The sequence below is a fragment of the Panthera leo genome, chromosome E3 (genome assembly GCF_018350215.1).
Source record: "Panthera leo isolate Ple1 chromosome E3, P.leo_Ple1_pat1.1, whole genome shotgun sequence".
NCBI lineage: Eukaryota > Metazoa > Chordata > Mammalia > Carnivora > Felidae > Panthera > Panthera leo.
Window position 1 is genome coordinate 17,853,530 of NC_056694.1, and position 65,984 is coordinate 17,919,513.

Here is a 65,984-nt window from a genome sequence, read left to right on the forward strand (position 1 = left end):
GTTCATGCCTGCTCACCAACGAATGCAGTGGCTGTTTGATCAGAATGTGCAGGATTTGTGCACCCTTCCAGACCTGAAGTTATGAGGACAATCAAGGGCCAATTCCCGCCCCCTCTCCCCCGTAAAGCCGGTGCAAGAAATCCTTTTGGGTTTATAGCCTCACTTGGCTCCATGGTAACTCGTTCATATCACTCAAGCTTGGGGAAAACCCCAACTTTCCTCCTCCCCTCCCTCACCTCACTCACAGGCACGGGTGGGGTGAGGATTTAATACTTTATTCACTAACACGGGCCAAGGGGTTGTAGTGAGAGGGAGTGGGCACTGCTTCCTGGGATCGCAGTAGGGCGTTCTCCCGGCCTCCCAGTTCCAAGGCAGTCAGGCCTGCTGTCCCACCCCTTTCCTAGTGGGGCGGGGAGATCCAGGGTAATGCAGCCCCAGGTAGGGGTCCCAGCGTGTCCCTGCCCCCAGCCGGACGCTAGCAGCCCCACAGGGACGAGAACGGCGGCTCAGCTGCCCTCGCACTCTGGGCAGCGCTCGGTGGCAGTGGCGGCCGTGGCGCCAGGGGGTAGCTTGAAGTCCCGGCCGCAACCAGCGCAGATATAGAGACGACGCCGCATGTGCGCGCGACGGTGACGGATGAAGTGCGAGCTGAGGCGGAAGCGCCGGCCGCATTCGGCGCACGGGTAGGGCCGCTCCCCTGTGTGCGTGCGCGCATGCTCCGCCAGGTTGGAGCGGTGGCCGAAGCGGCGGCCGCAGACGGCGCACCTGTGCGGCTTCTCGCCGGTGTGCACGCGTCGGTGCTTGGCCAGAGCCGAACTCTGAGCGAAGCGCGTGCCGCAGTCGGCGCAGGCGTACGGCCTCTCGCCCGTGTGCGTGCGTCGGTGGCGCGCCAGGCACGAGCTGCCGCCGAAGGCGCGTCCGCAGTCCGGGCACGCGTACGGCTTCTCGCCCGTGTGCACGCGCAGGTGCTGTGCGTAGTTGGAGCTCTGCGCGAAGCGGCGGCCGCAGTGCGCGCATGCGTACGGCTTCTCGCCGGTGTGGCGCCGCCGATGCTGCCGCAGGTTCGAGGCGGCCGAGAAGCGCTTGTCGCACTCGGGGCACTCGTAGGGCCGCTCGCCCGTGTGCGTGCGGCCGTGTTTGGTCAGTGCCGACTTCTGTGAGAAGCGCCGGCCGCACTCGGTGCACGCGAAGGGCCGCTCGCCCGTGTGCGTGCGTGCGTGCTTCGCCAGCGTGGAGCGGCGCGCGAAGGCGCGGCCGCAGTCCGGGCACGCGTGTGGGCGCGCCGGGTCGGCCGACGGCGCTGGCGCCTCGCTCGGGACCTGCGGGGAGAAGGGGTGGGGAGACGTCAGCCCTGACTGCGGGCGGCGGGAGCCGGAGACCCGGGTCTCCGCAAGCCGCAGCCTTTCAGTTCCCCGTTGTAAAACTGAAAAAGCAACGGTGCCCGCCTCGGGACGGTTGTGCGCTTTTAATGAGACAGTATTTAACGCACGCACGTATCACAAGGCCTAGTGATACTCAAGCTCTTTGTTATTAATTCGACAAATATTTATTGAGTGCGCAAGATATGCCGGACTATGTTTAGGCACTGGGGATTCAACATTAAAATTTAAAAAGTCCCGCTACAGGGAGAATAGATAAGAAGTTGCTGGCATTGGGGCAGGGAGGGGGAGGCTTCATTTAAATAGGATTGTTAAGAAACCTTACTGATAAAACGTGAGCAGAGGGACCTAAAGAAGGTGAAAGAACAGGCTACACAAGGAAGCAAGGCCCTGCAGGGGGTCTGCCTGTTAAGTTCCAAGAAGGGCAAGAAAAAGTGCCTAGGGCAGAATGCTTGAGGGGGAGAGTGATGAATGGGATGGTCTTGCTGGGACTCTCTCAGCTTAGGGTCAAGTAATATGAATGAGATGGGGAACCAAAAGAGGAGATGTCAGATGATTGGGAGCAGGGACCTGAACAGATCAGACTCAGGTTGCTGGGGTTGAGAACAGAAGCAAGGAGGGGAGAGGGCAGAAGCAGGAGCCCAGAGAGGAGGCCACTATACTGCAGCCGTCTCTGAAGACGGTGGCTCACACCCAGGTGACAGGTGGAAAGTGGAAGTGGCCTGCTTCTGGGTATATCGTGTAGTTGAAGACCACAGATTTGACAGTAGATTGGCTCTGAGGTATAATGAAAGAGAGGGGTCAAAATGACTCCACCCAGATTTTGAGTTTGGCCACTGCAAAAGTGGGGTGGCCATCTACAGAGATGAGGGCGGTAGGAGCAAGGCGGTAGGTGAAATCTGTTCTGGAGCATATCTGCGGTTCTCCTTGACACATCTGGAGCTCAAGAAAGAAGCCTATGCTTGGAGATGTTAATTGGGAAGCCGGCAGCCTATAGATGGTTTTTAAAGCTGAGTCTGGATGAGATCACCCCAGGAATGGGGAGAGAGAACCTGGGGCAGCAAGGTGATCAGCTAGCAAAGAAGGCTGAACGGGAGCAGTCAGTGAGGCAGGAGAGCCAGGAAGGCATGGTATGGTGTCTTAGAAGCCAGGCCAGGACCAAGTCCAGGCTCTTTAATAAACTTTTCAGAGCAAGCACCTATCATTTTTTAAGTTGTGAAGGCAAGGCCTGAAATGGAAAGTTTTGAAAATGAGCCAGTTTCATGAGGTCTGAGCCTCCAGAGATACAATCAGAAGAAATGCTTTGTAAGAGACAGGTGAAGAGAAAACTTTTTACTAACAGCGGAGTGAAGGGGAATACTGGGGGCACATTATTCCCTCCTTAGAAAAGAGAATGTGGGGCACCTGGGTGGCTCAGTCGGTTAAGCGTCCGACTTCGGGTCAGGTCATGATCTCGCGGTTTGTGAGTTTGAGCCCCGCGTCGGGCCCTGTGGTGACAGCTCGGAGCCTGGAGCCTGCTTCAGATTCTGTGTCTCCCTCTCTCTGTGCCCCTCCCCTGCTCATGCTCTGTCTCTGTCTCAAAAATAAGTAAAACATTAAAAAAAAAAATTAAAAAAGAAAAAGAAAAGAGAATGCTCACCCCAGCAGAAGTGGTATTGAGCCCCTACCATGAACCAAACAGGCACATTAATTCATGACCAAATGAAATACCTGGCACATATTAAGGACAAGAAAGTGTTAGCTGCTCCCCATATTCAATCTCCACAAAGTAGTTACTACTATTCTCACTTTATAGATAAAGAAACTCTCTTAAAAGGGTGAGTGATAAGAACAGTGAGGCTTTTTTCTTTCTGAAGTGCAAGGATAGCAACTTCAGGTCCTTCAAGATCCTTTGTAAATAGTCAGTGGCTTTTCTGTAACCAACTCAGAAACTGGAAAACAAGGCAGTTTGGGAAATTAATGATCAACCATGGGAATTCTGGTTTAAATGTACATATAATAACAGTGATAACGATACAGTTAAGGCTTTGACAGTGCTACTTTATGTACATTATTGCATTAAATCTTCCTGTCATCCCCTTGAATTGGGTGTTATCTTTTGATAGTTGAGAAAACAGAGGCTCATTGAGATCAGATTCACAAAGCCAGAGGGAGTCAGCACTCGCCCTTAACCAGTAGGCTACACTGCTTCCCTGTACTAGAACAGCCAAGACGTGACAGAGGCTGGACTCCAAGCCTCTGGTGCTCTCCAAGAGGGATTCGAGGTTAAAATACAACTTGATACTTTAAATCAAGAAACTCCCCACAGCAGATTTGGCACAGTCTGAATTCAAGGTCATACTTTCCAGTCTTGCCCTGGTTTTGACATCTGTTGTGTTTGTTTAAACGTGTCGGCCATTGTGGAGAGAATTTTTCTCATTATATTTACATTTTTTGGACCCATTTTTTCTTTGGCACCCTTCTATAAGATAACTGACCAGCCTGAGGGCTTTCTTATGCTGGGCTCACTGACTCAGGTGAAAGGAAATCTTCACATGAGTAACCTTAGTATCGCCAGCTTAAGGACTCAGGGCCCCAGAAAGAGTTTTTTTTCTTTTCTTTTTTTTAAGTAATCTCTACATCCAACGGGAGCCTCAAACTCATGACCCTGAGATCAAGAGTCACATGCTCTACTGACAGAGCCAGCCAGGAGCCCTCCAGGAAGAATCTTGGTAAGACAGGTAGGGTCTAGCTCATTAAGACCCCAAGCAAGTCACTTCCTTCCCCTGCTTCAGTGTCCCAAGGAAGGCGGTAGATAGGCTAGGTGAGATAAAAATTTCCCAACTTGAGGCATGCACACCCCGTACATGCAAGAGTACTCTAGGTGTTATGTAGGGAAACTATCTTATAACCGTTGTGTATTTATTTTCATGGACATTAGAAAAACAGTAGATCACATGAAATCCACAATTCCATCAGTATTATTGTTTAGATGAAGGCAGATTTATTTAACAAAATGATGTGAATATATCGGAAGAAAAGAGTACATAAATGAGCACAAGAGGTGAGCGACACACAGGTCACTGAGGCTTGGCCAGTACCAGACTAAGGGATCACTAAAGGTCCTTCCATGCCTTTAATTCTGCAACTAGTAGACTTAGACATTAGAATGGCATTTGCACTATAACAAGAGGGTACTATGAGGAGACAAATATAATAATATGAAAATCCAGGTAGCTGAAGTTTGTGATTTTTGTCTTCCTGCTTGCGTATTTTTTTTTAAACTTTTAAAATGTTTATTTATTTTTTGAGAGAGAGACAGACAGACAGTGAGCAGGGGAGGGGCAGAGAAAGAGAGGGAGACGCAGAATCCGAAGCAGGCTCCAGGCTCCGAGAACCCGATGCGGGGCTCGAACCCACAAGCTGCAAGATCATGACCTGAGCCGAGGTCAGACGCTTAACTGACTGAGCCACCAGGCGCCCCCTTGCTTAAGTATTTTTTTTAATCACTTTTTAAAATTCATATTCTCCTCAGCCTTTACTTTCCTAATTAACAACAACAACAACAACAACAACAACAACTACTACTACCATCCACTGAGCATTCACTATGTGCCAGGAACTGTGCTAAGTGCTTTTCATCCATGTTCTCATTTTAAACTCTCACAACCTTTTGGGTTCGGTATCATCTGCTCCGTTTCTGAGTAAGGAAATAAGGCTCGGCAGTGAAGTGATCACCCGACGCCATACGGCTAATCAATGGCAGAGCCAGGATTTGAACTGAAAGTCTGTCATCATCCAAAATACCTCTTCTCTGCCATGATGCCATTCTATCTCACTGACAAGTTTGAGATCACCTGCACAGCTTGTCTCCCTCCCCTGGACTCTTTTAGCAATCAGAATCTCCCCTCTTTTTGGTACAAAGTATAAAATAAGACCCCATCCTCTTGCTCCTAGCTACAGGAACTGTGGTCCACAGATCAACATCAGCATCACTAGGAATTTGTTAGAAATGCAGAATCTTGGGGCCCCTGGGTGGCTCGGTGGTTAAGCGCCCGACTTTGGCTCAGGTCATGATCTTACATATCCTGAGTTTGAGCCCTGCGTCGGGCTCTGCTGACAGCTCAGAACCTGGAGCCTGCTTCCGATTCTGTGTCTCCCTTTCTGCCCCTCCCCCACTCATGCTCTGTCTGTCTCTCTCTCGAAAATAAATAAAGAGTAAAAAAAAAAAAAAAGATGGGGTGCCTGGGTGGCTCAGTCAGTTGGGTGTCTGACTTCAGCTCAGGTCATGATTTCACAGTTCCTGGGTTCGAGCCCCACATCAGGCTTTGGGCTGACAGCTCAGAGTCTGGAGCCTGCTTTGGATTCTCTGACCCCCTCTCTCTGCCCTTGGCCCGCTCTCACTCTGTCTCTCTCTCTCTCAAAAGTGAATAAACGTTAAAAAACAATATATTAAAAAAAAAAAAAAAGAACAAGAAAGAAGGAAATGCAGACTCTCAAGTCCCACCCCAGACCTGCAGAATCAAAATCTCCATTTTAACAAGATCACCAGGTGATTTGTATGCATGTTAAAAGTTAAGAAACCTGATCTAGAAGAGACAAGAGCAGCTCCCGAAGAAAACAGGTAGAAAAGGTGAAGAGGGGTTTACAGGCTGAAAGACCATATGGGCAAAGTCTTAGAGATGAGAAAGGGTCAGGTGTGTTTGAAGTCAGGGCTTGGGATAGGAGCTGAGTGATTAGAGATAAGCCAGGACATGAGGTCAGATGGTGAGGAGCTCTGAATGCCAGGCTTAGGGAGCTGAGACTTTATCCTGAAGGAAACAGAAAACCACTCAAGGGTTTAAGCAAAGAGAGAGAGGATTGGATGTGCATAGAGCCCTCTGAGAAAATCTTTTCTATTCACTAAAGATAGATTGGGTTTTGATGGGCAGTGACAGGATACTCCAGGCCCTGAGTGCAGCATAATTAAGGCCTATTTTGGACAATGACTGGCCATGAGCCTGGGTGATAGCTAAGAGTCACAGAATGTTAGCACTGGGAAGAGCTTTTGAGGTCACTATTTCATAGAAACTGAGACTCAGGGAGACCACACAGCAAGTTAATGAGCTATGCTGCGGGCACAGTTCGTGGGATGTCTGTGTGTCATCCTCAATCCCAACCCCCGCCACCCCCCCAAATCCAGTAACCCAGATGATACCTTTCAGGTGGGCAGTCAAGGATTTTAACTCTCATGACTCCTCTATACAGACGAGAAAGCCAAGGCAAAGCTGGTGACTGGCAGTTAGGATTGGAACCGATGCTTTTCACTGCTACACGATACCATTTAGAGTCTAGCCCTACATACCTTTGATGACTAGACATGCCCACTCCCCATATCCTCATCCTTACCTCCAGCCAGTCCAATCAGGATTCACAAATGTCCCCTTCTCTCCCTCTTTTCCCCATTGCTGTCAAAACCTTAGACTAGGCTACCAGCCTTATCTGGCTTGGTACCCCACGGGAGCCAGTGTTTCTTCTAAGGAGAAAATCACTCATGTCCCTCCTCCAATTTGAGACTATGTCTAAATTTCTATGTTGGCTTCCAATGCCTTTTACACTTTGGCTTCGCCTACTTCTCTGGCCTCGTCTCCTCTGAGCCTTTGCGTTTGCTATTTCCTTCTGGGAGGCCTTTCTCCTCCTCCATTTACCAATCACCAAGTCTTGAAGGACCAAGTCATCTCCCTGAAGCCTTCCCCACTGCCTTGAGTTGTCTGCTCTCCGTCCTCTGTCTAGGCCTCCGTTGGCTTCTCTGTCCACTCCCAGCCCCAGGTTTCAGCCCACAAAGTTCTTTGATAGAAAGGACTTGAAACATCTCCAAAAGGATTACCTAGTGTCCGGTCCTGAACCCCAGGGAGAAGAATGAATGTCAGCAGCATATACTTACGTAGTGTTTATTATGCACCAGACACAGTTCTGACTCTTTACATGTATTAATTCACTCAGTCCCCACAACCTCAGGAAGTGAGTGCTGTTATGATCTCCCTTTTACAAATGAGGAAACTGAGCCACAAAGAGGTTAAGAAGCTTGCCCAAGGTCACACAGCTGGAAAGTGATAGAGTTGGAAGTCTACACCAAGCCCTGGAGTCTGAGGTCTTAAATTATAGGCCAAAGGTGGAGATGAGGGGATCCACAGAGCCAGAAGACACAGGCTGAACTAGGATGACAGGCCAAGGAGGCCTGAGGAAAACGGAACTAAACAGTTATTTTGACTGGAAGCAGTTGCCAAAGCAGCCAGCCCCCGCCCCCTAAGGCCCACCACACCCACTAGGGGGCAGCAGAACTGTCTTTCCCAGAGAACTGGCCCCTAGCAGAACGAAATGAGAGGGAGCCTGGGCCCAGAAACCCCGCCCAACAGGAGCCCTCCAGTTGGACTCAGGGCTCCTCTGTCTTGGGGTGAGAGTTCTAGGGTTCTGGAAGTGGAAATATATACCTGGTGGCAGTTAGGATCTCCAGTGGGGAAATCTAACTCATATTGAGATCTCCTTAAAATTCCTTTCTTTAAACCTTCAAAACCCTCAGGGTAAAACCAGAGGTTCCCCCGCCCCAGGCTGCCAGCCACCCTACTCTCATCCATGCTACAGCCTGATTGAACTACTTCTCCCAGTGCCTTCCCTTCTCCCAGTGCCCCACCCACTCCCCTGGGCCACGTAAGGGGCCATTCCTTTTAAATCTCAGACCCCCACTGGCCTCAGCTAAGCCATCCCCTTCCTAACTTTGAGACCTTGGGCCAGTCACCAAACCGTCCAGTTTCCTGGGCCTCAGTTTCCTCACCTGTGAAATGGAACAAATCCTAACCACGGTACAGATTTGCGGTACTTAGAACAGTGTCTGGTGCATAGCAAATGCTACTAAGAGTCAGGTGTTCCTAATGCTGTTGCCTACCTAACCACCCCCTCCTCACCCCTAAGTGTGCATTAAGTTCCCAGCTCTGGACTTCCACACCTCCTGTGCCTGCACCCATCACACGGGATTGTAGCTGTGTGGTTACTTGTCACTTTAATCCCGCTCGTCCTCAAGCTCCACGGGGAACCGGGGGAACCAAGGAGAGCATTCCCTGTCCAGCACCCAGCACAGAGCCTGGCAGAGCAAGTGTGACATCTGTATGATGGCAGCATGGGCAATAGAGCAGAAGGATGGGCCACCAACTTGAGATTCTAGGTCTAAGATGCAGAGAAAAGTTTAGGCTGGATTGATGGTTTGTCTGAGGGTGGCTGGACCCGACCAGACATAAGAGAAACCAGGCCCCCTGGTGTGGGACACGTACCTCCTTGTTGTCCATGGGGATCTTGAGTTTCACCACCTCATATTTCTCCTCACCCTCATCTTCCTCACCCTTCACCAGCAGCACCATCTCCTCTTGCATCTCTTCCTCTTCCTCCTCCTCTGTCTGCTGTTCACCAGGCATCTTGGTGTTCTGGGGTGAGGGGCTGGGTCAAAAGCTCAGGACTTGCACCCACTCCCACCCCGCCCCGTGGCCCTGACCCCAGCAAGTCTGTGAAGCCTTGGCTTCTCCCGCTCTGCCCTGGTCTCTGGGTCTGCCCTCTTCCCTCCACCCAGCCCAGCCCCACGCCCCAGGACCAGCTCCGAAGACACTCGTTCTCCCCACTCATCCCGGCATTCAAGGCCCTGTGCAGTACGAATCTCCAGCCCCAGCAAGTCGGCACCCTCCCCACGCTGAGTCACTCCCCCGCGTCTGGGCCAGAGGCCCTGAGCTCTAGGGCATGGTCTGGGGGCGGGATCGGGGCGGAGACCCCGGTGGGGTGCGCACTCACCAGCCGCAGATTCGGCGCTCGCACAGCCCCTGGCCAGGGCGCCGGGCGGTTGGGCACTCTGCGAGGCCGCGGCTCCGGGGGCGGGGTGGGGCGGGGCCTCGCAGACGGCCAGTCATTGGTCAGGTCACCTAACCCCGCCCACGAGGAGGAGGGGCCCAGAGGACCCAGGCGTCCGGCCAGAACTGCCCCGGGAGGGTGGCGAGCCCAGATCTGGCGCCCTCCGCTGTACCCCAACTCCCAGGAATCCCTGGCCGCCCCATCCCGGCGTCCAAGGTCTTCGCGGTCCAGTTGTTACCTACCTTCAAGGATCGTCTCCTGTGGCCGCCTCGGAGATCTCCGCTGCGGCCAAGCGCGTCTGCTCCGCCCAAAATAGGCCACGTGCGCTCCCGCCCCGGCCTGGGCCTCTCGCTGGCGCCCCGCCTGGAGGGCGGACCCGGTTGCCTGTTCACCTCTTCCCTTCCCTCTTTTTTCCTCCTCTCCTATTTTTTCTCCTTTCCCGGCGTCGCCCTCCCAGTCTCCTGGTGTCTGGGATGTCTTGCCCCTTGAATATGTACTTCGCAAATCAACAGCCACCCAAGCTACCGCAGCCACTTAGGGTGTGGCGTGCCTACTATGCGCCAGCATTATGCTAAGTGTTTTACACACATGATCTTTGATCTGCACAAAGGTGGGTCCATTTTACAGATCAGCTATCAGAACTTGATGGAGATAAAACCGATTTGCGCAAGTTATACAGTAAGAATTCGCATAGCGTCCCTGACAAGTAATAGCCTAAGTGGGAAATTAGTAGTCCCACGGGTCAAACCCAGTCCACAGAAGTATCTTGTTTGACCCTCAGGGTGTTTTTACTTTTTTAAAAAAAAAATTAGTTTTAAAAAATACAGGTCTTTTACACATTTTAATTTGCCACATTTAAGAATTGAGATATTTTATGGGGGCACCTGGGTGGCTCAGTTGGTTAGGCCTCCAACTCTTGATCTCAGCTTCTCAAGGTCTCGATTCAAGCTCTCTGCTGGGTGTGAAGCCTACATACAAAAATAAATAAAAATTTTAAAAACTAAGATATTTTGTATGAAGAGCTGTATTTCCCACTTCTCCTGAAAAAGATACTTAATTCTCCCATTTTACGAACGGGGGAACTAAGATTCAGAAAGGAAAGAAAAGAGAAATAACATTCAGTAATTGCTTATAATCCTTATGTCTCTTTATATATCAGTCCAGTGGGAATCAATAATAATGTCTCCCTCTGACAAACGAAGGAACAAAAGCTTAGAGAACTTAAATGATTTGCTCAAAGTCACATAGCTGGTAAGTGCCAGATTCCAAAGCTCATGTCCTTTCGATTTCACCAAATTATCTTTCAGAAATGAAGTTACGTGGGGAAGCTGGTGACAGAGCTAGGACTCAAACCTGAGTCTCAGTCTTCAGAGGCCAGGGCATAGTTTGGAAGTTGGGATTACATCTGGTAAACTTTTGTTCTTCCTCAGAGAAAGTGTGCCTGGATACTCACACTCAAGGTCACCAAGACCCACTTTGGTTGTGTTCATTCTCTTATCAAGTATTTCTTGGGCTCTATTACATGCCTGGCACCATTCTGGGTATTGGAGATGCAGTAGTGAACAAAACGGACAAAAATCTTGGCTGCTATGGAGATTTTAAGAGTGTAAAAATGGTAAGCAAGTAAGTCAACAAGATAATTTCAGATAATGAAATAAATAGGGCAAGATGATGCAGTAGAGAGTGTGGCTGTGGTTGGGGGTTTCTTTCATGTGGATAGGGGGAGCATCTCTGAGGAAATAATACTTGAGATGAATCTTGAATGGGGAGAAAGGATTAGCCCTTCAAAAATCTGGAGGAAAAGTGTTCGAGACAGAACTGCAGAGGCCTAAGGTGAGAATAAGCTTGGCATATCTGAGGAACAGAAAGAGGTTTATGTGACCGGAGCCAAGTGAGTTAGCAAAAGGGTAAATCTAATATGAGTGATGGAGAAGAGGTAGGGAGGGGCCAGGTTATGGCTGGAACCCCACTTCTAGCAAAAGGCAAGGCCTGCTTGCCCTGATTCAGTCAGTGAGGAGACTCCACTGGGAACAGTGAAAGTCACCACTGGCAGGGTCTCCTGCTGTGGGAAGGCTTTGGAATAGATGCTTGCGAAAAAGGAAAAAGAGGGCTTCTGTCCATTTGCTCTACAAATGTGTACAAGCATATACCAGGACTCAGATCTAGTTTCTGTGCTTGAGAATCTTAGAGTCTAGTAAAAAAAGATTGTGATATATATATATATATATATATATATATATATATATATGAATAAATATACATATACATATACATATATGAAAGGGAAAACAATAGGTATATAAGTGTTCCGGCAGCATAGTAAGATGAGTGAATAACTGAATAACCCCCTTGGAAGGGAGTGGTTATTGGGTGCAGCCCTCGCTGAAGAGAAAAATGTGAAGGACCTTCAAAGATGAGTGGGAGTTTGCCATATTGACAAGGAAGTAGCAGTTTATGGGATTGTAAACTCCTATGAAGAGCCCATCATGTTTCAAGGACACCGTTCACCGAAGTATTCAGTGAGGCCTATTGTGTGCCAGGCTGCTGTTAGGACGGGGCGGGGGTGGGGGGTGAGGGTGGGGTAGAAAGTTGAATTTGGAAAAGGCTTCATCTTACACCTCACCCCTCTGCATTTCACTATTTGCCTTCAGACTCACTAGAACTTTACTTAAATTCTTGGGTGCCCAAAGACTTGGTGCATACTCTTTTTCCTGCCTAGAAGACTCCAGCTCCTATCCTATCCCCCACTCCTTTTCTTAGGTTCTAGTTGCCACTTCTTTGGCGAGGCCTTTGAATCGGGCAGGATTCTCTTCTGTGTGTATGCTTCCTGCAGAGTCCTTACTACACTTGGAATTATTTGGCCAACGTCCATCTTCTGCATAGAAACCGAGGGCAGAGACTTTGTCTTATTCATCCTCCTATCCCCCATACCCAGCACACAGTAGGTAATGCTGTTGAGTGACTAATAAGCCTCAAGAAGTTCTGCAGGTGTTAAGTATTGAGAATAAGTAGATTCTAACCCAGGCTGGAGGTTCAGGGAAGGCTTGTGGGGGAAAGTAATGCTTGAAGCGTTCTGACTTGGAGAGGTTAACAAGGGGGAGGGAGTGGGGATGGGGATGAGCATTCCAAGTAAACGGAGCAATATTTGAGAGGCACAGGGCGGAAATCACACAAATGGAAGACCTTGAATGCCAACTTGAATGCCAAGGAGTTACGTTTTACGGAGAAATGTGGAAATACGGCAGGGTTTTTAATAGGGGAGCGACACAGTCAGATGTAATTTTACAAAGTTCGCTGCAGGCTGGCTTGGAGGTCGACTGGTTGGGAGGGGAAACACGGAACCCAGCAGGGGCGATCTTCCAAACGCCCCCGGAGACCTCCATTCAGATCTGTGGGTGTGTGTGCACTTAAGGACCGAAGTCTCCAAGAACCCCAGGCTTGAATGCAGCATTCTAGGGTTTCGAGAGTGTATTTAACAACTTGGCAGAGGTGGGAAGACCCGGAGGAAGGGCGCTCTAGCACGCTTTCATTGGTTTCTAGGGAAGCCCGGCGGATGGTTACGATCTCGCGAGAGCGTCTATCCGGGGACCATTCCCCCCACGCAGAATAGCGGAGACGCCCAACTCGCGAAGTTGCTAAGCGGTCTTGTACTTCATTTCTCAGATGGGTTAACTGCCCTCGTCTTCTTTGTCCCTGGCCAATCAGGTCAGTTCCTCTTTTCCTCCCCATTGGCGCCCTCCTCGGAAAAAGCTAGGAATTGTAGTCCTGCTCCTAATGACGCATGGGTCGCTGAGAATATATGGTTGTTTTTTTCCAGGGACTAAAGAGGCATCCCCTTTGCCCTCCCTTTGGACTATGCAGTCAAACGACCCGTTTCCCGATAAATAAAAAAGGGCTTCAGGGAGGTGGGGTTTCCCAGTAGGCCCAGCATCAGTGTCGGGGACTTCTGTGCCTGTACTAGACGGACGGCCACCTTTCCCCGGGTACCTGTCGCCATAGCAACGGTGCTCACGGACCGACCCCCCCACCCCAGCCCGCCCTGTGGCGCCGAGTTTTTCCTTTTAGGGCCGCGCTCGACGTTGTGGTGTAGGTGGCGCCCGTGGACAGCCAGAAGTCAGTCAGGAGCATCAGCTGACAAACCTGGTGGCTGTTTTTTCGACCAGATGTCACACCTAGATAGCGGCAGCCTATTCCATCTTCTTTATTTGCTGGGCTCAAAGAAGGCAAGAGACCCCTCACAGGGTTACACATGGCTTCACCTGTGGTGGGGCTCTGACATCTTTTCCACCCCTCACCCTGCGCACACACACAAGCACAGAGTCCAAGCTTCAGACAAGAAAGTTTATTGGCAAGGAGATACATGGAAATGTGGCTGTCCTGCCTTGGAGCTTCCCTGGCCTCTCCTCACTCCAGTCCTGTCCTTCTCCCAGCCAGTTTGTCTCTGCTGACGTCCACCAGGACCTGGGCTTGGCATCGAGTGTAGGAGTGCTCCTTCTGCTGTCTCTGGTCTATTCTGCCAGTGTCCAGGTGTCAGGGCAGGTTAGGGTTCTCCAGGGCAGATGGGTCTGGGCTGTCCAAGAGTGCCCTTCCTGGCTAAGGCCATGTCCAGGGGCCTGAGCCTGCGTACTGCAGTCCACACAGCAACACTCTCCCCATCAGAAGGTTCAAGATGCTCCTGCCTCTCTACCACCCCAAACTCCTGAAGTCTCGCTGTTGTAAACACAGGTCAAACCCTGTTTGGTGCTGGCCAGGGTGCTGGTCTCCTAAGGGCAAGGTTGGGTAGGAGCAATCCTTAACGGGTTAAGAGGCAGCAGGAATTTAGAGTTCTTTAAGGGCCCTCAGGCTAAGGCCAGTTATTCATTCAACAAGTATTTATTGAGTGCCTACACTATTCAGAGTACAAGGCAGTGTTCTAGAAGCTGGGGGTATAGACCACACTGTCAAGATCCTGACTGAGCCCAGCCAGGACAGTTTCCTGAGCTTCAAGGTTATTGTCTCCAATCTCTATTTCTATCTATTCACTCCTTTCTCCCATTTCTTCCCCTTCTTCTCCCTCCCACCACCTCCCCGGCCCTTTCTTCTCTGCTTAAGCAGCCGATACCCTCCCTTTGGTCTCCTGGGCCTCCACCTTCCCTGGACCCCATCATTCCAGTCCTGTTGGCGGCTCCTCTTTGAGGGGCCTTGCCCGACCATCCCCTGTCCCAAAGGGCCTCAGGACCAAGTGCCCACGCTGGTGCTTGATTCGGGCAGAACTGTCACCAAAACCTTTGCCACACTCCGCACACTTATATGGCTTCTCCCCAGTGTGTGTTCGCCTATGTTTGACCAGATCTGAGCTCCGGGGAAACTCCTTCCCACAGAAGCCACACACATGGGGCTGGCTGGGTCCAGAGGGCTGGGCTCGGACTCGGGGTCGAGGGGCCATGGGTGCTGGGCCAGGGGGGTTATGTGGCCTCAGGAGAGTGGATGGTGGTGGTGGCCGAGCCCGTTCACCTCGGTGGGTGCGGAGGTGCTTGACTCGGGCCGAGCTGTCAGCAAAACCCTTGCCGCATTCAGGGCAGAGGTAGGGTTTCTCCCCTGTGTGCACACGATGGTGTTTCACCAGGTCCGAGCTTCGGCGGAAGCCCTTGCCACACTCAGGGCACTTGTGGGGCTTGTCACCTGCCAGTGGTGGGGGTGGCTCCCCAGCCTGTGGGCCCCCGGGCTCTGGCTCCAAGCCAGGCAGGCCAAAAGGCCCATCACCTGAGTGTGAAGGGCTTCGAGGTGTCAGTGGGGGGCTTGTGCCAAGAGGCGGTGGGGGTGGGCTTGAGCTGGGGGGTGGGCTGGGGATCAGGGGGGCCAAAGGGTAGCCCGGGAAGCTGAAGTCCTGGGGCTCCATGTGAGTGAGGCGGTGGCGGAGGAGGGTGGAGCTGAGGCTGAAGGTGCGGTCACATTCCGGACAGGCGTGAGGCCTCTCCCCACTGTGGGTGCGGAGGTGTTTGACCCGGGCAGAGCTGTCGGCAAAGCCCTTGCCACACTCAGGGCACAGGTAGGGCTTCTCTCCCGTGTGCACCCGCAGGTGCTTCACCAGGTCTGAGCCCCGGGCAAACTCCTTTCCACACACATCACAGCCAAAAGGTTTGGGCCCCAGGTGACTGCGCTGGTGGCTCAGAAGGCTGCAGCTGAGCACAAATCTTTTGCCACAATCGGTGCAGATATATGGCTTGTCCTGGGCCTTGGGTCCCTGTGGGGCTGCTGTGGCTGCTCGAGAAGGCTGCCGTCTGGGCACCACGGGCCGGGGTGGCTGCTCCCCCCGGTGTGTCCGCTGGTGCTTTATACGAGCAGAACTGTCACCAAAGCCCTTGCCGCAGATGCCACATTTGTAGGGCTTCTCACCCGTGTGTGTCCGCTGGTGTTTCACCAGGTCAGAACTCTGCCGGAAGCTCTTGCCACATTCACCGCAGATAGTGGGGCGCTCACCAGCCGGGATCCTGGACCGAGGAATCTTTGGGGGACCCTGGGCTGGTGGTCGGGCTCTGTAGGGCTTTTCACCACTATGAGTTCGCTGGTGTTTGATACGGGCAGAGCTATCCCCAAAGCCCTTGCCGCAGACCCCACACTTGTAGGGTTTCTCCCCTGTGTGGGTCCGCTGGTGTTTCACCAGATCTGACATCTGCCGAAAGCTCTTGCCGCACTCGCCACACACGGCAGCCCGATCGCTAGCCTGGCCCCAGCGTGGCTCTCCCAGGAGCCGGGGACCTCTGTCCCGAGCCTGAGGTTTTCCCGGTCCCTCTCTCTGGACCCACAAGTCATCCCAGGTCTGGATGCCTTCAGGTTTGAGAGAGGCATTTCCTACTTCATGACCTGGAGCCGGATCTTCCTCTTCCTTGAACCCCAAGTCATCCTCCTGGGGGGGATGTTCAAACTCATCCGGCTGAGAAATCTCCACATTCTCACTCCCTAAACCTGGGGAAACAAAAGGGAGTAGTAGACCCTGCCCTTTGGCTCAGCTCCTATCTTTGATGGCACCTTCCCCAGGAAGGCTTCCTTGGCGATCTGTAGTCACAAGGATGTCTCTCCCTCTCTCCTCTGAACTTCTGAAATACTTATTATTGCTGCCTCTCATCAACAATGGTAACTTCCTGTCAACGTGCCCTTAATACGTGCCGGTCACTGAACTACCCATCACCGAATCCTTGCAAACAATCCTATGATACAATGCTACTACTACTCCCATTTTACAGACATGGAGATTCCAAGAATTTAAGCCACTTGCTTAAGGTTATAAAGTATCACGCTGGTAAGAACAGATACTACACTTGGCCAAAAGGCCAAGCAGCGATGGGGTTAGGAAGTATTAAAGCCACGTTTCTCACTCGGGTCTGTCTGATTTCCAGGCCTGTGTTAACCACTACATTATACTGTCTCTATATGGAACACCTATATTTACTGTTTCTATTATATCTTCTTATATTAGCCCATTGTGTAATGTATTACTTCAATTATCTTGCATATACCTGAGAGGACCCAGACCCACACCTGTCCCTCAAAATGCTTAGGAGAGGTAAGATCAAGCACAAATAATTATAATTGTGGGCTCAGAAAAACTGCGGTCACAAGAGAAAGAGGAAATAAGGAGATAGGGCAAAGCTTTCACAGCACAGAAAAGAGTAAACCATAGAGAGGAATGGAAGATAAAGCTGGAAAGGGATGTTGGGACTAGATTAGGCATGTAAGGCCTAGATCGAACACTACATTAAGGCTTTTAATTAGCAGGCAGAAGGGAACTAGGGAAGGTTTTTGAGAAGGCAAACAGGATTACATCTGGACTTGGATCAATGTGGCTGCTGAGTGCATCACTGAAGAGAAAAGGGCTGTGGGGAGGTTTTTGCAATTGTCAAGACGAGACAGAACGAGGCCTGAAGTAGGGCAGAGGCTGTGAGGCTGCTGAGGACTATCCAGGAGTGGGGAGAGTCCTTGCGATGATGCCCCTTTACGGCCTGACGCACAGTAGGTGCTCAGAAACGTTGGCTCCCTCCCTCGGTTTTTGCTCCCCTCCCCCTCCCCCTGGAAGCACGGTTCACGTCCGATTTTTCTGGGCTTCGGCCAGACACAGCCCGGCACCGGAGTCCCCACCCAGCCTTTACCTGCCCGTGGCGAGGCACTGCCCCGGCCCTCACCTGTGCGGGCGCCTCTCAGCTGCTCCCTCTCCTCTGCGCCCTGGAGATCCGGGCCCCAGGGCTCCACCGCGCGCTCCATCGCCCGCACGCCGCCCTGAGCAAGGGGACAGACACAATCCCACGGTCACACAGCCATGTGCGGCCCGCGGCACCCTGTCGCTGCCCTCTGCCGGCCAGCGCGGGCACCGGGCAGCGGCCGGGTCCGAGGTGCGGGGTGCGGCTCCCGGTGACCCCCGCCCGCGCCGCCGGCCGTCCCTGCACCTGCTGCTCCTTCCGGCCCGCAGCGCCCCCTTCTCCTCCCAGCCGCCTCCGGCTGTGCCACACCGGCGCCCTCACGAGCTCCTTGGCGGGGTTTCGCTGCCGGAGCCGCCGGCGGCCGGGGTATGCGGGCTCCGCGCCAAATGGGGAGGGGGCTCGGACCCAGGCGTCCCGGGGGCGGCCGCCGGGGGCGGGGACGGGAAGCGGAAGCGCCAGGCCTCACCAAGCCGCTCTAGGAACTGGGAGGAGCTGCAAGCCTGTGGAGGCCGCCCGCGTCGGCCGGCGCTCGGTGGCCGGCGGAAGGCCGCGTGCCGCGGAGAGGGCTACTCTAAGCCGAGGACAGTTGCCCGAACTCGGTGGTATTAACCGTGTACCTCCTGGGCCGGAGCCGGGTGATGAGGGCCGAAGACTCTTCCTAATTGTCGCTGTGTCGGGCCACCTGCGCCGACCCCCGGGGCTGGCCGACTGCGCCAGCCACCCTGGCCCGGAGAGACAAAGAGAGATCGAAGACTGACCCAGGGAAAGGGGTGGGGGAGAGACCCAGGCAAACAAAGGGCGGCGGAGACCCCAGACGGGGCGGGGGCGGGGCGCCGAGACACAGGAAACAAAGCGCGGCGGGTCCGAGAGGCCTGGGGCCGGGGGTGGGGTGGGGATGGGGGCTGGGCTGGGGGAGACCGAAGCCTGAGCGGCAGCTAGAGGCTAGAGGCAGATGCCTGGGAAATGCTGGGGAGAGTCAGCCTTTGAAGTCAGGCCCGGGGCGGAGACCCTGGGCCAGACACAAAGTCGTAACCTAAGAACCCCCAGTCAGAACGCAAAAGCCGAGAGAGACCGAGAGAGCGGCGAACCAAAAATACAGGAGCAAAAGATTGGCCTCCAGAGACAAAGAGATGTAGAAACATAAGAGATAGATGAAATCGTTGGAGCACAGTCGGAAGAGCTATAAGAAAAAGAAGGGAATCTGGAGAGAAAACAGGCCCAGAGGCAGAGAAACAAAAGGGAAACTGGCAGAGACAAAGAGATAGAGACACAAAGAAATAGGCCACAGGGAGACTAGGGACAGGTCGACAACCCTATAAAGGCCACACCCAGGGAGAGGCTAAAGCATTAAACTATCGTTCCCAGCTTGGTGGGCCGTTCCAGTGGACCCTGGGGCGTGATCCCCAGTATCTGTACTCTGCAAGCTTGCCTTTGGGGAAGGGGGGAGTGCTTGGAAGTGTTTGTTTATTATCTGATAAGTGAGGGGTGACAGAGGTTTGTATATCAATTCACAATTTATTATCACCTCAGTGCTAAGCCAAGAGTTTGGAATAAGGAGGTGAAACACTAGTAAGATATATCCTTGGATGCTACCAGTTTTAAGGGGCAAGTACACAAACCATGAAAAAGAATTAATTGTAAGGGTGTGAGGTACATGCACCAGTTCAGGATAGTGTGCGAGAGCAGGAAGAATTCTAAATTGGGAGTGAGTCTGCATGGTTCTGGATGCCTCCTATTCATAGGTATTAGACACAGAAACTAGGACCACAAATCAATCAGTACATACTTAAGCATCACGAACCAATATCTAGACACTGTCTACTCCCTGGACTTACAAAGAAACTCTCCAGGGAGCTCTTGATCCAGTAGAACATGGAGATGTGCCGACGATGAGACAGATCTATACCAATCTGACGAACAAAATAGGAATGTAGTGCAGAGAGAGATACCTTCTGTAGAGTTTAGTGGCTGTGTACTCTGTCTTTAAGGCCATTTATGCAGTCTGATTCCTGACCTTGTCACTTAACTACTGTTTGACACTGCGGAAATTAGTTCTGTTTCCTAAACTGTAAAACGGGGATGATAATACCGAATTTGAATGGTTAAGGATTAATATGTGTAATATGTATAAAACACTGAGCCAAAAAATATCAGCTTTTACTCTTTTGGCTAGAGTAACCAAGAAAGAAGGTGGCATTTTTGAGCTAATCCTGACAGAACTAAGATTTCAACAAAGTCCAGAGCTGGCTGAGGTGGGGGCTGAATGAAGAGAGATGTGCCCCCACATTAACAGTTGCCTACACACTAATCGAAAACCTACTATGTGCTAGAAGCTTGAGATCCAAAGATGGCTAAGACCTACCCTCAAAGAGGAAAATAGAGAATAGTTCTGTTTTAATGTGTCACGATGTCATGAGTTTACATAATAGGAAAGCAGTGGAAGCTAGAGTGGTATGTTTATTCATTTGCTCCACAAACATTTCCTGGGGGCCCCCCATGTGTCAGGCACTTGTACTGGCAAACAGAGGCAAGAGGGTACCAAATGGCAAAGAGCTAGCCCCTCTCGGAGGAACCCTCCCCTGAAAGGCGGCCAGCCCACACACCATACTCACTCTTGGAGCTAGCTTTGACTTTGAGAAGAGAAAGCCTGGAGTCACTAAGTCCGAACCTGAACTCCAGTCTAAAGATACAGAAGCCCTTCTAGGGTCGCCGGGTGGGGCCTTAGGTAGCTATGCAGGTTTGATGGCAAGATGAAAAAGAACGAATCTAGATAATTAAATGAGAAAACTGTCCACCATATATTGCCCATAGGAATGTCAAGGCAGGATCTTCCTTTCTCTAAACAGGCCCCAAACCTTATAACATGAATGACTGGACACATTTGTTTGAATAATAAGCATGCAAATGAGTATTATGTCACTAGTAATTCATGTCATCTCTATACTAGACAAACCGAGAGCCTTTTCTGCAGGACAATTTGTTAATATGCACAAATGCCTTAGATACGTGACTTCCTTTGATTCAGTAATTCCCCTTCCCCTAAGGAAATGGGACAAGTACACAATGATGGCACCACAAACAGGCCCGACCCATTTCAGCATTGTTTATCACTGGGAAGAATGGGAATCAATCTAAATACCAAATATCTATGAATAGACACATGAAAAGATGTTCAACACCACTGATCATCAGGGAAATGCAAATCAAAACTACAATGAGATTTCACCTCACACCTGTCAATGTCTAAAATCAGAGGCACCTGGGTGGCTCAGTCGGTTAAGCATCTGACTCTTGATTTCGGCTCAGGTAATGATCTCGAAGTTCGTGAGTTTGAGCCCTGCATCGGGCTCCACACTGACAGTGTGGAGCCTGCTTAGGATTCTCTCCCTTTTCTTCTGCCTCTCCCCTGCTCACTCTCTCTCTCTCAAAAATGAACTTAAAAAAAAAATGTTTAAAATCAACAACACAAGAAACAACAGGTGTAGGCTAAGATATAGGGAAAAAGGAGTTCCTGTGCACTGTTGGTGGGAATCCAAACTGGTGCAGCCACTGTGGGAAACAGAAAAATGGAGTTTCCTCAAAAAGTTAAAAATAGAACTATCCTATGATGCAGCAATCGCACTACTGGGTATTTACTCAAAGAATTAAAAAACACTAATTCAAAGGGATATATGCACCCCAGTGTTTATAGCAGCATTATCAACAATAGCCAAACTATGGAAAGAGCCCAAATGTCTGTCAACTGATGAATGGATAAAGATGTGATATATATATGCAATGGAATGTTATTCAGGTATAAAAAAGAATGAAATCTTGCCATTTGCAATGACATGAATGGAGCTAGAATATGATGCTAAATGAAGTCAATCAGAAAAAGATAAATACCATATGATTTGACTCATGTGGAATTTATGAAACAAATGAACAAAGCGGGGGCGGGAGGGGGAAGAGACAAACCAAGAAACAGACTCTTAATTATAGAGAACAAATTGATGGGATTACCAGAGGAGGGTGGAGAGATTGACTAAATAGGTGATGGGGATGAAGGAGTGCACCTGTCGTGATGAGCACTGGGTGATGTGAACTGTTGAATCATTATAATGTACACCTGAAACTAATATAGCACTGTATGTTAACTAAGTGGAATTAAAATAACAACTTTAAAAAAAGAAAAAGCACTCTTATCAAATTGTTAAATGTCATTTTCCTAAAAATAAATGAACATGTCAAAAAATAATATGTAGATGTGTATTCACTATAGAACAATGTACAAAACATATGAAGTGACAAAAACAGGATTCCAAACAAAGTTATAGTATGATCCTAGTTTTGTAAATATGTTTATTCACATCTATAGAGCTAGGAGAGAATCTAGAAGGATAAACATCAAAATAGGGTTATACCATGGTAGTGATACTGGATGTATATATCTTTTTAAAAATTGTTTTTAAATGTTTACTTTTGAGAGAGAGAGCGAATGAGCGGTAGAGAGAGGGGGACACAGAATCCGAAGCAGGCTTCAGGCTCTGAGCTGTCAGCACAGAGCCCAATGTGGGGCTGGAACTCAAAAACTGTGAGATCATAACCTGAGCCAAAGTTGGATGCTTAACCAACTGAGCCACTCAGGTGCCCCTAGATGCACACATTTCTATTCCATTTGCATTTTCTATTTTTTCTGTAAGAATGTGTTGATTATACAGCAAATAAATGAATATACATGTTATTTTCTTAAAGGCTCTTCAATAAGTCAGGGAAGACCTGATCAGTTTGAACCCAGGGCAGATGCAAGGGGGTGGAAGGTGTAAAGAGAAGGAGGCCAATTATTTCTGATAGGAAGGTTCTGGAAACCAAGTGGATATTCAGTTGACCCTTGAACAATGCAGGGATTAGGGACGCCAACCTTCTGCACAGTTTGAAAATGCACGTACAACTTTTGACTTCTCCAAAACTTAACTACTAATAAAATACTGTTGACCAGAAGCCTCAACAAGATAAACAGTTAACCCATATTGTGTATATATACTGTGTTTTTACAATAAAGTAAGTTGGAGAAGAGAAAATGTTATTAAGAAAAGCTTAAGAGGGGCTCCTGGGTGGCTCAGTCGGTGGAGCTTCTGACTCGATATCGGCTCAGGTCATGATCCCAAGGTCGTGAGATCAAGCCCCCCATCACACTCCACGCTGGGCATAGAGCCTGCTTGGGATTCTCTCTCTTCCCCTCTGCCCCCTCCCTCACCCCTACACGCTCTCTTTCTCTCTTCAAAATAAAAAAAGAAAAAAGAAAATCATAAAATACCTTTATAGTACTGTACTGTATTTATTGAAAAAAAAAAAATCTTCATAGGAGCACCTAAGTGGTTCAGTCGGTTGGGCGTCTGACGTTGGCTAGGGTCATGATCTCATGCTTCGTGGGTTCAAGCCCCACATGGGGCTCTGTGCTGATAGCTCAGAGCCTGGAGCCTGCTTGGGATTCTGTCTCCTCTCTCTGCCCCTCCGCTGCTTGTGTTCTCTCTCTCTCTCTCAAGGATGAATAAACACTAAAAAAAAAAAAAAAAAAAAAAAAAAAAAGAAAGAGAAAAGAAAAAGAAAAAAAAATCTGCATATAGATGGCCCCGCACAGTTTAAACCCGTGTTGTTCAAGGGTCAACTGCACTTATGGAGAGCAGCGGGGAGGAGCTCAGAGTTTTAATTAAGACCTTAAGGCTGCTCGGCGAGATAACAAACGCTGGAGGAAGAGCTGTGGTGGCTTGAGGAGGGGTATAATTAGCCCTTCCCTTGGCTTCTCAAAGTACTCTGTTTATCTTCTTGTTACACTACATTTTTAGCACCAGTGCTCTGTGACACACTTACTTGTGGCTGTCTCTGTCTCCCCAGAGGGCCGAAACCCTGACTGATTCACTGTCTGGATCCTCAGCAAGGAGCAGATTTGAGATGCTGACATGTCACACCCCTCGGCTCGAGTAATGCTAGCAATAACTAGCATTCTGCGTGAGCTCATCTCATATGCTGGGTACTCAACTAAGAGCTTACTGTGGATTAGGCCATAGAATCCCCGCTGTGACCCTAAGAGGTAGAATTATTAACATTTAACAGATAAAGAAACTAAGTCACAGAGAAGTTAAAGTCAGATGGCCACGATCACACATTTCTTAATCACGATGTCTCCATAATCCTAGGACTCTCGCACAACATTGGAGTTTTGTGTGGCAGGAGATTCCAATCCTATCTGATAGATAAAGAAAGTAAAGCCCAGAGAGGTTTTCTCCAAGGTTACACGAAGGGGACAGTAATAGAAATGAGTGTGAAGTAAAGGTAAGATAGACACATGGCAACGTGGATGAATCTTAAAAAATAACGCTGAATGGGGGCGCCTGGCTGGCTCAGTCAGAAGAGCGTGCGAGTCTTGATCTTGGGGTCATGGGTTCGAGCCCCATGTTGGGTGTAGAGATTGTGAAAACAAAACTTTAAAAATTTTTACTCTGTCTTGGGATGCCTGGGTGGCTCAGTCGGTTAAGCGTCTGACTTCAGCTCAGGTCATATCTCACGGTCCGGTCCGTGAGTTCAAGCCCCGGGCTCTGTGCTGACAGCTCAGAGCCTGGAGCCTGTTTCGGATTCTGTGTCTCCCTCTCTCTCTGACCCTCCCCTGTTCATGCTCTGTCTCTCTCATTCTCAAAAATAAATAAATGTTAAAAAAAAAAAGTAAAAAAAATTTTTTTAAAAAAATAGTGATGAATGAAAAAGTTAACAAATACATATTCATAGATATATAACCGTTTGCGTCAACATGCACTGCATACTACACATTTTTCAAAATGTATACAAAGCAAAAAATTACACACAAAGCACATTAGGGTGGTTGCCTTAGGGTGAGGGATAGGAGTGAGCTATGAGGCTACCTTAGTCTGCTTCAGCTGCCATAACAGAATACCACGGACTAGGAATCTTAAACAAAAGACATCAACTTTCTCATAGTTCTGGAGACCGGAAGTCCAACATCAAGGTGCTAGCAGAGTTGGTTTCTGGCGAGGTTGATTTCTGGTTTCCTTGGGTCGCAGAGAGCCACCTTCTGTGTCCTCACATGGTCACATGGCCCCTCCTCTGGGCCTGCGCAGAGATCACAGGTATCTTTTCTTATAAGGACCCCAGACCTATTACTGGATTGAAGTCCCTTATGACTTCATTTAACCTCAATTACCTTCTCCAAATACAATCACATTGCGGGTTAGGGCTCCATCACATGATTTTGGGGTCGGGGGGACACAGTTGAGTTCGCAACAGGGGTTAACAGGGAAATAATAAATAGAACCACAAGGAATGGGAAAAGAAAATGAGGTTGGAGCAGTAGACAGGATCCAGACCAAGCAGGGCCCAATAGGCCATAGGAAGGAGATCATCTGTAAAGGCTCAGAGAGGTCACTCGGTTCGTCAAGTCTAACGCCAGGGTTTGTGTATGTAGCTGATTGATTCCAAAGCACATGTCATCTGAAACTGCTTGGAGTTCTGATAACTAAGTGGAAATGCATGTATTTCATTTTACCATGAGGAAAATGGAGTTTAGAGAAGTCAAATGACTTGCCCAGGTCACATAGTAAGTGGTAGAACTGAGGTTTGCAGAGTTCTTTCTGCCTCCAAAGCAAGGCTCCTTTTATATGTTCCGCAGCCTCCCAGCCTTTGGCCCTGACCAACTTCATTCACTTGTTATTTTACGCACTCATTCATTGAGTATATTATTTATTGGCACCTTCTCTGTGCCAGGCCCTGTGCAAGACACCCAAGGCATAGAAATGAAGAGAACATGGTCCCTGCCCTCAGAAAGCTCAGCCAGTAGAAAAGATAGCCAGATAAACAAATGCGAGCATTGGAGAGGCTTGTGAAAGGTGTTAGGGTCTGGAGGAGGGAAAATGACTCTGCCTGGGGTAGTTGCGCAAGATTTCTTAGAGGAAGATCATTGAATCAAACCCTTGAAGGATCAAGAATGCCAGAAGAAAAAACTCAGTGTGGGCAGAACAAAGGATGTGGGCACTCTCCAAGGGCAAGTGAGAGAAGGGGTGATGAGTCCAGATGTGGAAGGCTCTGACTACCAGGCCAGAACTCAGACTTAATTCTGAGGCTACTGGGAAGCCCCTGAAGGGGCTAGAGCAGGTGAGTGCCTTGGCCAGGATTCTAAAGTAAGGTATCTCTGCCAGGGGTGTCCAAAGACTTGAAGTCCTTTTAAGAATCAGTTGAGCTGGTAAGGAAAATTGACGGCCCCTCCCACCTCTAATCTTGTTATGACTTTTGGTCCACGTAGACCGTGGGAACTTTAAAAAATTTTAACCATCCCAGTCAAAGCCTTCATCTCACTTACTAGAGATACTAACTTGCTTCCTTCCTCTCTGCCTACACCCACCTCCCACCAGGGTGATGGGGCTACAGTGGGGGTTTGGGAAAAAGGTGTGTAGAGAACCGAGGGGTTGAAGCTTCCCATGGTGGGGTGTGGGGGGGGGGTTGCCAAAGGGATCCCATAAGTGAGAACTCCAGGTATTCTTGGTCTTGGCTTTCCCCACCTCTCTGGCCCAGTTTGAGCATCTCAGCTTCCTACATTGCCCGCCCCCCTTTTTTTTTTTTTTTTTGCCACACTCAACTTCCTGCCTCACCAGAGGAAGTGGGGAGAGACAGCAGGTGCAGCGACAGCTAGCAGGACCATGGTGAGTCCTTATGCCCAGGAATACAGGCATCTCTGCCTTCAGCCCCCAGCCCCCAGAGTAGCCAGATCCAGGCCAACCCACAGTAGGCTGACTTCTTGCACCTGAGGTCAGGTTATACTGGAGGGCCCTTCCTGCTGCCCCCAGCAGCCTCATACTGTCTACCCCCCACCAACAGGACAAGGAGTATGTGGGTTTCGCTGCCCTCCCCAACCAGCTGCACCGCAAGTCCGTCAAGAAAGGCTTTGACTTCACACTCATGGTGGCAGGTCTGATGGGTTTTGTATAGGGGACCGGTGGGGGGGAGGGGGTCCTCAAGCCACTCTGGCTGTCTCCTCACCTGACCAGGAGGGCCTGTCCTGTCTACAGGGGAGTCAGGCCTGGGAAAATCCACCCTCATCAACAGCCTGTTTCTCACCAATCTCTATGAGGACCGGCACCTGCCAGAGGCCAGTGGTAAGATCCTCCCGTCCTCTCCAGGTTCTCTGTCTCTCCCATCCCCAGGCTGCACTCTCTTTCTTTTCATCTGGGTCTCCCATGACTTTCTGGGGAACTCAGGCAGCTCGCTGCTTTCTTGAGACTCCCCTGAAAAATGGCTGGGGGCAACTGTGATTCTGAGAACGGAGATCAGTCCTGTCTCAGGCCCCTACCCAGCTCCCTGTCCTCTGTCCTCACAGCTCGCTTGACACAAACGCTGACCATTGAGCGCCGGGGCGTGGAGATCGAGGAGGGGGGTATAAAGGTGAAGCTGACCCTGGTGGACACACCTGGCTTTGGGGACTCAGTGGATTGCTCAGACTGGTGAGGAGCAGGGGAAGGAGCGGGGGCTAAGCTTCCCGGTATGGCTACTCTATGAAGACTAAGGGGTCAGTTACAGGGCTGGTCTGCTCTGCTCCTGCCCTCCCCAAAAGGTGGGGTCTGTTTCTGGTGTCCATGCAGCCAAAGTGCCCAGTGTTTCCTGACACCCTGCCAATCTCCTCTGATGTCTTTAGTTGGAGCCAAAGAAACAAGTCCCCCTGCCCCCCCCAAGTCCTGGCTAGCCTTGGCCCCTTCCCTATGCTGTGGCCCCTCATCTCTGACTGTACTCTCTCCTCCCATACCCTAGCTGGCTGCCTGTAGTGCGCTTTATTGAGGAGCAATTTGAGCAGTATCTTAGGGATGAGAGTGGCCTGAACCGGAAGAACATTCAGGACTCCCGTGTCCACTGCTGCCTCTACTTCATCTCACCCTTTGGCCGAGGGTCTGGGGGGATACCCTGGGGGGCTGGGGTGTTTGGGGAGGGGTGGGGGAGGGTCTCAGTGGCTTAAGACTGAACCCTGACCAAATCCCTCGGTGCAGGCTCCGTCCCCTAGATGTGGCCTTTCTCCGGGCAGTGCACGAAAAGGTCAACATCATCCCAGTCATTGCCAAAGCAGATGCCCTGATGCCTAAGGAAACCCAGGCCCTCAAGCAGAGGGTAGGTCTGGTGACCTCTGACCTTTGGCCCTACATGAAACCAAAAGTCGCCATCAAACCTGAACTCAGCTTTGACTTCGTTGATCTTGGGCTAGCCTTTTGGAAGCATGATGTGTCAGGCTAGTCTGTAGGAGAAAATTCCTGAGGAAGATGGGGAGTAAGCTGACTGAAGGAGCTGTGTCTCTGGAGGCTCAGAATGGAACCCCTGGGCTGGATGCTTTGCTAAGGCCTGAGAGTGGCAGCAAAGATATGATCACTCTTGATAGCCCTCCAGCCCCAGGATAATGACCCCCACTCCAATGACTTAAGTAATCTCTACACTCAACATGGGGCTGAAACTCACAATCCCCGAGATCAAGAGTCACATGCTCCACGGACTGAGCCAGCCAGGCACCCCTTTGAGATTTTGGTTTGGGGTATCCTATATGTCCACCTCTCACCATCTCTGTCTTTCATGCCTTTCTCTCTGTCTCTGACCACCTGGGACCTGTATCTCACTGTCACCCACCAGGCAATGTCTGCTGCTCACAGCCTCTGTGTTTCTCTCTGTGTCTGCTCCCAGATCCGGGACCAGTTGAAGGAGGAGGAGATCAACATCTACCAGTTTCCCGATTGTGACTCTGATGAGGACGAAGACTTCAAGAGGCAGGATGCAGAGATGAAGGTGCAGAGGCAAAAGGAGGAAGGGGCAGAGAAGCAGGGGAGGAGGAGGTGTTGGTGGAAGCTGACAAAGAGGTTTCTGGCGAGGAGGGGCCAACGGTGATTCCCTGACTTCTGCCCTCCAGGAAAGCATCCCTTTCGCAGTCGTCGGTTCCTGCGAGGTAGTGAGGGACGGTGGGACCCGTCCAGTGAGGGGACGCCGCTACTCCTGGGGTACTGTGGAGGGTGAGTAAGGTGGGGCACGCGTTCTGAGGCCAACAGGGAGCCCAGAACGCCGCTGAGTTAACAGCACCCAACATATGAGGTTGGGACGATCTCCGGTCCCGGGGGTCTTAAGAATCAAAAGAGGGGTCCTTGGACTGCAGACCCTCACCTAGAGTGGGGGCAGGACTCCGGGCAGACTAGACCCGGCCAAGAAGCTCCCTGACGCTCGCCGGTCCGCCCCTCAGTGGAGAACCCACATCACTGCGATTTCCTGAACCTGCGACGGATGCTGGTGCAGACACACCTACAGGACCTGAAGGAGGTGACCCACGATATTCTCTATGAGGGCTACCGGGCCAGCTGCCTACAAAGCCTGGCCCGGCCTGGGGCGCGTGATCGAGCCAGCCGCAGGTGAGAGCCCGAGCTCAGTCCTAGATGCTCCCAAGGCCCGGCCCTCACTACCCCGGACCCCGCCTTCACCATCCAGACCGATCCCCCAGAATCTTTCCCCACCCACTTTGCTGACGGCATTGGAAGGACAAGGCCCCGCCTCCTAGACCCCAACCTCGCCCCACGCCCTGCCTCGCGGCTGTGACCCACAACCAAGGGTCCCGTCCTTGATTCCCTGTCCTCCCCCCCCCCCCCCCCGCCCTCTAGTAAGCTTTCCCGCCAGAGCGCTACAGAGATCCCGCTGCCCATGCTGCCTCTGGCCGAGACCGAGAAGTTGATCCGCGAGAAAGATGAAGAGGTGAGCAAGTACCTCGCTTCCCACCCCCCCTCCCCGACCAAGAACCCAAGTCCTCTGCGAAGTCCCTTTCTGGCCTCGCCCGGTCCCACCGCCTGCAATCTTGCCCCGCGCAGCTGCGCCGCATGCAGGAGATGCTGGAGAAGATGCAGGCCCAGATGCAGCAGAGCCAGACTCAGGGCGAGCAGTCGGACGCACTCTGAGGCCCCCGCCCCTGCCCTGCTTTACCTCGGCTCCGCCTTCAGTCCGTCTTTTGTCCAATCCCCGAGCCTCTGGCTGCCGGGCGCTTAATCCCAGAGCCCCAAACTGAGAAGTCCGCCCCGGCGCTGGGTTCTCGGGCTAACAGGTTCCCGCAATGCCAGAGTTTGTAGCTCCGACTTTGGCCCCGCCCCGCCCTGCCCCGCCCCGCGCTTCCCACCCCGCCCCCTGACTCCCATCTCCGCCCCTCTTCCCCCAAGTTGTGACTTCAATAAAAAGTTTCCCTGAAGCCACTCGCGTCTTCGCTTTCCCAGCGGGAATAAGTAGCGGGTGAAACCGCCCCACCCAGGCCTCCGGGCCACTCTTTACTCATTCATTTGTTGGGAGCTGCCTTGGTGCCAGGCAGTGTTTCAGCCGGGCATCCCACCTGAGCCCCTCTCCCACAAATGCACCGAAGGCGCCGCAGCTAAGAAACAAAGACCAGTTGAGTTTTATTAGGAGTCGGGGTGGGGGGTCGGACTGGCAGGAGGCATTGGCCAGCAGAGGCCTAAGAGGGTCCCCTACTCCTGGTCCTTGGCGTCGCCATGCGTGATGACGTAGCAGATGTTCTTGTAGTCTACGTTGCCTCCCACGTCGGGGGGGAACGCTGCCCACATGTTCTTGATCTGGGGAAAGATTCAGGGGCGTCTTCTACCGGTTGCGTACGCTCCCCTCACCCCTCCCTCTGCGTCTCCCGGGCCCCTCCCCAACTCACCTCTTCCTGGGAGAAGCGGTCGCACTGCGTGGTAAGCAGCTCCTCCAGGCTGGAGAGAGGTGACATATGGGGAGTTGAGACTGGGCTTCGTGGTTCCTTTCCACTCCCTCCCACCTCATCCTTGTTGTCATTCCTGGTATCATCTTCAAAACCGAAGTCACTGTAGATCCCTCACTGGTCTCCCAGTCTGGCCTCCCTGCTTTTGCTCTTCCCCTCCCGAATGTGCTATCAAAATGTACTCCTATTGCCCATTTCCACAGTTCTAATTTTTCCCTTATTCCCTCCCTTATACCTAACCCTTGGTAAGAATTTAAGGAGGCTTTCTGTGTGTGAGCAGCTGGAGAGGGTCACTTACAACTTCTTCTTGATGGTGCCCTTCCCCTCATGATCCAGGACCTTGAAGGCTCCAGTGATCACGTCCTCAGGATCAGCACCTGCAGGGTCAGAGGGCATGTGAAGTGGAAGGTCCCTGAACGGTCTGTCCTTGAAAGGTCTGGGGAGGAGCGGTTGGGGGCTTAGACCCAAGACACTTCATTCACCTTTAAGCTTCTCTCCAAACATGGTCAGGAAGACGGTGAAGTTGATGGGACCACTGGCTTCCTTCATCATGGCATCTAGCTCCTCATTCTTCACATTGAGGCGCCCTGGAGCAGGGTGGGGGGAGCTGGAGTGGGGTCCTGGGGCCAAGGGTTGATCCTTCCCATAATTTCAGATCATCCCACCCACTTTTTGCCTGGGCAGGCTGAGGCCCAAGGTGGGGCTAGCAGGGCTGAAACCCAAGGCTTCCATATTCCCAGTACTTCCTCAGTCTTGAGTCTTTATGGGTGGGATAAGGGGCTCACCCATGGCTGCAAAGGTGTCCCGCAGATCTTCCTTGTCGATAATGCCATCACGGTTCTGGTCGATTACCGTGAAGGCCTGCGCAAGGTAGGGGCAGGGAGGGGTTAGGTCCCTTATGGCCGGGCTTCAGCATCCCTATCCCAGGCAGATCAGATTCTGGCCCCCAGCCAGCTGTCTTCTTACATGCCAAGCAGGGAGGGGAGCAAGGAATTCTAAACCCTTCCCCTCCCCCCCCCCCCAAACAGGTGCACATTCCAGGGAGGGGTATGAGGGGGGAGGAACAGCAGGGGGTGCCTTTGGTCAGCCTTCAGTCTCCCTTCTCCTCTCACCTCCTTGAACTCTTGGATCTGAGTCTGGTCGAACATGGAGAAGACACTGGAGCTTCCGCCCTCTGCTGCCGCCCTTCTCCTGGCCTTCTTGGGTGCCTGGGGGGTGAGGGATGGGCAAAGTGGTCTATGGGCCAATCCCTACTCCTCTCTGGAGGCAGTGGATTAGATTCAGGGTTCTTTGGGTCATTTTTCTAAAGCAACTGTTCTGGCTCTAGGCTTCCCCTTCCTTATGACCTCTGCTGAGGGGACTTGCTTAAATCTGTATCCCTAAATTCCTGTCCTTCATCCTACCCAACAAGTGGGACTTCTCAACAAGTCCCCTTCTCTGTGCCCTGAGCCTGTCTCCTCTGAGTCCCAGACTTGTTGTGTGACCTAATCTACTCATTCACCCTGTCTGAACCTCTACTTCCTCATTTATAAAATGGGAGTTGGACTTCTTGCCTGGCTGGTCCCAGAGGGTTTGGGGAAGAGGGAGTGCAGAAAGGTGCAGAGGATGCTTTGAGAGGGACAGGTCTGTGAGTGGAGAGTCTGGGCAGATTATCCTTGGTTGGGTCCTGTAGGCCATCATTCTGTACGATCCCCATTAGTAATGCCAAGAAAGGGAGGATTCATCTTTTTTTCTCTTACTGGACTGGGAATCGGCTATGTTCTTTTCAAAAGTGAAGCTGCCCTGAGGTCTGAGGGGTCTGGGGGATTCTCACTCACCATGTCTTCGGTCTCCTGGGGGCAAGGCAGTGGCTCTGGCTGGAAAGGAGCAGAGTCAGCCTGGGGCAGTCCCTCTGGGGTTATATAGTCCTGCCCCAGGGAGCCCTCAACATTCCAAGGTAACCTTAGCCCTTTCGGTGCCCACCCCAGATACCAAAATAGCCCAGCTGAGGGCCTCTCCTTTCTTGGAGGGCCAAGCAGCAGCTGGAGCCCAGGGAGGGAGGAGGGAGTGGGTCTTGGGATGCATGTCTCACTGGGACCTGGGCAGAAAGGGATGTTCTCTTTCCCAAAAGCGGGCTGGAATGTGTCAGAGTTCAGAGAGGACCCAATCTGAGGGACAGTACTGGGGGAGAGATGAACCAGGCCCCTGTACCCCTGAGTGGGTGGGTCCAGATTTATTTACTTACTTTTGAAACATTCCTTATTTTGAAATTAATTTTTTATGGTTTTACTTATTTTTTTTAATATATATATTTTTTATTTTTAAGTAGTCTCTACACCCGATGTTGGGCTCAAATTTAACCCAGAGATCAAGAGTCGCATGCTCTACCAACTGAGCCAGCCAGGCACCCCTCCAGATTTAAACCCAGTAAAATTATTGAGCACTTACACTGTGCCAGGCACTGGGCTGTGCTTCATGGGTGCATTTTGGCAAGCACAATCCCTCAACTCCCATTGTGGAGTTCACAGTCAAGTGTATGTATGCCTGTGGGGTAGTGGCAGAGTTGAAAGGGAGACAGCTGTCTGGGAAAGCTGAAGAATAGGAAAGTCTTCTACCTCCCCTTCATGGTGGAGGGGAGGGTGTTTCAAGAAAAAAAAAAAAACAAAAAAAAAAAACGCCAAGCATAGAATGACCAGGGACTAGAGACTAGACAGAAAGCCTGCTCTGTGAGTTTGGGCTTCGTGCTTCAACTCCCTGGGTCTTGTTTCCACCCTCTATAAAATGGGTATTAATTCCCATCCCACAGAACTTGTGGATATGAACACCATTTGGGAACAGTTTAGTGAAATATAATCATTACAATGAATAGTTAGGCCCTGTCTTGGTGGACTTAGAATCTAGCTGTGGAGACAGGATAAATGCAGAGAATGATTCACAGCATTTGGTCAGGAGTACAGAAGTAGAGAGCATAGCAGCCGTGTCTGGGAGTATGGGGATGACTTTATGAAGGCCAGGAGAAGTGGGTCAGGTGGAAGTGGAGGGGCAGGTGTGCTAAGCAGAGAGCACAGACGGGCAAAGGCCTGGAGAAGTGAAAGATCAGGTTGCCAGAATGGTAATGGGGCTTGAGCAGAGGGTGCAAGGGGCTGGAGACCAGAGACTGGAGGGGCTTCAATGCCAGGCTGAGGGTTGAGAACTTGGGAGCCTTGGAAAGGTTTGAAACAGGAGAACATAATGGAATGTGAGTCTGTAATGATTTCTTTGGGTCCTATTATGAAAGTTGGAACCGAGCGGAGGGGAGTCAAAGACCCCAAGAGGACTGCTACTTGGTCACCTCCGCCTGGGGGGCTGGGATGGCCAGTGGCCCTTTCTCCATTCTGGGCAAGAACAAGTTTGGCTGACTGTATGACTTTGAGGTGCCCTCTCCTGGGGAAATAGTGGCTGAGGAAACCCCAGGAGGCCACGATTGGCGAGGATACCCATCTCCTCCTTCATCTGCTTCCTTTAGGACCCAGTGTCCTGAGGAAGATGCCTCCTCTGTCTCCCTCCTCCAGCCTCATGCCAATGCCTCTAAGACATTTTCTTTTCTGGGAACTGGGGCCCAGCCACCTGTTGTCTCTAAGAAGAGAGAAGGAGCCACCCTAAACTTAGCAGCTGCCCTCGGCCTCCTGCACTGGCCCCTCCCTACTTCAGTGGACAGCTGTCTCACCTTATAAGGTTACCATGGGGGTCTAGGCCCAGGGAGGAGCCTTATTCCTGGATTCTGGGAGGGGAGGAAAACTCCAAAGAGGGGAAAAGGGAAAGTGCTCAGGTAGCTTGGGCCAAATGAAAAGTGGGGAAGTTGAGGAGGAGATCAGGAGCTGTATATCTAATTCAGACACTGAATGAGAATACACAGGATCTGGGTCTGAGCTGGGAGTGAGTAGCCTAAGAGAACTCAGAAACCAAGGAGGACCTGGGCATTGGGAGCTAGGTCTGACTGAAATTTCAGGATGGTGGACTCTGTATGGAAATTTGGGCCCTCTAACCCTGAGGCTCGGAGGGATGTGGGTCAGAGAAAGGAGAGGCTTGTAAAGTCAGGGCTTTGTGTTTGTGGTCTAGGGTAGCAAGGGCGGGGGGCTCAGGAGATTGGGGTCTGGTTTCTTAGAAAATGAGGAGTATAGAGAGGTGTGGCAGTGAGGGGAGAGGAGTTGATGGGATAGGTCCTGGATACCCAAAAGAATAAGAATACAGATATGGGAGTTCCTGTTACTGGGAATTCATAGTTTGGGTCTAGGATGCCTACTAGAATGCTGGGGGGCGGCACTCAGAGGATGAGGTCCAAGGAATTAGAGCCTGGATTCTGAGGAGGAGCTCAGATAGCTGGGGAGCTAGGAGAAGGACTTAAGGGCTTGGGAGGATCTAGAGAAATGGGTCGCTTAGAGGATTTGGAGGCTCTGGTTATAGTCGCCTGGGCTTTGGAGTATTGAAGTTGGTTGTGAGACCGAGATGAGAACTAGAGACGGAGTGGAGGTTGAGAGGACTTGATCAAGGCATTGGATCTGTGGTAGGGTCTCACAGACCACGAGAGTGAGGTGGCTCTGAAGCTGGATGGAGAAGGGGAGCCTAGGAGGCGCTTGACTGGCTCAGTTGGTAGAGCATGCGACTCTTGATCTCGGGGTCGTGAGTTGAAGCCGCACGTTGGGTGTGGAGCCTACTTAAAAAAGAGAGAGACAGACAGAATGGGAGCCCAGAAAGGACTCAAACAAAGCAGCGCCATGCTCTTATTGGCTAAGGGCTGCAGTAATGTCCCTGGCCCCCGCCCCCTCACAGTGCTATCCCCAACTGTCACCCCCCTTCTGCGCTTGTCTCCGGTTGTCACCGATATCCCTGGGCTGGCACCGCCTGCTGGCAGCACCCCTACACTTTGGATGCTTCCATTGGCTGAGACAGCCGTCTATCTTCCTCCCAATGCTTAAGCGAGGGAATGCGTTTATTGGCTGACAATGCAAATTAACTGCAAATTTGGCCCGCCCCCCTCCAGCTGTCATTCTTTCGTGACCTTCTTGGGAGACTTTAAGAATTCCTCAGCCCTTCCTATTGACTGCGGATGCCGTCTGTCACTGCCCAAATAGACACCACTGTCTGTCAACTTGCCCTCCACCTACTCGCCCTTTTCATTGGCTCCCTTTTTAGTATTCCTATTGGCCAGGCTAGCCTCTTCTCGCACAGCACCCGCCTCCTTCCGCGGTCATTCACTCTTTAGCCATTTTTATTGGCCAGGGCGTTCAGCCTCGCGCTTTTCTATTAGTTACTTCTTTCGTCCCACCTCCTCCTGCCTTCACCCCCCTTCTCATTGGTCTTCCAGCCCTTCTTCTTCTCCATTTCCTCTTCCCAAATTACCCAGCCCCTTCCCACCTCCAGCCCCACCCACCCTTCCAACGATTGGCAGAAACCCAGTTCCCTCTCTCCTATTATTCGCCCAAACACTCTGACGAGGAGGGAGAAAAAAGGAGCGCGACGGCCCTGTCCGCGCGCAGGCGTGAAACGCCGAAATGCTGGCCGCTTAGCCGGCACTGAGGAGTGTGCGCAGGCGCGAGGTCGGCCGCTCGCCCGGAGCAGGAGGGAGGGGGCGGCGGCGAGAGAGCGCCAGGGGTGAGAGGGCGCGAGCGAGACCCCGGCGCCTGGCGCCCCAGGACCCTTGCCACGCCTCCGCGCGCCCGGCGGCGGCCCGCGCGCCGCCCTCATCTGCGACGCGCGCCGGGCCGCGCCCTTCGCCTTCTCCTCTTCCTTGGCGGGCGGCGAGGAGCGGCCTGAGGGGCGGCGCCTTCTGCGTCCGCCCCGGCGGGGTGATGTGAGGGGTGGCCCGCGGCCATGGAGACGGGCCCGGCGCCCCTGGTGGCCCCGCCGCGCCGTCATGGCGCCCCCGCGGCCCCCTCGCCGCCGCCCCGCGGGTCCCGGGCCGGGCCCGTCGTGGTGGTGGCTCCGGGGCCGCCAGTGACCACGGCCACTTCGGCCCCCGTCACCCTGGTGGCGCCCGGGGAGGCGAAGCCCGCCTGGGTCCCGGGGCCCACCCAGACCTCGGCCCCGGCCTCGACCGTCACAGGCAGCACAGTGGTGGTGCTGACTCTGGAGGCCTCATCCGAAGCCCCGAGGGCGCAAGTCTCCGCTGACCCAGACCCCCTGGTGCCCGCGGCAGTGGCAGGAGCCGAGATGTCCATGGCTTTGGGCCCGGGGACAGATTCTCCGAAGACGGAGGAGGCTAGAGCCTCACCCGCCCCTGGACCAGGTACCCCCACCAGGACCCCTTCCAGAACAGTTCCTGGGGTTCTGACCGCCAAACCCCCGCTTGCCCCCAAGCCGGGAACCCCAGCTGCCTCAGGAGTGACCGCGCGGGTTGCAGCAGTGACAGCAGGACAGGTGACAAGTGGACATGAAGCTGCAGCAGCAACATCAGCATCAACTGCACAGGCTCCAGAGGACCCCTCAGGGTCTGGCACAGGCCCTTCAGGAACTTGTGAGGCTCTGGTAACTGTCGTGACGGTCACCCCAGCTCCGGAGCCTGCTGAAAACTCTCAGGACCTAGGCTCCACGTCCAGCCTGGGACCTGGCATCTCTGGGCCTCGAGGGCAGGCCCCGGACACTCTGAGCTACTTGGACTCTGTAAGCCTCATGTCTGGGACCTTGGAGTCCTTGGCAGATGATGTGAGCTCCATGGGCTCAGACTCGGAGATAAATGGGCTGGCCCTTCGCAAGACGGACAAGTATGGCTTCCTTGGGGGCAGCCAGTATTCGGGCAGTCTGTGAGTACCCAGTGGGCACCCCGTGGGGCTTCAGGGAAGCAGAGGTTGGGGAGGAGGAAATGATACACCTTGCCCAGATCTTGGCAGCTCAGCCTCCTCCAAAGCTCCAGGGGAGTAGCTCCAGCAGGAGTGAGCTACTTGGTGATCCCTGTCATGCCTAGAGCATCCTGAGGTTTTGGTGGCACTTGCATGTTAGAGTTTCAGGCCAGGTGTCAGGAGTTCTGGGTTTGAGCTTTGCTTTTAGTGTGTTGTGTGCCCTTGAGCGAGTGTTTTCCCTATTTCTGTGTCTCAGTTTCCATCTCTGTATAGTGAAAGGTTGAATGAGGTGATACTTAAGGTCGTCCCAGCTCCTTGATGTGAAAAACTCCAGCTGTGGGTCAGATATTCTGGAGGGTTGGCTGGGCAGGGATTCTGGTAGAGATATTTGGTCCCTGAAAGGGAAGGAGTCTGGGAGGGATGCAGTCATCTTCCCTCCCCCATAGCCCTAGGTCTGATGGGGTGATGAGCTGGGGGAGGCCTCGTCGGTAGAGGGGAGACCGTGAGGGTAAGGCTCCTCTGCGAAACAGAGAAGGGCAATCTTGTGTTTTTACTGAAGGAAGGGGTTGGGGGAGGCCTCTTCCCCATTTCCTCATCTCCCCAGCCGGGCTTACTCTTTCCTAGTTCCCTCCAGGGGCCTGAGTCACTCCTGATGTGGGGGTGTGATTGCCTCTGACTTCTTCCTTCCCTCTCTCTGGGAAGGATCCTGCCCATTGTTCACGTACCGCTTTAAGCTGTTGGTCAGTTCAACCTACAGCATCACCTGAGCACCCAGGTGCCAGGCCCTGTGCTAGGTACTAGGGATAAAATAGTTGTTTCAAGGCACTCGTTGTCAAAAGGGAGAAACAAATACTTAAACAATTGATGTCAATGTATTTTAGGTTTAGCCTAGAGATCTTCACAGGATTTTGTGAGTAGTAGGGAAGGGACCTTTTGCCCACTCAGAATTCAACTGAGTCTGTTTCAAATCCTGAAGAATGCGTAGGATTTAGTCTAATCGTGTTATGTGTGTTGGGGTGGGGGGCACCTGCCTGGAGTTGGGGAAAACACTGTGGGAAGGTATTCTAGGTGTTTTATAATCCAACAAAAAACAGAAAACTTTTGATTGAGCACCAACATTCATGGTCCTAGGAAGGCAACTGAAGTTTGACCTTGGTGTTTTCCCATGCTGGAGGGATGCACTGTTGTACCCAATGTATAGGTGAAGAAACAGGATTAGAGCAGTTGAGTGAATTGCCCCACTCACACCTGGATCTGTGTGACCAGTGGCTTTCTCCTCAATATTATGCTGCCCTAAGGAACTTGGATTGAATTGGATTTCAGTGAGCCCCTCTTGTGTGCCAGGCACGTTGCTCGATTATGTTTCTCTGCTTTGTAATTTTGTCCCTCTAAAATCTATCTTCCATGCTGGAAGAACATACTTCTGAGGCCAGGCTGACTGGGGCACATGTTACCTTAAAAACTTATGGTAGCTCTCCCCTGGCCACAGGATAAAGTGCCATGTGCTTTATTCTGCAGATGGACTCCTTATTTTCTGCCTTTGCCAGTCTTTCTGGTCTTCTCTCCCACCACTTCTCATCATGCACTTAATACTGTGGTCCTGTTGAACTGATTGTAGTCTCTCCCCCTTCATACTCAGGCTGTTCCACCTGCCAGGAATGCCTTTCTCCTCCTTCTTGTCTTGGTATGTTCTACTCAGTCCCTCCTGGCTTATAATGAAGATGTCTCCTCCTCTAGGAAGCCTTTCCTGATATCCACTGCCCCTACTCCAGTCAGTGCCTCTCCTGTGCATTTTTGTTATTGCATTTCCCACACCACATTGCAGTTATCTCCCCTGCAAGCTTGTGACCTTCTTGAGGGCAGGAAAGATATTACCTAATTCTTCCTGATCCTTAGTAGGGTTTGGAACCAACTTATGATAGAAATTAATGAGCAATGATGGGCGCCTGGGTAGCTCAGTTGGTTAAGCATCTGACTTTGGCTCAGGTCATGATCTTGAGGTTCGTGAGTTTGAGCCCTGTGTCAGGCTCTCTGCTGACAGCTTGGAGCCTGGAGCCTGCTTCAGATTCTGTGTCTCCCTGTCTCTCTGCCCCTTCCCTGCTCACGCTCTGTCTCTCTCTCTCAAAAATACGTAATAAATATTTTTAAAATATTAATGAGCAATGATTAAGTGGTTCTAAGACAAAAGAAACTAATAGTTAATGAGCCCATCCATTTGCCAGTCCTTTATATACAGTTTCTCAGTAGTTCTCTCATACCTTTGTGATGTAGATGGTGGCATCCCTTTTTGACAGATGAGGAAGAGATTCAGGTTATCACTTGCCAAGATTTCCCAATTTCTAATGGACAGAACTGGGATTTGAGCTCAGGTTGGTCTGGAAATTCAAGCGCTTTCTTCCATTCCACTCATTTCCTGGTACTGGCTCCTACAAGTAACTGTTTCAAGACTCCTGGGGTATCTTGAGTGTGAAGCTGTGACAGAACAATGGGCAAACAGTGCAAGGAAAACTTCATTTGCTTGAGAATCTCGGGTGACTTCAGGGAGGAGGTAGAGGGAATTGCAGGTGGCCCAGGGGATCTCAAGAGTCTGATAGGAGGAAACTCAGTTGCTTCTAAGGAGGCAGAGAAGTATATTTATATTTGTTCTGTATTCTGTTTTATGGATAACAGTTGCTCTTACTGAGCACTTGCTATTATATAACCTCTCAAGTAGATCCTATTTTTTTCTCCACCTTACAAATGAGGAAATCGAGGCTTAGAGGAATTCTGTGACTTGCCCAAGGTCACACAGTGAGTAAGTGGTAAAGCTACAACTTGGACCCAGGTCTAATGCAAACTGTGGCTTTTAAATATTCTGTACCCTCTCCCCAAACTTGTATGTGCCATAAGCAGGATTTGAACACACCCAACATGTACAGAGATCCAACATGAGAACACCATCTCTGTACAGAGATTCCTTCCAAGGGAAGAAGTCCTTTCAGTGTGGTGAACTAGGCCCTTAGATGGCTAAGTGGCCAGATATCCTGATATTTGGTAGCTCACAAAATGCTTTTACATCCAGTCTCTCATTTGAGCCTGGGGAGGTGGGTGGCTTGCTTCAGTTCCGCCAGCAATCCGTGTTTTATACCACTGCTATTGACCCTTTCCATGCTTTCTTCATCCTGCAGAGAGAGCTCCATTCCTGTAGATGTGGCTCGGCAGCGGGAACTCAAATGGCTGGAGATGTTCAGTAACTGGGATAAGTGGCTGTCACGGCGTTTCCAGAAGGTTTGGAAGGCTGACTGGTGGGCAGGGCAATGGATAAGTTGGGAGGGGGTTAGGGAGAGCTCATATACTCCAGGGAAGCCATGATAGTATTTGTTCTCTAGGCCACATTGGGGATGGGTGGTTCTTGGGCCTGGGGGGAGGAGTAGTTTTAAAGATAGAAGGCCAGGCCAGGTCCAGTGGAGTCAAGCCAATGAGATGTGGGAGGGCTGTCCCAGGAAGCCTGAGGACTGCTGGGGAAAGCCTGGAGGCTATGCCAGCCCCTGAAGCTATCACCCTGCCTGCCACTCTGCCTTAGGTGAAGCTGCGCTGCCGGAAGGGGATCCCCTCCTCCCTCAGAGCCAAGGCCTGGCAGTACCTGTCCAATAGCAAGGAACTCCTGGAGCAGAACCCTGGCAAGTTTGAGGTGTGTCCAGGGTATGGGGACATGTGATACTGTGTGAAGGGTATCATCAGTCCCCCTAGATCCTGAGATAATCCCTGATGTCCCACTGCAGGAGCTGGAACGGGCTCCTGGGGACCCCAAGTGGCTGGATGTGATCGAGAAGGACCTGCACCGCCAATTCCCTTTCCATGAGATGTTTGCCGCTCGAGGAGGGCATGGGTAAGATGGCCTGATCATGTGGGTCAGTCTGTAGAAGGCTCCAGGTGGATACAGGGCTGGGTTGAAAGCTGTTCTTGCCCTCCAGGGCTTCTAGGAAAGTGGTCCTTAATGTATTGAGTGTCAAGCCATATTGAGGGAACTGTCCTGGGAAGGAGATTCTGACTCGGGGCTGGGGGGTTGTTGGAGGGGAGATGGAGAGGCACAACAAGGACTTATTGAAGAGGTTGCATTTGAGTTGGGTTTTGAAGGTTAGATGGGAGCAGAGCCAGGGGCAGGTTTTTCCTGGCTGGGGGTTTATATAAGCTGTCTCTGGGATGTGGGGTTGAGTGGAGCTGAGGCTGGAAAAGCAGTTTCGGGTCAGATCACCAGAGGGCCTTAAAAATTGTTCTGAGGCACTTGTACTTTTGTTCTATATGCTAGACTTCCCCAAGATGTATATATATCACTCCTTAGTAATATGCCAGATGGTATTAGGTGACTCTCAGATGCACATTTTTCATCAGTTGGTTCATCTTTTCAGCAAATATTTAACTGAACACCTGCTATCTGCCAGGAACTGGTCTAGTCACAGATGATAGCAGTTAACAAGACAAAAACTCTTGCCCTTATGGGGCTTATTACATTTTAGTGAGGATAGAGAAGGAAAGTATGTTGTATGTGAAAGGGTGGTAAGTATTAAAGAGGAGTTTAAAGCAAGAAAGGGTAATAGAGAATGTGAATGGAGATGTGGTTATAATGATCTGACTTGTGTTTTAAAAGGATCATTCTGGCTGCTGTGCTGAGAATAGTATAAGGAGACAGGATGGAAGCAGAGAGACTTGTTAGAAGACTATTTCCATAATCCAGGAGAGAGAGGATGATAGATATATCAGAATGGTAGCCGTGGAACTATGGGGAAAAGTGGTTGGGTTCTGTCTATATTTTGAAAGTAGAGCCAAAAGGATTTGCCAATAGATTAGATGTGGACTGTGTGAGAGAGAGACAGAGAGAAAGAGAGAGAGAGAGAGATTGGAATTAAGGCCGACTCTGAAGGTTTTGGGCCTGAGAAACTAGACAAATGGAGCTGTTCATATATTGGTGTGGATGAGAAAAGGAGGTTAGAGGGGTATGTTAAGAGCTCAGTTTAGGAATGTGAAGTTTGAAATGCTAATTGGACATCCAGATGGAGATGTCAAGAAAGTTGGATCTACGACCTGTATAAGTCTGGAATTTGGGGAGAAGTTTAAACTGGAGGTAAGCTGGAGATTGAGAGTTATTGGCCTCTAGATGGGACTAAATTTCACCTGTGGGATTGGACGAGCTCATCAAGGCAGCAAGTGTAGATACAAAAGGAAACTCAGAGATTGAGCCCTGCAGCTGTAACATTTCAAGAATGGGAAGATAAGAACGAACCAGCACAGGAAGGAGAAACTAGAGAGGTAGAAGGAGAACCAGGGCAGTGTGATTTCTGGAAGCAAATCGAAGAGGGGTTTTGGGACCAGTTGTATGGAATGCTACTGATGGGTCAACTAAAGTCAAGTCTGCAAATTGACCTCTGGACTCAGCACAGTAGAGGTCATTAGTGACCTTGATAAAGGCAGTTTGCACAGGGCAGTAGTATAGAGCCTGACTGGAGAATGGGAGGAAAGAGATTAAAGACAGCAAGTCTTTAATCTGAAGTTTTGCTGACTAGGTAAAGAAAGAAATGATGTAATATTTGGAGGGGAAGAGGGGTAGTCAAGAGACTTTTTTTGTAACATAGAGGAAATAACAGATACTGGTATGCCACTGGGAATGATCTAGTAGGGAGAGAAAAACTGATGATGCAGGAGAGGTGGGAGGCTTGCTGGAGTGATGGACTGTGTAGGTGAGAGGGGATGGGACGCAGTACCCAAGTGGAAAAGCTGTGTTTGGCCAGGACCACAGACAGTTCACCCACAGCAACAGGGAGAAAGCAGGGACACAGATGCAGGTAGATGGGTAAAAATAGCATGGGAGCTTGTGGGAGTTACATGTTTAATAGGTATTAGGTAAAATAACTAGTACATCAAACCTGTCATTTCATGGATGCTATTGCAAAGTGGAGAAAAAATATTAAGTAAATAGTACTGGGTAAAACACAGGTAAAACACAAGATCACACTTCAATGACTGAATTTGGGGATGTAAGAGGTTATTACTTTTTACTTTTTTCTGGGTAAGAAATGAAAGTCTGAGCTCCGGAATGGCTGTGGAGGTAGAGAGAAGGAACAGGCATGAATGAAACTCAACATGTAGTGTTGATAAGACTTGATTAGCCACGGGGAGTGATGTAGGGCTCTCTTTTCCAATGTGGGGCTAAGTGAATGGAATTCTCAGACACAGCGATGGGCACCCTCAAGAGGACAGGTCTAGGGCAGAGATTTTATTCTTTGGGATACAGAGACACGAGAAAGGTCTGAGGCACAGCTGGCTTCTCAGGCCTTCACCAAGAACCAGGGGCTAATGGACATGCTGGCAGAGAACTGATGAAATCCACTGAGGCAGATAGGGCAGGCCCTGCTCTGGAGTGATCAAAGAATTCAGACAGTGCTACGGGAGGTCTGATGCTGTGGACAGTGGAAGCTTTCTGAAGAAGGTGACCTTGAAGGTCTATGGGGTGGTGGCAGATGAAGGATGGAGAGAGAGCACATCCTGTGCTGGGGAACGGGTACGGAGCACATAGGATGTGGAGGCAAGGGTGGAAGGCTGGAGCCTGGAATGCTTTGATGATGGTCTCGGTCATTGGCTTAACCTTGATAGCAGTGCTAGGAAGGTCGGTGGAGGTGCGTGGTGGTGAACCTCTGAGGTTAATCTGGAACTGGGTCTAGGAGGGGTCTGGGCTGGGGCTGGTTGTGGGGGGCAGGCTTAGTTTGGGGCAGAGAGCCCCCAACTCCTGTGATTGCCCTCATGGTCTTTCCCAATACCCACAGGCAACAGGACCTGTATCGAATCCTGAAGGCTTACACTATCTACCGGCCCGATGAGGGCTACTGCCAGGCCCAGGCCCCAGTGGCCGCCGTGCTGCTCATGCACATGCCTGCTGAGGTCAGCATACGCTGGTCCTGGTTGGGAGGGACTGGGAGGACCTTGGCCTACAGTGGTGATGGGGGAGCTCTCTGCTCCCTGTTTCTCAGGCCCCTCCCTCCTTCCTTGTTCTCGCTCTTCTCAGCAAGCTTTTTGGTGCCTGGTGCAGATCTGTGACAAGTACCTCCCCGGTTACTACAGTGCAGGGCTGGTGAGTGTCTGGGGGCTGGGTGCACCCAAGGTGGTGACTTTCTCCTGAGGCTGCAGGGAGGTCCTTGTCCTGCCTCCTCCCTCTCCCCCCCCCCCCTTTTGTCCTTTTGTCCCTCTGCTCTGGGCCTCTCCCACTGAGGTGAGGATCCCCCACTAGGGACAGTCCTACCCCACGGGAGCCACAGTAGGCCTCTTCTCATGGCTCATCCCACTTCCAGGAGGCCATTCAGCTGGACGGAGAAATCTTTTTTGCGCTGTTGCGCCGGGCCTCCCCGCTGGCACACCGGCACCTGCGGCGGCAACGCATTGACCCCGTGCTCTACATGACAGAATGGTTCATGTGCATCTTTGCCCGCACCCTGCCCTGGGCTTCAGTGCTGCGTGTCTGGGATATGTTCTTCTGTGAAGGTACTTCTGTAGCCGTTCAGGCCATGAGGGGGCCGGGGTTTCCACGGTGGCTGCCAGAGAGTGGCCTGCTGCCCGAAGTTACCTCTGGGACCTAGGCTTCCCTGTAAGCAGTCTGGGGGCTGGAGAAACTGGGGCCTAGTCTTGGCTCTGCTATCAGTCCAGAACCTACTGTTCCTCTCAGGAACTCGAAACCCATGGCAGCTCATTTCCCTTCGTGGGACCTCAGTTTCCTCATCTGTACGGTTGGCAGTAGACAGGGATGGGGCCTGTTGAGTCCCTTCTGACTGGGACACACTGAGGTCCCGGCCCTGATCGCCCGCGCTCTCTTCTTTCTGACCTTGCAGGCGTCAAGATCATCTTCCGCGTGGCCCTGGTGCTGCTGCGTCACACGTTGGGCTCAGTGGAGAAGCTGCGCTCCTGCCAAGGCATGTATGAGACCATGGAGCAGCTGCGCAACCTGCCCCAGCAGTGCATGCAGGAGGACTTCCTGGTGCACGAGGTAGGCCGTGGCCTTAGCACACCCACACCTGCTTCAGCCCATCCCCATCCTCACCTTCACTCCGGTACCCGTTTCTTCTCCATCTAGGTGACCAACCTCCCAGTGACAGAAGCACTGATTGAGCGAGAGAACACAGCCCAGCTCAAGAAGTGGCGAGAAACCCGGGGGGAGCTGCAGTATCGGCCCTCTCGGCGACTACATGGCTCCCGGGCCATCCATGAGGAGCGTCGGCGGCAGCAGCCACCCCTGGGCCCCTCCTCCAGCCTTCTTAGCCTCCCTGGCCTCAAGAGCCGAGGCTCCCGGGCAGCTGGAGGGGCCCCCTCCCCACCCCCTCCTGCCCGCAGGGCCAGTGCTGGGCCTGCCCCGGGACCTGTGGTCACCGCTGAGGGACTGCATCCATCCCTTCCTTCGCCTACCGGCAACAGCACCCCACTGGGTCCCACCAAGGAGACTCGGAGGCAGGAGAAGGAGCGGCAGAAACAGGAAAAGGAACGTGAGAAGGAGCGGCAGAAACAGGAGAAAGAACGGGAGAAGCAGGAGAAGGAGCGGCAGAAATGGGAAAAAGAGCAGGAGAAGGAGCAACAGAAGCAGGAGAAGGAACGGCAGAAGCAGGAAAAGAAGGCCCAAGGCAGGAAGCTCTCACTGCGTCGAAAGGCAGATGGACCCCCAGGCCCCCAGGATGGTGGGGACAGGTCCTCCGCATCTGAGGCCCGGCAGGATGCTTACTTCTGACCTCTGTCCCCGGGGCTGGACTGCATGGCCTCCCTTGTTTTCCCCTCAGTCAGGAGCAGGCCTGGCCTGGGGTGCTGCCCCGAGCTTCCTGGGCAGACTGTCCTTCTGGGGAAAGTGGTTTGATTTCCCATCTCCTTGCCAGCTGCTGATCCCTACACAGCTGGGACAGTGACAGTGCATGGGGCAGCTGCCTTTCCTCGGGGCAGGTGTGAACAAGTCTGGAGCCCCTTCACCTCCAGTTAGGTCCTGCTGGGGTCTCTGGCACTCCTGCCCCGATTTCCTTTGGGGTTCTTTCCCAGGTGCAGTCCTGATTGGCCTTTTGTCACCTCAGGGGTGACCTGGCAATGGGAATCAGCAGTTTTCAGATTCTTACACTCCAGTTGCTCCCCTTATCCATGAGTGGAGCTGGGTTCCTTTTTCCCTTCTTCAGCCCTGCTGGTCTCCCCCACTTCCTGGCTGGGGACCACGGCTCTCCTTGCTCTACTTCTGGACATCTCTGTTGTAATTATGTACAGAGCAGCTGGTCGGCCCAGGGTGGGGGTGCTTGCTCTGTCTTCTATCCTTTGGTTCTCCTTCCATAATGTTCTTGCACTCGTTTATTTAAGGGGACATGCACTGGCACAGGAAATGTCCCCCCTTTCCCCACCTACCATTCTCCTTGTTCTCTTTCACCCACCCTCCTCTGTGTTCTCAGGCCTCTCCTGCTTTGTCTTACCAGGGCCCCTGCCTTCCACCTTGTTTCCCCTCCAGCCCCTATCTGGGTAAGGGGTCTTCCCCTGAGCTCCAGGGGGTGGAACCCAATGTTTACATTCTCTTGTCTCTGCTCCCACCCTGTGCGGCGCTTCGAGGAATCAGAAAAGAACCTGCTGTTGTACCTGGGCCTGTCTCCTGCCTTGTTATTTGATAAAGGGAGTTAGAATAAGAACTAGGTGGGGTGGGGGTGGGGAGGAAACAATGGAGCAGGCCAGGATCTGGGTGTCTGCTGAAGCACTCAGCTGGTCTTGGCAGGGAGGGACCTTTTGGCCTTTGGTCCATCTTTCAGTCACTCATCAACAACTGTTGAGCTCCTGCTCCCCCTTTGCCTGGGATCTGCTGCCTCTGTTGTCACTGGACTGGAGTCCTCTACGCACCACCTGCAGCACCCGGATCTCTTTCCCAAAGTGCTCGTGCAACTCCTGGAAGCTGGAGGGGGGACTGAGGGTGGCTAGGAAGCCACAGTCCTCTGGGGGTGAGCTGGGTTCTTGGCCAGCTGCCTGGCACAGCTCCCGGTACTGGGCTTCCAGTGGGGGTAGTAGCGCCACCAGCCGCCTCCAGCTCACCCCAGCCAGTGCCCACAGCCACGCTGCCAGCTCTCCCTGGTTTTCTGCTGCCAGCTTGTAGGTCCGCCCACCTTCTGTGCCCTCAACCCCGGGGTCAAGATGGTAAAGGCATAGGGTTCTGTGGCCCCGAGGCGTGGCTCCACCTGGCAGTTTTCTAAGAGGATGAGGCCCAGGGGTGTGCGGTCTGCCTGGTGCTCCAGGTAGAAGAGGAGGTTTCCCCGGAGGACAAACCAGCGGCGTTGATAGCTGATACTTCGGGCTCCCTTCTTTAGCAAGATGCCCTCCCGGTCTGGAGCCTGTGTTCTGTATCCGTGGAAGAAACTGAGCACGGACTTTTGGTGCAGTTTCATGGTAGTTCAATCTGGGAGTTAATCCTGGGGGGCAGGAGAGAGGAGGGGTGGTCTCCTTATTATCATGGGTACCCCATGCTGCCCTCCTGGGGCTCCAGTAGGTTCTTCCTGGGCATAGCCTTAGTCTAGTGGGATTCAGGACTGTTCTGAAGAGCTAGAGGTCTTGTCCCCACAGCACAGGGACCCATACCCACCCCCCCATCCCCCCCTTTAGCTCTCCCCCTTGGGCCAGCTTACAGATTCTGGGCTGGGGCCGCTGGGACCCTACTTGCCAGCAGTGGGGCTTTATCCTGAGGCTGTGGTCTGAGAGAGAGGCATTGTTGCCTCTTTCCAGGCCTACCTGAGATCGGCGCACAAGAGGCTTCTAGCCTGGATTCTGGACACAGGAACCACTGTCACCTGTACGGTGATGGCTCTTCCCACCTCTGAAACCAGGAACTCAACCAGGGGACAGGCGTGGGGTAAATGACTTCCCCTGGGTCCTAAAGAGAGCTGGGTTCGGAAAGTGCCCCCAAAGCCAGCTGGGGGCTCCAGGCGGGCCATCGTGGGAACTCGGTCTCTCCTCAGGGAGAAGAGCAAGGCCGCACCTCGGACTAGGAGAGGACAGAACTAGACGCTGACTGGGAAAGCAGGATTCCTATGGAGACGGTGAGGGGCACAAAGCCCTTGGCCAACCCTGGAAAAAGGTGACTCAACTCTGTAAAGGGAACCGGGCCGAAACCCACTGTCCCACTTCGCCCCTCCATGATGCTGGGCGCCCCTTTAAGTAGTGTGCTTTACTTTCTCCTCAGAGTCTCTAACTGCTGTAGGAGGGAATCTAAACCGCATCCGGCCATCCCTATCGTCTGATCAGGGTCTAGGCGTTCATTTGTGGCCTGTTCTCGCCGTTGTCGCCCCCAAACTGCTCACGTCACCCTGGGGAGGGCGGGGTTGTCTTCCCCGCTCTCGGCGTGCTTCCGCCCGCTTTGCCAGTTAGTCATCTAATCGGAGTGAAGCCACTTCCGGCCTTCTCTGGCGCCTTCCGCAGTTCTCTTCCGGGTGATGGCGCCCGGCGCCCCGGATGTAGCCCTGGGGAAAGTCTCTCTTTTTCTTCCCCCACGGCCTCCCGTGGATCCTGAGGTGAGCGCGAGCCGGTGGGGCTGCTCGAATCCCCGCGGCTCTGCCGCCTCTCTTTGTACACTTAGGCTTGTACACTTAGCCCGGGACAGTTGGGGGTCACCCCGCGGAGCTGGGAGTTCAGCGCGGGGCGGAGGGGGTGGCCAGGACGCCAGGTCCTGGGTCCGTCCAGGCCCCGCGGGCTCTGAGGGAGCTGGGGGTGGAGGAGAGGGTGTCGGCCCGCGGATCCCCGTCGCACCCAGGACTGCGGGGGCTAGGGATTGGCGGGGTATGTGGGGGAGCCTGCCTTTTTTCGTCAAGGGTGGGGGTTGCCCGTGGGGAGCCCCTCTGCGCCACCGCCCCTCCGCCCCCGCTCCAGCAACTCTTTTGGATGCCGAACCAAGTCCGGGGGCCTCCTGGCGGCCAGCTTCCCTCTCGGCCCCTCATTCTGTGCTCCCTCTCCTCCCGAGCTGGATCTAGTGCGTACCGGGTGATTATTTGTTGTGCTGGGGCTCTTCCGCGGTGAGTAGCCTCGCCCACTTCCCTTAATCTGCATCCTTTCTCTCGGCTCAGCCCAGGGAAGGCTCCTCAGTCCAGTCATGCCAAAGAGGAAAGTGACCTTCCAAGGTGTGGGAGAGGAGGATGATGAGGATGAAATCAGTGTTCCCAAGAAGAAGGTGAGGGGGCCAGACTCCTGCATTCTTAGGAGGAGTGAGGGGAGAGAAAGAACTAGAAGCCAGAAGAGAAAGAAGGGGGCGGGGGGCAAAGAAAGCAGAGAGGGGGCTAGCTTTTCCATGTTCTCTGGGAAGTGGGTTTGGAGAATTTCCAGTTGGGGAAGGTTTTGAAGAAAACTCTACCTGGAGTATTTCGAGGAATAGGCAGTAACCTGCGTCTCTCAACTTGCTGGCCCTTCCTCACAGCCAGTGGATCCTGTGGCTGGGGCAGGGGGTCCTGGGAGCCGCTTCAAAGGCAAACACTCTTTGGACAGTGATGAGGAGGATGATGATGAAGAGGAGGGGTCCAGCAAATACGATATCTTGGCTTCGGAGGATGTGGAAGGTGAGCTAAACCCAAGAATTGGTTCTGCTGGAGGAACAGATAGAGCTTTTGGGGATGGGGGGGTGGCAAGGGCGCGCACGTGCGTGTGTGTGTGTGCGCGTGCGCGCGCGCACGCGCGCGTGCACCCAGCACGGGATGCCTGTGTCTTTCATGCAGGTCAGGAAGCAGCCACGCTCCCCAGTGAGGGAGGTGTGCGGATCACACCCTTCAACCTGCAGGAGGAGATGGAGGAAGGCCACTTTGATGCTGATGGCAACTACTTCCTGAACCGGGATGCTCAGATCCGAGACAGCTGGCTAGACAACATTGACTGGGTGTGGCCCAGGGGCTGACGTGGTGGGGGCCTGGAGGCAGCCAGTGCTGGGCTTGGGCCCTGCTCACGGTTTGTAGGAGATAACCACCCCCACCCCTGTTTTCACATCACAGGTGAAAATCAGGGAGCGGCCACCCGATCAGCGCCCACCGTCCGACTCAGAGGAAGAGGACAGCCTGGGCCAGACACCAATGAGTGCCCAAGCCCTTCTGGAGGGCCTTCTGGAGCTGCTGTTGCCAAGAGAGACCGTAGCTGGTGCACTGAGGCGTCTGGGGGCCAGAGGAGGAGGCAAAGGGGGCAGCAAAGGGGGTGGGCGGCCCAGTTCCCCCCAGCGCTTGGATCGGCTCTCTGGGTTGGCCGACCAGATGGTGGCCCGGGGCAACCTTGGCGTGTATCAGGAGACAAGGGAACGATTAGCCATGCGGCTGAAGGGGTTGGGGTCCCGGACCCAGGGACCCCCTGAGCCCACACCCCCACCCTCTCTGGACATGTTTGCTGAAGAAGTGGCAGAGGGGGAGCTGGAGACCCCAACTCCTACGCAGAAGGGAGGTAGGACTGGAGGGCAGAGGAGGAGTGCTGGGGGCAGGGGCAGGGGCAGGGGCCAGGGAACTTGAGGCCCAGATGGCCTTGTCTGTTGTTTTAGAAGCAGAGTTGCCAGGAGATGGTCTGGTGGACGTGATGTGGGAATATAAGTGGGAGAACACAGGGGATGCTGAGCTGTATGGGCCCTTCACCAGCACCCAGATGCAGGTAAGCCCCTTTCTACTTCTTTCTGCCACTTCTCTCCTCCCCCACCGCCCATACCAGTCCTTTCCCAGCTCTTGCTCTCTTTTCCTGCAGACCTGGGTGAACGAAGGCTACTTCGCAGATGGTGTTTATTGCCGGAAGCTGGACCCTCCTGGTGGACAGTTCTACAACTCCAAACGCATTGACTTTGACCTCTATACCTGAGCCTGCTGAGGGCCCGGTTTGGTGGCCCCTTCTTTCCTGAACTCTCTGGAGGAGGCCCCAGCTGCCTCAGGCAGTGAGGACTTGAGGGGCCGCTTTTCAGTCAATTTCCCTTTCCCAATAAAAGCCTTTGGTTACATATTAGGGCCTTGGCTGTGCTGATGGCCAGAAGCCAAGGACCCCTTTGGACTCGCCTCATGAGTGTTTTCTCATGAAGTTCCTTCTTGGGAGTTTCTGGTTACTTGAACCACTTCACCTTTGTTTGTCACTCTGGGGGCAGAACCAGGGCTGTCAGGTGGCCTCTGGAGTTTCCTCACCATCTACAAATCCCTTTCACTCACATGCTGTCCTCCGGTATCCTCAGAGGGGGCTCCTATGTTGCAGTTCTTAGGTCTTTGGCCTTCAGAACCTCAGAGTCTCCGTCTTTGTAGCCAGTGTAAGGTAGAGCACCAAAAGTGGAGATTTGAGGCCTTGGGGGTTGGGACACCTGTTTGGGGGGAGTAGGAAGCCTGGTATCCACTGACTCTACTGTATTAGGCTTCGTAGGGGAAGTGCTCAGTGTTGGCACTCGAAAGCCCCTTCAAGGCCACCTGGGCCAACCCCTGAACTGGCACAAAGAGGGCCAGTGCCTCCCTGGAGCTCACACAGCAAATCAGAGAGCTGGCCCAGCCCCAGTGGGCTGCTTTTCCCAGACCTTTCTTCGCACCCTGGAAGTCCTGTGAGGTTTACATTTCCTGAGCTCCCAGTGTGCATGGGCAAGTGCGGTGAAGGAGCTGAGATAACTGGGTTAGTCCTCTTCCAGGAATTCAGATTCTGGGGGGTGTGGTTGGGAGGGAGACTGGTAGAATTGTATTGTCTGGACCTAGCACCTCCCACCTCTCGCCAGTGCTGCCTTCTGCCTCTTTCTTGTACCAAACTAGGTTGAACCCTCCACTTTTCTACCTTGGTTGTCCATTGGAGTCTCAGGGGAGCTGTAAAATTACTCCTCAAATTCTAAATGAATTAGTCTAGATAGTGGCTCAGTGGGTGGGGCTTTTTGAAAGCTCCCAGGTGTTTTCCAACGTGTGGACAGGTGGAGAGCCACTGGGCACGACTCGGGACTGAGGTTACACCCGGAGGGGCCGCTTCCCAGGTCCTGCTGTGGTGGCAGAGCTGAGCATGTGTGGCCAGGGTTCTGGTGGTCTGAAACGGGATTGCTGAGCGCCAGGACCCCAGGTGGAAGGATCCAGGCTTGGAAGTAGGAAAGACGGCAGGTTGGGGATACTTGATGCTCTAGTGAGGCCTCCAACTTCTGTATTAATTGGGTCCATGCCGGTGCCAGCCCAGACTTAGTGGTCACTGATTCCAAAATGCCTTCAGTTGTAAGAAGTGTTTATGTGTCATTAAGAAAACCCTGCCAATTGCATTTGTAAGATGTCCTTGATTAAACGGTGCATCTGGATTTCAGAAGTGAAAAGCAATACAGCTGGTCACCTTTATAACCCCAATGACTGACTGACTCATGGGAGGGATTTACTGTTGGGCGAATAGATGAAAGCCAAGGGGGCGGTTCCCTTGGATGTAGCACTGGCACCTCGGGCTCCACACATCCAGATGTCACCCCATCCACCCCTCACACTGTCCTCCTGTGATCACCTTCCTGATGTCAGGCTGTGTAGGCAGAATAATGGTCCCCCGGCGATGTCCATGTCCTCAACAAAATCTGAATATGGGACCCTACGTGGCAAAAGAGACTTTGCAGATGTGATTAAACTAATGACTGACGTGGGCAGGGGGGGCCGTGCTATCCTGGATTATAGAGGTGGGTGGGCCCAATATCATCACAAAGGTCCTATAAAGTAAAAGAGTGGAGGGTCAAACAGCTGCTGGCTTCGAAGACGTAAGACCAGGCCATATGCCAAGGAATGCAGTGGCCTGTAGAAGCTGGAGAAGGCAAGAGAACAGTCCTTCCTGAGCTGCTACCAAAAAAAAAAAAAAAAAAAAGACAGCCCCACTGAGGATTTGAACCCAGTGAAAAGCATTGTGGATTTCTGACCTCCAGAATCCTAATAAAGTTGTGTTATTTCAAGCCACAAAGTTTGTGGTTATTTGTTACAGCCCTGATAGGAAACTAACACATACCCCACCTAGCTGAATGCCTCTCCCCTTCCACGAGCATCACTGGAGTTCTCTTCCCTTTGGCTGTGGCCCTGCTGCAAGCCCCTATCAGCACTTCACTCCTTTGCCTTTCCTAAAACTGTTAGGTGTGTACATAAAATTACTATTTTTTACCAAGAGCTTTACTGAGATGTAATGCACCCATTTGAAGTGTACACAGTTCAGGAGGTTTTTCTTTTTAGAACATTCACAGGGCTGTGCAGCCATCACCACAATTTTAGAACATTTCTGTCAACCGTAGAAGAAACCGCCCCTCTTACTCCCCACCCTCCTCATCCTCCAGTCCCTGGTAACCACTAATCTACTTCCCGTCTCTGTAGAGTTGCCTATTCTGGCCATTTCGTACAAACGGACTCCTACAATTTGTGGTCTTTTGTGTCTTCTGTATCTACTTAGCCAGTTTTTGAGATTAAGCCATGTAATATGCAATAGTAATCTTTTTTATTGTTGACTATTCCACCATATGAAGGTATGGTATATTACCATTAACTAAACCTCACACTTTCTTTGGGTTTTACTAATTTTTCTCTTCTGTCCTTTGTCTGTTCCAGAATATCTTCTGGGATACCACTTCACGTTCAATGATCATGTCTCCTTAACCTCTGGTCTGACAATTCCTCAGAGTTGTTTTTGCTGACTTTTGACAGTTTTGAGGAGAATTGGTTAGGTATTTTGTAAAATATTCCTCAAATTTGGGTGCTTTTTTTGGTCTGGGATTTTTCTCGTGATTGGGTTTGAGTTATGGTTTTGGGGAGGGAGACCATGGAGGTGAAGTCCCTAACCTTTTACTGGAAACTTATAATGGCTTCATTTCCCTCGAGATAAAGTTCAAAAGCTTGAAGGTGACTGAGAAGGTCTTCCAGGGCCTGGCTCGATGCAGCCCCTCCAGCTCCACATCTGCCTTTGCTTTCCTTCTCCATTTTCTTCCCTGATTCCAGGCTCCAGCCTTATCCCAGAACAGGGCAATTTGATTTCTCCAGGCCTGGCCAGTGATGCCTTTCTCTTCTCTATCTGGGAAAGACCAATTAATAGATCTGTTGTACTTAATTCTAGGTCTCCTTTTTTTTTTTTTATGTTTATTTTCTTAATTTGAGAGAGAGAGAGAGAGAGCGCGCGTGCTCGCGCGCGCGCACACACACACACACACACACACACACACACAAGCGGGGGAGGGGCAGAGAGCAAGAGGGAGCCACAGAAACCAAAGCAGGCTCCAGGCTCTAAGCTGTCAGCACAGAGCCCGATGTGGGGCTCGATCTCGTGAACCACGAGATCATGACCTGAGCCGAAGTTGGACACTTGACCAACTGAGCCATGCAGGCACCCCTAGGCCTCCTTTTCCTACAGGCTTCCTAATAATCCACTCCCCACCCCCCTGGTTGGTCATTGTTTCTTCCACTGTGCCCAATAGCACAGATGTCTGGCCCCATACCCAGAGCAGTTTTTGCTGGCCTGTCTCCACCAGTTGGTCTGAGACAGGAGTTCAGTGCTGATGAATGACTAGGGGATGAGCCAAGTCTTTCCCGGTGGGACTGTTTGTCAAACCTTGCTGTCCCAGAAGGGGTGAGGTGTGACCTGGATGGGCAGTGTACAGGTGTCTAGACCCAATAGTCTCTCAGGGAGCAGGGCTGAAGGATCAGTAGGGTCATTTTTACTGAGGCCATGGGCAAATTTACAGGGCGGCTCAAGGTCAAAGCTGCAGAAGTCATCCCTGTATCTGGGACACCAGAGCCTTTTGTCTGTGGCAGGCCATTTTCCAGAAGACTAGCAAGAGTGGGAGAAGGCGAGTCCAGGCTCAGGCTGTGACACCCTCCCCTGGGCATCTGGTGGGGTCCTGGGGGAGACAAGGATGGTGGAGGACTTCAAAAAGGAGTTAAAATTGGCAAAGAGTCAGGCTCCACAAAGCCCACGGAGTTTGGGGGTCCCTTAATGCCTTTGACAAATCTGTCACCCCTTCCAGACCCACCTGGCTAGTTTGATGCCTCTTTGCAGGGCCACTAATGCCAGGCTCCCAGGCAGTGGGGAGGCCTGAGACTGAGCGGCTTGCCTTCCATTCTGCTCCCAGCCAGGGCCAAGTCGAAGCCCTGGAGATGCCCAGCTCTTCCTGACACCGAGACCCAAGGGGAGTTTCTTTCAAGGGCGGATTTGGAAGTGGATGTTTTGCACGAGGCCCAAGGGTGGATGATGTTTCTTCTGAACTCCACATGGAGGCCAGGCTTGCCCCTTGGTCCTTTCTGGCCATTCCCCGGGTTCAAGGGCATGCCGTTCTGTGGTCGGTTCAAGCGGCCACCAGACCTCCTTTTGCCCCCTCCGGGGGGCCATCCCAGCACACATCTCCCTCTGGCCAAGTGGGGTCTGCTCACCCTGTCCCCACCAGTCTCCCTGTTCTCCAGGAAGCTTGTCTGGCTCAGCCTGCCCTGTAGATAAGACCCCACCTATCTGTGGAGACACCACACGTGACAAGCCTGTACAACCCACTGTAGATGCTGGCGCTGCCTGAGACTTGCTTGGGTAGCCTCTGGTTTTCCTGTTCTGATGCTATTGTTCTTGCCCTCGTTTTCTTGTCTCCACTGACTACCCTACGCATCTCTGCCCCACAGCTCCAGGGGCGTCAGCTCCACACCCTGTTTTGGACACATTTCTCTGTCTCAACTCTTCAACTTGCTTAAATACAATGTTGGCTTTTCCCAGGCTTAAAACGTGGTACTAAACCTATCTGTATTTGAAAGGACATCTGGCATTTCTTTTCTTTTTCTTTTTCTTTTCATTTCTAATGTTTATTTATTTATTTGGGGGGGGGGAAGCACAGACAGAGAGGGAGAGAGAGAATCCCAAAGCAGGCCCCGCGCCAACGTCAGCCACAAGATCACAACCTCGGTTGAAATCAAGAGTCAGATGCTCAACCGACTGAGCCACCCAGGTGCCCCTGGCATTTCTTAAGTATTTAAATAAGTTAGGAATATTATGTGTAGTCTTTCTGACTACCTACTATTCAGTTACGAATGTCCTCCATTTTGCTGATGAGAAAAGCGAGGCTCACAGAGGTGAAGTGATCTATCTCATGCCGCACAGCCTGAAAGTGGTAAAGCCGGCCTTTGAACCCAGGTGTGTGTGATCCTGAAGTCCAGCCAGAATATTTGGTGAAATGTCTGCTCCTAATTTTTTTTTAAGATGTTATTTTTTTTTTTATTTAAAAAAAAAATTTTTTTTAACATTTTATTTATTTTTGAGACCGGGAGAGACAGAGCATGAACAGGGGAGGGTCAGAGAGAGGGAGACACAGAATCTGAAACAGGCTCCAGGCTCTGAGCTGGCAGCACAGAGCCCGACGCAGGGCTCGAACTCACGGACCGTGAGATCATGACCTGAGCCGAAGTCGGCCGCTTAACCGACTGAGCCACCCAGGAGCCCCTAAGATGTTATTTTTAAGTAATCTCTATACTCAACCTGGGGCTCGAACTTACAACCCCGAGATCAAGAGTCACCTGCTCCACTGATTGAGACAGCCAGGTGCCCCTGTTCCTATTTTTTGTCTATGATAAAATTGGGTTATTTGTCTTATTATTATTGAGTTTGTAGCAGTTACATATCCCGGATACAAGTCTTTTGTCAGATATATCTTTTGCAAATATTCCTCTTGGTCTGTGGCTTGTTTTTAACTTCTTTTTAATCAGTATCTTTTGAAGAGTGGAAATTTTAAATTTTGATGAAGTTCAATTTTGGATTTTTTGCCCTTATAGTTTGTGCCTTTTTGTGTCCCATCTAAGAAATCTTCATCAAACTCAGAGTCACCAACATTTTCTGATTCTTCTAGAAGTCTTATAGTTTCAGTTCTAACATTTAGGTCTATGATATCTTTGTGTTAACTTTTGTATACACTTCACTTTTTTTGTGTATGGCTAGCCAGTCACGTGAGCACGTTTGTTGAGATTTTCCTTTCCACTGTTGAAAAATTGCCTTGCCCCCTTTCCAGAACATCAATTGTCCACATATATGTTCATCTATTTCTGAATTACGTATTTTGTTCCATTGATTTCTATGTTTATCTCTATACTAATACTATACTGTCTTTTTTTTTCTCATTTTTTAAAAAAAGTAATCTTTAAGCCAGCCCATCAAGGGGCTTGAACTCATGACCCTGCTATGAAGAGTTGCACATCCCATTGACTAAGCCATCCAGGTGCCCCTCAGTACCATACTGTCTTGATAACTGTAGCTTTTTTTTTTTTTGCCTTTTTTTTAAAGTTTATTTATTTATTTTGAGAGAGAGAGAGAGAATGCACGTGTGCTCATGCTGGCAGAGAGAGAGAGAATCCCGAACAGGCTCTGCACTACACTGTCAGTGCGGAGCCTGTTGCAGGGCTCAATCTCACAACCCTGGGATCATCACCTGAGCTGAAATGAAGAGTTGGATGCTTAACCGACTGAGCCACCCAGGTGTCCCGGTAACTGTAACTTTAGGGTGAATCTTGACATCAAGTAGTGAACATCCTCTAACTTTTTTCTCTTTAAAGATTGTTTTGGCTAGTCTATGTCCTTGGCATTTCTTTTTCTTTCTTTCTTTTTTTTTAATGTTTTATTCATTTTTGAAAGACAGAGTGTGAGTGGGGGGGAGGGGGCAGAGAGAGAGGGAGACACAGAATCTGAAGCAGGTTCCAAGCTCCAAGCTGTCAGCACAGAGCCCAATGTGGGGCTCGAAATCACAAACTGCGAGATCATGACCTGAGCTGAAGTCAGACGCTTAATCGACCGAGCCACCCAGGTGCCCCTGTCGTTGGCATTTCTAAATAAATTTTTGAATCAGCTTGTCAATTTCCCAAAAAACCTGGTTGGGATTTGAAGGGAATAATGTTAAATCTATGTAGAATTGATATTATTTCTTCATTAAATGTTTGGTGGAATTTACCAAAGGAGCCATCTGTATCTGGAATTTTCTTTGTGGGAAATTTTTTTTCCCCTGAATTTTTCCAGGTATTATCTACAGTTTATGGGGACCATGAAGGAATTCAATTGGTTTTATCAAGTTCACCAGCAAAGCAACAATGTGAAACCTGAGAGTGAATCCTTTCGGCTTCCAAATATTTTGAAAGCTGGCTCCTGAAAAATAACAACAAAACCATTGTATGGGGATGCCTGGCTGGTTCAGTGGGTGGAGCGTGCAACTCTTGATCTCAGGGTCATGAGTTCAAACCCCATGTCGGATGTAGAGTTTAGTTAAAAATAAATAAATAAAATCTAAAAGAAAAAAAGTTGTATGATGAGAAAGTATTTCTAGGATTGAAAGAGAAAAATCTTGTCTCTCAGTACCTAGAAGTCTGTGCTGGTTCCAAAGAGAATGTTTTTATTTTAGGCACAGAGCTCCAATTAATGTTATGGGAAGATTTAACTACAAATTCAATTTCGTTAATTATATGTGAGGCTATTTAAGTTTTCCGTTTCTTCTTGAGTGTGCTTTGACAGTTTGTTAGTTTTAAGGAATTTTTCCATTTCATCCATGTGATTGAATTTGCTGGCACAAAGTTGTTCGTGGAATTACTTCCTTAATTTCATTTTTGGTCTGTTGCACTTTGAATATGTCATTCTACTCACTGACTTCTGGCCTCCATTGTTTCGGATGAAAAGTTTGTGTAGATCAGTGTTGATGCTCTCTGCACATGATGAGTCTTTTTTCATTGCTGCTTTTATTATTTTCTCTTTGTCTTTCTTTAAAAAGAATTTTTTTAAACATTTATTCATTTTTTTGATAGAGAAAGAGACAGAGTGTGAATGGGGGGAGGGGCAGAGAAAGAGGGAGACAGAATCAGAAGCGGGCTCCAGGCTCTGAACTGACAGCACAGAGCCCGCCGTAGGGCTCGAACTCACGGACCGGACCGTGAGATCATGACCTGAGCCACCAGGCGCCCCCTTTCTGTCTTTCAATGGTTGGCTATGATGGGTCTAACTGTGAATCCCTTTCCATTGATCCTACCTCGTATTCACTGAGCTTCTTGGATGTGTAGATTAATTTTTCAACAAATTTGGAAGTTCTGGGCCATTGTTTCCCTTTTTTTCCCTCCTTTTCCCTGATGCAGTACTCTATGAGTTCCTGTGGTGACATACTCTGTGACAAAATGTTTAAAATTTTGGTGTCGTAGTCAGTGTCCCAGGTTTGAATTCCAGCTCTGCCAGTTATTAGTTGTGTAAACCCAGACAAGTCACTTCGTTGCCTTGAGTCTTTATTAAAAAAATTTTTTTAATGTTTATTTATTTTTGAGAGGGAGACAGAGTGTGAGCAGGGGAGGGGCAGAGAGAGAGGAAGACACAGATTCTGAAGCAGGCTCCAGGCTTTGTCCGAGCTGTCGGCACAGAGCCCAACGTGGGGCTCGAACCCACCCACCGCGAGATCACGACCTGAGCCGAAGTCGGATGCTTAACCAACTGAGCCACCCAAGCACCCCACAGTCTTATTTTAAGTTTACCACCTTATTATAAAGGATATGATAAGGGATACAGATGACAACATGAACGGCCAGATGAAGAAGTACATAGGGTGGGGTCCTGGAGCTTGGGGTCCCAAGTTCAGGAGCTTCTCTTTCTATGAAAGTGGGGTGTGCTACCATCCCAGTATGTGGCCTCTGGTGCGACTCAGCTTGGAAGCTCTGTGATTCTTTCTTCAAATCTTTCTGCTCTTTTCTCTCTTTTCCTTTCCTACTGGGACCCCTGTTATGTTTATGTTCGTGCACCTGATGTTGTTCCATAGATCTCTGCGTAAAGATTCATTTTTTTCTTGCCTTTTGAAGCAAGAATCTGAGTTCTTCAGATTGGATAGTTTCTGTTGATCTTTCTTCATGGACATAGATTCTGTCATCTGTCATGTCAAATCTGTTGTTGAGCCCCTGTAGTGATTTTTAAGATTTTATTTTTAAGTAATCTCTGCACCCAACATGGGGCTTCAATTTACAGCCCTGAGACCAAGAGTCACACTCTCCACTGACTGAGCCAGTCAGGTGCTCCTCTAGTTGTGCATTTCGAGTCTGGAGTTTATTGCCATTTTAACCTTTTGTTTGGTTTGGTTTGGTTTGTTTTTTTTTTTTTTTTTTTTTTTTTTTTTTTGAGAGAGAGAGAGAGAGAGAGAGCACGAGCTGGGGAGGGGCAGAGAGAGGGAGAGAGAGAATCCTAAGCAGGCTTCATGGTGTCAGTGCAGAGCCCGACTTGGGGCTCCATCTCATGAAACGCAGGATCATGACCTGAGCCAAGATCAAGAATTAGACGTTTAAAAAAAATTAAGCTTATTTATTTATTTTGAGAGAGAGAGAGAGGCAGAAAGAGAGGAAGAGAGAGAGAGAATCCCAAGCCGGTTTCGAACGGTGAGCACGGAACCCGATGTGAGGCTCCAATCCGTGGAACCACAAGGTGATGACCTGAGTTGAAATCAAGAGTTGGACGTTTAAACCTGTGGTCGGGTCCCCTCCCTAAGGAGCGAGAAAAAGAGAGAGAAAACTTCAAGGTAACCTGGCTATGTGCCTATGTGACAACATCCCTCATGACCTTGTAAACAGACTACTTAATCAGACTACGTGTTTGTGTGTGTTATCATATATGGGAGACAAAGAAATAGAAAATGTATAAAAAAAAAACTATGCCATGTGACATGCGGTGCTCAGTTCTTTGGGTATGAACCCAACTGAGCGGTGCCGGCATGAATAAAGTTGCTTCCTGGAAATTAAAAAGCCTCGGTGTCTCTGTGCGAGAATCTTGCTACATTGCTTGGGGGCTCACATCAGGATTTGGAGATGGTGCGTTTCTACCTCTTTTGCCACTGGGTACAGCCTCAGAGCGCCAGGAGAAGCCACCTCGCCTGGTGCCAGCGGACCCCTTCACCCGTAGGAGATTAGCCTATCCCGGGGTGCCGGGGCGCCGGGGCGAGGACCCCGTGTAGGCTAACAAAACCTGTGAGGCCCAGGAACCAGCTCAACGAGTGCCGCCCATCAGACTGGTAAGAACCCGGGTTCGTTTTGGCAGACCTGCCCCTAAGAGGCAGAGGGGAGCCTGATCACCTCCCAGAGTTGCCCTAGTAACTCTCCACAAGGGTCGAGGAATGCAGCTGTAACTCAAAGGTGCTGAATGTATGGCAGTGGGTTGGAGTCTTTGTGTGGATGTGTGTGAATGAGACTACAACGGGAAGGTTCCGACCTGACCAAGGGCCGAAGTGGGTGTTGAGTCCTGGTCCGAGGTTCTGTGGTGAGGCTTAAGGCGGTGTCAGACTTCCTCGGGAGTCTGATCCTGGTCGGGGATTGAAACTGAACCCGCCAATGCTAAGAGGTGCCTGAAATACCTTCGAGAGGAGAGTGGGCGGGAAACGGACAAAGTGAGTGTGCATCCTCTCCAAACTAGTCCCCCTCCTTCCTTTTTTTCCCCCCCTCGTGTGCGTGAAAGTCGTCTGTTAGGGGCAGGAAATGGGTGGAAAGCAGAGTAAAGCGCCTCTCCTAGAGTTTATGTTGAGAAACTGCAAAAAGGGATATTCAGGAAATTATGGTGTGAAATTAACTCATGAAAAGCTCCAGGCATTCTGTGAGATTGATTGGCCATCATTTGGGGTGGGCTGGCCCTCCCAGGGTTCACTTGATAAGGAACTAGTTGGCGAGTGTTCAGGGTCATCCCCCGGGGGATCCAGGCCACCCTGACCAATTTCCTTACATTGACTGTTGGCAAGACCTGGTCCTATCCCGGCTGCCTTGGCTAAAAAGTCTCTATGAGAGAGCTGTAAAGTTATGATGGTTCACATCATGGCTTCCTCCAAATGCTGGCCAGAGATTAAAAAGCCCATACTGTTGGGAGAACCTGAAGAAACACCATATGTCCCACTGCACCCCTTACTGCCACCTGTGCCCCCAGCAGCCCTAACTGCAGAAACCTCATCAGAGTCTGCCCCCAGCCCCAAGGCCTCACCACCCCCAGCACCAACCAGCCCCCCTGAATGTGACCGACTTCCCCTGGACCACCAGTCTTAACCCTGTATATGACTCCTGAACGACGACTAGAGAATCAGACTGGTGGAGGCAGCCCCTCCCTGCAGCCACACCGGAGAGCCCTACAGATGCCACTGAGGGAAACCAGGGGACCCATCTATTATGATCAGGAAGGCCAGATCCAAGGAGGCCAACGTGTTTTTATGTACCCACCCTGTATCACTATGGATCTCCTAAAATGGAAGCACCATACCCCCTCTTATACAAAGCCCCAGGCCATGATGGACCTAATGCAGTCCATAATTCAAACCCACAAACCTACCTGAACGGACTGCCGCCAACTTCTTCTGACCCTCTTCAACACTGAGGACGGTCGCCGAATTACTCAGGCAGCCCTAAAATGGTTAGAGGAGAATGCCCCGGCTGGGACACTAGACCACCAGGCCTACGCTCGGGCTCACTTCCCTGGGGAGGGACCCAGAGACCCAAATGACTCAAGTATAGGTAGAGGGTTTGCAAGGACTGAATGATATCAAGAAGCCCTTCTAAATGGCAAAAAGAAGGTGGGGCGGGGGTGGGTGGGGGAAGGCCATAAATATGAGTAAAACATCAGAAGTGCTCCAGGGACCCGAGGAAAGCCCGAGCCAGTTTTATGAGAGACTATGTGAGGCGTTTCGTCTCTACACTCCCTTCGATCCAGAAGCACCTGCCAACCAGCAGATGATTAATGCGGCTTTCGTAGCTCAGGCCCAGGGGGACATTCAGGGCAAGCTGCGAAAACCAGAAGGCTTCACTGGCATGAATATCTGTCAGTTGCTAGAAGTAGCAACCCAGTTGTTTGTTAACCGTGACCAGGCAGCACGGAAGGAAGAACGCGGAAGAATGCAAAAACAGGCAGACTTGTTAGCTGCCCCTTGGTGGAGCCCTTGAAACACCCCCGGAAGAGTTCCCCACAGGGAAGAGGGCCAAGGCCAGAAAGGGGAGCAGCAGGGAGGAGGCTCTTGCCCCGGACCAAAATCAGGGTGGAATCAGTGTGCTTCCTGTTGTCAGGAGGGCCACTGGAACAGCGAGTGCCCCCAGCGACCTGGTAATTCTCAGCAAGTCCCCAGGCAGAAAAAAAAAAGCCCCTGTGGTCTAGGGCTGGTACCAACCAGCACCATGGCCTCATGGGGCCCCCGAAGATGATTTTGTGAGGATAGCCGCCATAGAGGACTATGAGGAGGACTAGGACAGACCGGGCTCTATTTGGTTAGGCCCCCAGGAGCCCATGGTCCGAATGAATGTGGGGGGCCGACCCATTGACTTTATGGTAGATACTGGAGCAGAACACTCAGTAGTGACCCGACCCATGGGCCCCCTCTCACAGAGAGCCACCATCGTGGGGGCCACAGGCAGTCCGACATGCCGTCCATTCCTGTTGCCTCGGCAATGCAATTTACGTGGCCATGAAGTCATCATGAATTCCTGTACCTCCCTGACTGCCCCGTGGCTCTAATGGGCCGTGACCTATTGGGAAAAGCTGCAGGCCCAGTTAGCTTTCAGCTCTCGGGGACAGACTGCTCTGACCCTACTGAAACCAGATGTAAAGATTTTGACTCTCACGATTCCCCAAGGGAAGGAATGGCATCTCTGTAGTCTCAAGGCAAAACCACAACCGGTGCCCGAGCTTCCCTTTAAGGTCCCAGGATCGTGGGCTGAAGACAACCCACCAGGAGTCAGTCCAAAACATATCTCCAGTGGTTGTGGAATTAAAGTCCGGGCGTAGCCCACCTGCCAGAGACGATACTTCATCCCTCGCAAGGCACAGGTCAGGATCCAAAAACACTTGGAGAGACTTTTATTATTACTTTTTTAAATTTTTATTAAAAAAAAATTTTTTTTAAGTTTATTTATTTTTGAGACAGAGAGAGACAGAACATGAACGGGGGAGGGGCAGAGAGAGAGGGAGACACAGAATCCGAAACAGGCTCCAGGCTCTGAGCTGTCGGCACAGAGCCCGACGCGGGGCTCGAACTCACGGACCGCGAGATCATGACCTGAGCCGAAGCCGGACGTTTAACCGACTGAGCCACCCAGGCGCCCCACCTGGAGAGACTTTTAAAGTATGGGATCCTCCAGCCGTGCCAGTGGCCTTGGAACATGCCCCTCTTGCCTGTCCATAAGCCTGACATAGACAACTACCGGCCGGTTCAGGATCTGTGAGCAGTAAACCAGGTAACTGTCACCATACACCCGGTGGTCCCAAACCCCTATACACTTTGGGGGCTCATTCCTGCTGAAGCCACCTGCTTCACCTGTTGGGACCTTCAGGATGCCTTTTTCTGCATCTGTCTGGCCCTCAGAGCTAATTGATCTTTGCCTTCCACTGGGAGGATCCTGAAAATGGTGACAAGGGCCAATTAACTTGGATCAGGTTGCCTCAGGGGTTCAAAAATTCCCCAGCCATTTTTGGTTTTTTTTTTAAAGAAATTTTTTTTTTCAACATTTATTTATTTTTGGGACAGAGAGAGACAGAGCATGAACGGGGGAGGGGCAGAGAGAGAGGGAGACACAGAATCGGAAACAGGCTCCAGGCTCCGAGCCATCAGCCCAGAGCCTGACGCGGGGCTCGAACTCACGGACCGCGAGATCGTGACCTGGCTGAAGTTGGACGCCCAACCGACTGCGCCACCCAGGCGCCCCCCATTTTTGGCACTGCATTAGCCTCTGACTTAAAAGCCTTCCCAGGGGATCAGTACGGCTGTGTCCTGCTTCAGTACGTGGATACTTTGGTGCCGGCTGGGAGGTCCCGGAAGGGCTGCATGGAAGGGACTCAGCAGCTCCTTACCCCCCCATGGAAAACCGGTTACAAGTTCTCCAGGAGAAAGGCCCCGTTCTGTCAGGAAAAGGTTAAGTATCTCGGCTTCCACCTGTCCCACGGGCAGCGCCAACTCAGCCCAGAGAAGAAGCAGGCCTTTTGTTCAATCCCGGCCCGACAACCCGACGCCAGGTTCGAGAGTTTCTCGGGGCTGCAGGTTTCTGTAGAATCTGGATACCTAACTTTTCAGTCCTGGCAAAACCCCTCTATAAGACTACAAAGCAGGGAGAGAGAGAACCCCTGAGGTGGGAATCAGTACAGCAAAAGGCCTTCGAGGAAATAAAGCGAGCCGTTACTAATGCGCCCGGGTTAGGGCTCCCAGACACGACCAAGACTTTCTTTCCGTATGTCCATGAGCGCAGTGGTATTGCAGTGGGAGTCCTAACTCAGATGTTGGGATCATGGCATCACCCGGTGGCATATCTCTCCAAGCAACTTGACTCTGTGGCCCAGGGTTGGTCCCCCTGCCTATGGGCGCTGGCAGCCACAGCCCTCTTAGTGTGGAATTGACAGTCCGGTTGCCACATTCAGTATTGACGTTAATGGAGTACAAGGGACAATACTGGCTAACCAACGCCAGGATGGTCAGATATCAGGGAATGTGATGTGAGAACCCGGAAGTACTGCGGGCCCTGAACTCTGCAACCCTATTTCCTGCTGGGCCAGGCCAGCCAGACCATGAGTGTATTGAAGTCATGGATGAGGTGTTCTCCAGCCGACCAGACTTGAGGGATCAGCCCCTCAAAGACCCCAACACTGAATATTTCACTGATGGTAGCAGTTTTGTAAAGAGGGGAGAGCGTCTTGCAGGTTATTCCGTGGTGACCCTGAACTCTGTCATTGAAGCGGAGCCCCTGCCGAAGGGGACTTCGGCACAAAAGGCAGAGCTCATTGGTCTAACCCGAGCCCTCCAACTGGCAGCAGGGATACGTGTTAATATATACACAGACTCTAAATATGCCTTCACCACCCTCCACGTACCTGGGGCCTTATACAAGGAGAAGGGTCTGACAAACTCGGGAGAAAAGGACATAAAATATGGTAAGGAAGTCCTTGAACTCTTAGACGCTCTGTGGGCCCCTAAAAGTGTGGCAGTCATGCATCGCCAGGGACACCAAAGGGGAGACACCACGGCTGCATGGGGAAGCCGTAAGGCAGACTGAGAGGCAAAGCAAAATCAGCAGCTTTAACCACTGCACCGTTCCCCAACCCGCTGGCAGAATGGGACCCTAATTACTCACATCAT

General features: G+C 51.5%; 7 protein-coding genes across 16 annotated transcripts; 3 read left to right on the plus strand and 4 right to left on the minus strand.

The window, feature by feature from the left end:
• Positions 1–259: 259 nt before the first annotated feature.
• On the minus strand, positions 260–17,474 carry ZNF771 (zinc finger protein 771). Of its 4 annotated transcripts, XM_042922241.1 has the most exons (5): positions 17,387–17,474; positions 10,112–10,195; positions 9,470–9,590; positions 8,663–8,812; positions 260–1,319 (listed from the first exon to the last, which is right to left on the minus strand). In XM_042922241.1, exons 4-5 carry the CDS (start codon positions 8,801–8,803, stop codon positions 507–509), a joined length of 954 nt encoding a protein of 317 aa, XP_042778175.1. In that variant the 5' UTR covers positions 8,804–8,812; positions 9,470–9,590; positions 10,112–10,195; positions 17,387–17,474; the 3' UTR covers positions 260–506. The 4 variants fall into 4 exon arrangements, with proteins under 4 accessions (XP_042778175.1, XP_042778178.1, XP_042778177.1 ...); XM_042922244.1 differs by lacking the exons at positions 10,112–10,195; positions 17,387–17,474 and having other exon boundaries at positions 8,663–8,825; positions 9,470–9,528; XM_042922243.1 differs by lacking the exons at positions 9,470–9,590; positions 10,112–10,195; positions 17,387–17,474 and adding an exon at positions 9,171–9,242.
• ZNF48 (zinc finger protein 48) lies at positions 13,334–18,188 on the minus strand. 2 transcript variants are annotated; one of them, XM_042922239.1, is made up of 3 exons: positions 18,019–18,188; positions 17,387–17,480; positions 13,334–16,172 (listed from the first exon to the last, which is right to left on the minus strand). In XM_042922239.1, the coding sequence occupies exons 2-3, from the start codon at positions 17,463–17,465 to the stop codon at positions 14,371–14,373; spliced, it is 1,881 nt and encodes a 626-aa protein (XP_042778173.1). In that variant the 5' UTR covers positions 17,466–17,480; positions 18,019–18,188; the 3' UTR covers positions 13,334–14,370. The 2 variants fall into 2 exon arrangements, with proteins under 2 accessions (XP_042778173.1, XP_042778172.1); XM_042922238.1 differs by lacking the exon at positions 18,019–18,188 and adding an exon at positions 17,648–17,826 and having other exon boundaries at positions 13,335–16,172.
• Positions 18,189–26,100: 7,912 nt separating this feature from the next.
• SEPTIN1 (septin 1) lies at positions 26,101–29,566 on the plus strand. Its single transcript, XM_042921531.1, has 11 exons — positions 26,101–26,170; positions 26,264–26,354; positions 26,455–26,541; positions 26,763–26,886; positions 27,191–27,325; positions 27,424–27,541; positions 28,103–28,204; positions 28,326–28,425; positions 28,650–28,815; positions 29,062–29,152; positions 29,266–29,566. The coding sequence occupies exons 2-11, from the start codon at positions 26,345–26,347 to the stop codon at positions 29,350–29,352; spliced, it is 1,020 nt and encodes a 339-aa protein (XP_042777465.1). The 5' UTR covers positions 26,101–26,170; positions 26,264–26,344; the 3' UTR covers positions 29,353–29,566.
• Positions 29,567–29,841: 275 nt separating this feature from the next.
• Positions 29,842–35,639, minus strand: MYLPF (myosin light chain, phosphorylatable, fast skeletal muscle). 4 transcript variants are annotated; one of them, XM_042921475.1, is made up of 8 exons: positions 35,548–35,639; positions 31,976–32,014; positions 31,271–31,366; positions 30,944–31,019; positions 30,641–30,745; positions 30,457–30,535; positions 30,102–30,150; positions 29,842–30,012 (listed from the first exon to the last, which is right to left on the minus strand). In XM_042921475.1, exons 2-8 carry the CDS (start codon positions 31,976–31,978, stop codon positions 29,908–29,910), a joined length of 513 nt encoding a protein of 170 aa, XP_042777409.1. In that variant the 5' UTR covers positions 31,979–32,014; positions 35,548–35,639; the 3' UTR covers positions 29,842–29,907. The 4 variants fall into 4 exon arrangements, with proteins under 4 accessions (XP_042777409.1, XP_042777411.1, XP_042777408.1 ...); XM_042921477.1 differs by lacking the exon at positions 35,548–35,639 and adding an exon at positions 35,282–35,432; XM_042921474.1 differs by lacking the exon at positions 35,548–35,639 and adding an exon at positions 35,176–35,432.
• Positions 35,639–46,571, plus strand: TBC1D10B (TBC1 domain family member 10B). The gene is made up of 9 exons (XM_042921470.1): positions 35,639–36,916; positions 40,120–40,219; positions 40,515–40,622; positions 40,714–40,820; positions 43,750–43,864; positions 43,989–44,054; positions 44,272–44,461; positions 44,806–44,960; positions 45,048–46,571. Exons 1-9 carry the CDS (start codon positions 35,988–35,990, stop codon positions 45,690–45,692), a joined length of 2,415 nt encoding a protein of 804 aa, XP_042777404.1. The 5' UTR covers positions 35,639–35,987; the 3' UTR covers positions 45,693–46,571.
• Positions 46,572–46,741: 170 nt separating this feature from the next.
• On the minus strand, positions 46,742–47,361 carry LOC122210302 (sesquipedalian-1-like). The gene is made up of 2 exons (XM_042922918.1): positions 47,155–47,361; positions 46,742–47,092 (listed from the first exon to the last, which is right to left on the minus strand). Exons 1-2 carry the CDS (start codon positions 47,359–47,361, stop codon positions 46,742–46,744), a joined length of 558 nt encoding a protein of 185 aa, XP_042778852.1.
• A 738-nt stretch (positions 47,362–48,099) lies between these two features.
• Positions 48,100–50,970, plus strand: CD2BP2 (CD2 cytoplasmic tail binding protein 2). 3 transcript variants are annotated; one of them, XM_042921472.1, is made up of 7 exons: positions 48,100–48,480; positions 49,030–49,133; positions 49,377–49,515; positions 49,672–49,829; positions 49,942–50,377; positions 50,472–50,578; positions 50,647–50,970. In XM_042921472.1, exons 2-7 carry the CDS (start codon positions 49,056–49,058, stop codon positions 50,758–50,760), a joined length of 1,032 nt encoding a protein of 343 aa, XP_042777406.1. In that variant the 5' UTR covers positions 48,100–48,480; positions 49,030–49,055; the 3' UTR covers positions 50,761–50,970. The 3 variants fall into 3 exon arrangements, with proteins under 3 accessions (XP_042777406.1, XP_042777407.1, XP_042777405.1); XM_042921473.1 differs by lacking the exon at positions 48,100–48,480 and adding an exon at positions 48,645–48,745; XM_042921471.1 differs by lacking the exon at positions 48,100–48,480 and having other exon boundaries at positions 50,669–50,970.
• The last annotated feature ends 15,014 nt before the right edge of the window (positions 50,971–65,984 follow it).

What these genes read in the sequence shown, in the direction of transcription:
- ZNF771 (XM_042922241.1), bottom strand. Translation starts at nt 8,803, where the DNA reads ATGCCTGGTGAACAGCAGACAGAGGAGGAGGAAGAGGAAGAGATGCAA. An exon ending in TCCCCATGGACAACAAGGAG is followed by an intron (nt 1,320 to 8,662) that starts GTACGTGTCCCA and finishes TTCTCCCCGCAG; the next exon opens with GTCCCGAGCGAGGCGCCAGC.
- ZNF48 (XM_042922239.1), bottom strand. Translation starts at nt 17,465, where the DNA reads ATGGAGCGCGCGGTGGAGCCCTGGGGCCCGGATCTCCAGGGCGCAGAG. An exon ending in GCTGAGAGGCGCCCGCACAG is followed by an intron (nt 16,173 to 17,386) that starts GTGAGGGCCGGG and finishes TTGTTTCCCCAG; the next exon opens with GTTTAGGGAGTGAGAATGTG.
- SEPTIN1 (XM_042921531.1), top strand. An exon ending in GGCAGGATGCAGAGATGAAG is followed by an intron (nt 28,205 to 28,325) that starts GTGCAGAGGCAA and finishes TCTGCCCTCCAG; the next exon opens with GAAAGCATCCCTTTCGCAGT. An exon ending in TCCGCGAGAAAGATGAAGAG is followed by an intron (nt 29,153 to 29,265) that starts GTGAGCAAGTAC and finishes TGCCCCGCGCAG; the next exon opens with CTGCGCCGCATGCAGGAGAT.
- MYLPF (XM_042921475.1), bottom strand. An exon ending in GGCACCATCAAGAAGAAGTT is followed by an intron (nt 30,151 to 30,456) that starts GTAAGTGACCCT and finishes ACCTCTCTCCAG; the next exon opens with CCTGGAGGAGCTGCTTACCA. An exon ending in ACCGCTTCTCCCAGGAAGAG is followed by an intron (nt 30,013 to 30,101) that starts GTGAGTTGGGGA and finishes ATCTTTCCCCAG; the next exon opens with ATCAAGAACATGTGGGCAGC.
- TBC1D10B (XM_042921470.1), top strand. Translation starts at nt 35,988, where the DNA reads ATGGAGACGGGCCCGGCGCCCCTGGTGGCCCCGCCGCGCCGTCATGGC. An exon ending in AGCCAGTATTCGGGCAGTCT is followed by an intron (nt 36,917 to 40,119) that starts GTGAGTACCCAG and finishes TTCATCCTGCAG; the next exon opens with AGAGAGCTCCATTCCTGTAG. An exon ending in GGATATGTTCTTCTGTGAAG is followed by an intron (nt 44,462 to 44,805) that starts GTACTTCTGTAG and finishes CTGACCTTGCAG; the next exon opens with GCGTCAAGATCATCTTCCGC.
- LOC122210302 (XM_042922918.1), bottom strand. Translation starts at nt 47,361, where the DNA reads ATGAAACTGCACCAAAAGTCCGTGCTCAGTTTCTTCCACGGATACAGA. An exon ending in TCCTCTTAGAAAACTGCCAG is followed by an intron (nt 47,093 to 47,154) that starts GTGGAGCCACGC and finishes CCCGGGGTTGAG; the next exon opens with GGCACAGAAGGTGGGCGGAC.
- CD2BP2 (XM_042921472.1), top strand. Translation starts at nt 49,056, where the DNA reads ATGCCAAAGAGGAAAGTGACCTTCCAAGGTGTGGGAGAGGAGGATGAT. An exon ending in TCAGTGTTCCCAAGAAGAAG is followed by an intron (nt 49,134 to 49,376) that starts GTGAGGGGGCCA and finishes CCTTCCTCACAG; the next exon opens with CCAGTGGATCCTGTGGCTGG. An exon ending in GGCTAGACAACATTGACTGG is followed by an intron (nt 49,830 to 49,941) that starts GTGTGGCCCAGG and finishes TTCACATCACAG; the next exon opens with GTGAAAATCAGGGAGCGGCC.